General features: G+C 41.9%; 1 protein-coding gene across 2 annotated transcripts; it reads left to right on the plus strand.

Moving 5' to 3' along the window:
* The first annotated feature begins 2,482 nt into the window (after positions 1-2,482).
* LOC110499108 (serine/threonine-protein kinase SBK1-like) lies at positions 2,483-39,943 on the plus strand. Of its 2 annotated transcripts, none has more exons than XM_021576019.2 (5): positions 2,483-3,361; positions 3,479-3,605; positions 34,896-35,134; positions 37,448-37,650; positions 38,038-39,943. In XM_021576019.2, the coding sequence occupies exons 2-5, from the start codon at positions 3,568-3,570 to the stop codon at positions 38,869-38,871; spliced, it is 1,314 nt and encodes a 437-aa protein (XP_021431694.2). In that variant the 5' UTR covers positions 2,483-3,361; positions 3,479-3,567; the 3' UTR covers positions 38,872-39,943. The 2 variants fall into 2 exon arrangements, with proteins under 2 accessions (XP_021431694.2, XP_021431695.2); XM_021576020.2 differs by having other exon boundaries at positions 3,484-3,605.
* The last annotated feature ends 32,146 nt before the right edge of the window (positions 39,944-72,089 follow it).

Consider the following 72,089-nt stretch of genomic DNA (forward strand, 5'->3'; position numbering starts at 1 on the left):
GGCAATCAAGCACTCAGAAATCCGGCCTGTATGACGTAGAACTGTGATAAAGTCACTCTCACTACACTGGAAGTCAATAGGAATATGACTTTTAGATTGCGATAACATCTTTCATACATGTCAGATTTCAATACTGGGTGATGTCATAACTCAGGAGGATGTTTTCTCTGAATGACCCAGTGATCATATTTTTGCGATATTCCTACCTCGAGAAATGTTTCATTTAATGAAGGGTCTAGCACATTTTTCCTATTTGTCTGCCTCTTTTGTCCATGGTGCATTGCTTGGTGCCATTGCCAGAGAATGAATTAAGGAATGAAGGAACGTATGTAACCCCACCCAGCAGACTGTCAACCAATCGTGTTTACGTTGTCATGCTGCGTCACGCGGTTGCTAATCGTCACGCAATCCCTTCTCAAAGTCAGAGTATATGTCGACAAACTTGCCTACTTTCGTCAAAAGTATGTAATGTCACGATTCCAAAGCTATACGATATTACAGATAGCAAGGTAATGATCACACATCTCAAAAACCATTTGTAATGTACTTCTTGTTGACAAAATTCAAGCTAAATTGGGATTTTTGAGCTAGCGCACAATAGACTCCCATGTTCAGAATGCACCGTGGGGCTCATTGACGTAGTATGGGCAACGCATCTCATCTCTTCAAAAGTATATCTGTCATTGCGAATGTCAGACTCCACTCTGTGAGGCACATCAATCTGCAGGTTGAACATGGTATGATTGTATACTCCTAAATTCATAGTGCAGTTTGTTTAGGTGATTTTACAGCTAACTAGCTACCTTACATGCTGATATAGTCTTTGGTATTATTGTGTGTAGCTACATTTGATAGCTACCAAGATAGCTAGCCAGCCACCCCATAGAGAGCATTGCATTGTTGATTTTTTAGTTTACTTGAGCTGCAACAGATTTCCACAGCAATTTCCCATGTTGCTACCAACCTTATAATGCCAAAATGAAACAAAAAATATTGTTCTCACATATTATTGTTATTTAACACCGTAAATTAAAGGAATCAATGGTTTTGGGAGTATTTTTCCTTTAATATTTGGTACACTCAGTATATATCTGTTATTATTGTAATTACTGTATATTTTTCTTTTTTAATTAACAAAGCTAAATGTTTTTTAGATTATCACATTAATATTACTATTTGTGTTTATTCATCTTATTTCTATATTAAAAAACTATTGTAATATATTGTAATCTTTCTCTAATCACCATCACTATTGTTATCATTATTTATTTTTTACTGTTATGGTCATTATCTCACTTCGCTTTAGCAACAGTGGCTTTGTCATTCATGTTACTAAAGCTTATCGAGAGAGAGAGAGAGAGAGAGAGAGAGAGAGAGTGAGAGAGAGAGAGCACAAGAGCAAGTGCTGTTGCTCTATTTGTTCACAGCTCACATTAACTTATTTGACCCACACCGCTCCCTGTTGTCATCCCACAGTATTTGACCTTCAACATGATTTATGACAACCCGGTTCCCACGGTAACCCCGAGGAAACGCTCAGCCTCATTGCTTCTTGCCCAATTCCCAGAGAGAAATCTTGAACCTCTCAAAAGGTGACAACATCTAACCGATGATATCAACTATATAACTGTCTTTTCAGTACATATTCCTTGAACAGGAAAATACTGCAACATAATACCCTGGTGGCACTGATATTGTTTCAAGATATAGGCAAGTCATATTCTTTGCACTGTCATAGATGTTACCTAGACTGATGCTCCTTTTTCTTTCCTCTTCCGTGGCCTGATCCTGTCCTGGATGTGTGTGCAACCATCTTATTTTTGACACCCTGTAGGCCTAGGCTGTCTTAGTTCTGGAGCAGTGGGTTTTGAGTGGAACAAGTGCACTGCCTGAGGGGGATATTTAAAAAAAAAAATGTTTTACCTTTATTTAACTAGGCAAGTCAGTTAAGAACAAATTCTTATTTTCAATGATGGCCTATGAACAGTGGGTTAACTGCCTGTTCAGGGGTATTTTTTGAAGAGAAGAGAGAGAGAGAGAGAGATGAAGAGTTCCCAGGGGTACGATGAAGAGTTCCCAACAGTTCAACTACTCTACTCATCAACCGTTCTGATCCGTGATTTCTGATGATGCTCTCAAAGGATTAGTGGAGGACAGTGCTCTAAGGTTGATAAAGTTGCCCCTGTTATTCCAATCCCATTCCACCAATCCAATCTATTTGGGTTGACAAAGATGATTGGATGCTTGCCTGTTGTTAAACATGGAACCACCAACCAGTAGGCTAAATTAATTGAAAGTCATGCCCCAAATGTTACCTAATATGGACACTTGGCAAAGTCACTGTGAAGAAGTACTTGAGGGCATAAGCTTCTGAATTATGCAACAGTCATTGGTGTAGTAGACTGCTCCTATTAAGTAAAACTCATAAAAACTAGGCGCTAGGACCCAGTGCACGTTAGCGCTGCTGCTGCCAGAAGATGGAGACCAGACGGGAGGGAACAAGAGGAAGAGGCAAAGCAAGAGGATTTACTCCGCCCAATTCTGTCCTCGTGAGATAAGACATTTTTGTTTGGACGTCTATGAGAGCGTGTCGGATTACGTGAAGCTTATTTGATCGAATATGCATTTCATAATGTTTAGGCTGTTGCAAATGTAATGATATAAGTGGATGAACGTGGCATTCCGGCAACTTTCAGAAAAACTACTTAGTTGTCCCTGTTGTTCACACGTGTATCTGCACTCTCATTGGCTAGAATTGTCCCACCTGATCTCGTCTGCCTTCAATAATTGAGGACATGTATTTCCATTGTTAGAGCGGTCCCTCGGCTATCTTGTAGGCTAAATAGAACATATCATCTTTGGGAACAATGAAAGAGCTGTCTGGTAGTGCCACAGAGAGATTGAGATTGTGAACAGTTGTGAAAGGGATAGTAAAAAACGAACCACATATTCCCTTGCTTGGAGTAACAGACAATACCAGCCTGACGCATCGATGAGAAATTGAGACACAGTGAATAGGTGCAGATAGAGAGTCGGGTCATTTTCCACGCAGGTTGAAAAGTATGCTGCAAATGAATGAATTTCATGTGGTGCTGAATTGGGTCATGCAGACCACAAGAAAAGCGAAAGACACACACACCCGCCTCCCGTTGCCTTGCAGGTTGAGCGGTGTGCGCTTTCCATAGAGGAACGGAGCATCTTGCCACCCATTACCAAACCGTAGAAGATAACGGTGTCAATTCTCCAGTGGCACCGAATAATCCAAAACAGAAGAGTGCCTTTAAGCACGGAACCAATCAGAGAATTACCAACACAGACGAGAAAACGAGACACAAACCCGGACCGCAATTCAGTTCACAGTGTAGGCTATACTTTTTTTCAGATGAAATAACACAGCGTAATTGTGCTTTTATTATAAACTGTCATATTATTGACTCATTCGTTAATGTTGAAATATGATTCATTTAATTTAAATCAGAATAGATCTAAAACAGGAGATATCGTCGACCAGACCCCAGTGAATCAACCGGTCAATTGAAGAGTGCAGGTGCTCCTTGCACCGCGCGAATGCAGGACCACGGAGGAGAGAGACAGGTCGCCAGCAGGTGAGTTTAGTTTCAACATCTGATCAGATTATCACACACAGATCATTTGAAAGTTACCTGATTAACATAGGCTTAGCCATACATCGTGTAAAATATGATGCAATGGCAACTTAAATCATATGAACCGTTATCAGTATAGGGTTTGTTTGTAGGCCTATGATGATTTAGGCTATATGCATCACAGAGAAAGATCCCTAATATTTTTTTGAAAAAGTGCATAATTTTTTGGTGTAGTCTGAAGATTTCCAGTGGACTTGATTGTGGAATATTCATTCAGCAGATTGGGGTCATTAGGCCTATTTCCCATATATTTAAGGAACATTTTCTCTATACTTTAACTATTCACCATGCAATGTGTTTTCTTTGAGAAAAAGGTAACATCTTCATGATAGCTTTAAGGGGCAAGGGTATGAGGTCAGGTCAATGTAAAAGTGATCTCTTCTGAACCAAACTCACTGCGACAACACCACCATCCTTTTCATCCCCCAAAATGTATTAATCTAGTGCCTGTACATTTTAAATCAGGCAGGATATCCTTTACCGGGCAGCACTGCATTTGCTATTCAGTACCATTATACACAAATAGATTAACGAAATTGGCACTCAGGAGGTATCATAAAGTGAGTGCACAGTCTGGTCAGTGGCGGTAATATCTCACTGGTAATGCCCTGAAATGCATTTAAATGAGTGTCTGACTCTATTGAACAAAAAAACAATAAAAGCCGCAAGCCTTCTGGGGAGTAATGCACTCTAAATGAAACATGATGACAGCGAAGAGTTGGACATTCATTTAATTCACCTTGTATTGCTTGATGACAAAACAATACTTCCTTGCCTTGACCTTGTATGGCAATAACAGTACCATACTTTGTTTAAACCTTTACATACGTGGAAATTGGCCTATATGGATAGGGCCAAATGTAAATGTTTCTAACTGAATAAATATGGTAGCAATTGAAAGAGAACACTTTGGAGATTATGGAGAAATTATCAGACCAAAGGTGAGGAGACAACAGTTCTCCTGACTGAAGACTGAATTCAAACATTAAAACTGTTAATTTTATGTGCATTTTACATTTACTGTACTTTTTGCAACATTTGTCAATAATGGAATCTGAAAATACTCCAGATACATTCAGTAACATAATAACAATATTCATGAAAATGTTGAGGTAGGTGCAGCATATAAGAAAAAAATGAGTGAGAGGCCTAACCGGTGTCTCCAAGTGGACACACATCTGTCCAAACTGTGCACAGTTCCTTCGTAATGTCAATGCACTTTTATGACTCAAGGAAAGCGCATTCAACTATAAAGGTGCTTTTCTTTACGCTCCTAGCTTTGCCATTGAGGAACTGAAGCAGGTAAACTTATCGTTTTCTGTTTGGAACACAGCCCTGCATCCCCACCATCAAACAATTACTGTTGTTGTTTAGGCAATCCCCCAAAAACTTCCATTATAAATCTCAGTTTGGGTCAGGTGGGCATCATTTGTGAACATGACTAGCTAAGATACACTTATATGATCTTACAGCGTTAGGCTTTCACAAGGCACTTCAACTAAACATACTGTAACTTTGGTGCACATAGAATGGACTCATGAGTGCAAATTTCCTTCAAAATATGACAAACATAGGCTCATTCTGTTTAGGACAACCCAGGGTATGACGCATGTCATCCTTGTAACTGTAAATCAAACATAGCGATCATAAATGTTGATATTGTAAATGACATGATGTTGAAATATGGAAATGCGAAGTTCATATTTGGACTCACGGGTGTGTCAGCCATACAGGGATTGTTACAGCCAAACCAATGGTCAAGGACATCAGCTACACCTGCACATCTATGTAATATCATCAGACAAAATGAGAGTGAGAGACAACCAAGTAAAACAGACAAACAAGGAATATTCAATGACCTTAAAATACACTATACTGAATTCCAAGAATCAACACCTTTATTTATTATCATACGAAGAATGCCTGTGTAAATGGTTAGTGGGTTTGGACGCAGGTTAATGTTTATTGTCATAAGTCTTGTCCTGGAGGGAGAATGGAGCGATTTTTTAAAATTCAAATGTTTATTTATTTATTATTATATATATTTTTAATTCTCGTTAGTAGGGACGTCAAACGTTCAGCCTGCTGCATAGGACCTATGGATGCTCTAGTCTAGAGCACCTGGTTAAATTGGGCCTAGGAGGATGTTTTTGAATCTCTAAATGGTTAAACTTGTGAAATATTTGATAATTAAATATGAGAGTTTGCTTTATTTACTATCATCCTAAATTAAGATATTGGATTATTTTGTCATATCTAATTAATGTACAGTATATTACGCTACTTTACATGACGTGGACAGTATGTGATACTACATTACACAAGCTGACATTTTGACCACATCGAATTGGGAGGGAAATTACACATCCTTTTTTTTTACCTCAGATTGCTGATGTTAGTATAAAAGCTTATAGTCACAATGACACGAGCAATTCCTTAAAACAGATCAATATCTTTAGCTTTGTACTGTTGATTTTGTCATACTCGCTGGGGGTCGCAGGACTTAGAACGCAGCTATCATTTTCTTTCTGAAATGGAACGGATAATTTGGACGGTCTCTTTTATAAATGTCGCTGGCCACACACCAATACACAGATTTGAAAGTCAAACTTTAGTCACTGTTGATATCCTATGGCCAGTCTTGATTTGTTGAAGTTAACAGAAAAATTTGTTTGCTCTCTTTTTCCATGATGGCGGTCACCCAAAATCAACATCTGCCATTCCAAAATGTAGATAGAAGCCTTCTACAAATTCTCATCTAACCAACATGTACAGTGGCTTGAGAAAGTATTCATCCCCTTGGCATTTTTCCTATTTTGTTGCCTTACAACCTGAAATTAACACAGATTGTGAAACAAACAAGAAATAAGACAAAAAACAGAACGTTTGAGTGTGCATAACTATTCACCCGCCCAAAATCAATACTTTGTAGAGCCACATCTTGCAGCAATTACAGTTGCAAGTCTCTTGGGGTATGTCTCTATAATCTTGGTACATCTAGCCACTGGGATTTTTGACCGTTCTTCAAGGCAAAACTATTCCAGCTCCTTCAAGTTAGATGGGTTCCGCTGGTGTACAGCAATCTTTAAGTCATACCACAGATTCTCAATTGAGGTCTGGGCTCTGACTAGGCCATTCCAATACATTTAAGTGTTTCCCCTTAAGCCACTCAAGTGTTACTTAACTTTAGCAGTTAGGGTCATTGTCCTGCTGGAAGGTGAACCTCCGTCCCAGTCTCAAATCTCTGGAAGACTGAAACAGGTTTCCCTCAAAAATTCCCATGTATTTAGCGCCATCCATCATTCTTTCAATTCTGACCAGTTTCCCAGTCCCTGCTGATGGAAAAACATCCCCACAGCATGATGCTGCTGCCACCATGCTGGGGATAGGGTTCTCATGGTGATGAGAGGTGTTGTGTTTGTGCCAGACATAGCGTTTTCCTTGATGGCCAAAAAGCTACATTTTTGTCTCATTTGACCAGAGTATCTTCTTCCATATGTTTGGGGAGTCTCCCACATGCCTTTTGGAAAACACCAAACGTGTTTGCTTATTTTTTTTATTTAAGCAATGGCTTTTTTCTGCCCACTCTTCCATAAAGCCCAGCTTTGTGGAGTGTACGGCTTAAAATGGTCCTATGGACAGATACTCCAATCTCCGCTGTGGAGCTTTGCAGTTCCTTCAGGGTTATCTTTGCTCTCTTTGTGGCCTCTCTGATTAATGCCCTCCTTGCCTGGTCTGTGACTTTTGGTGGGCGGCCCTCTCTTGGCAGGTTTGTTGAGGTGCCATATTCAATTTTTTAATAATGGATTTAATGGTGCTCCATGGGATGTTCAAAGTTTTGGACATTTTTTTTATAGCCCAACCCTGATCTGTACTTCTCCACAACTTTGTCCCTGACCTGTTTGGAGAGCTCCTAGTGGTGTTGCAGACTCTGGGGCCTTTCAGAACAATTGTGTTTGTATATATACTGACATCATGTGACACTCAGATTGCACACAGGTGGACCTTATTTAACTAATTATGTGACTTTGGAAGGTAATTGTTTGCACCAGATCTTATTTAGGGGCTTCATAGCAAACGGGGTGAATACATATTCTCGCACCACTTTTCGAGTATTTTTTACATTTTTAAATAAAAAAACAATAACATTTTACCACCTTTTCTCCCCAATTTCGTGGTATCCAATTGTTAGTATTTACTATCTTGTCTCATCGCTACAACTCCTGTCGTGGAAATTTCCTGTATTACCAAATCATGAGAGAGCAAACCACACACAAGTCAGAGTTACAGTGGGGCAAAAAAGTATTTAGTCAGCCACCAATTGTGCAAATTCTCCCACTTAAAAAGATGAGAGGCCTGTAATTTTCATCATAGGTACACTTCAACTATGACAGACAAAATGAGAAAAACAATTCCAGAATATCACATTGTAGGATTTTAATGAATTTATTTGCAAATTATGGTGGAAAATAAGTATTTGGTCACCTACAAACAAGCAAGATTTCTGGCTCTCACAGACCTGTAACTTCTTCTTTAAGAGGCTCCTCTGTCCTCCACTCATTACCTGTATTAATGGAACCTGTTTGAACTTGTTATCAGTATAAAAGACACCTGTCCACAACCTCAAAACAGTCACACTCCAAACTCCACTATGGCCAAGACCAAAGAGCTTTCAAAGGACACCAGAAACAAAATTGTAGAACTGCACCAGGCTGTGAAGACTGAATCTGCAATAGGTAAGCAGCTTGGTTTGAAGAAATCAACTGTGGGAGCAATTATTAGTAAATGGAAGACATACAAGACCACTGATAATCTCCCTCGATCTGGGGCTCCACGCAAGATCTCACCCCGTGGGGTCAAAATGATCACAAGAACGGTGAGCAAAAATCCCAGAACCACACGGGGGGGACTTAGTGAATGACCTGCAGAGAGCTGGGACCAAAGTAACAAAGCCTACCATCAGTAACACACTACGCCGCCAGGGACTCAAATCCTGCAGTGCCAGACGTGTCCCCCTGCTTAAGCCAGTACATGTCCAGGCCCGTCTGAAGTTTGCTAGAGAGCATTTGGATGATCCAGAAGAAGTTTGGGAGAATGTCATATGGTCAGATGAGACCAAAATATAACTTTTTGGTAAAAACTCAACTCGTCGTGTTTGGAGGAAAAAGAATGCTGAGTTGCATCCAAGAACACCATACCTACTGTGAAGCATGGGGGTGGAAACATCATGCTTTGGGGCTGTTTGTCTGCAAAGGGACCAGGACGACTGATCCGTGTAAAGGAAAGAATGAATGGGTATCGTGATATTTGAGTGAAAAAAACCTCCTTCCATCAGCAAGGGCATTGAAGATGAAACGTGGCTGGGTCTTTCAGCATGACAATGATCCCAAACACACCGCCCGGGCAACGAAGGAGTGGCTTCGTAAGAAGCATTTCAAGGTCCTGGAGTGGCCTAGCTAGTCTCCAGATCTCAACCCCATAGAAAATCTTTGGAGGGAATTGAATGTCGGTGTTTTCCAGCAACAGCCCCAAAACATCACTGCTCTAGAGGAGATCTGCATGGAGGAATGGGCCAAAAAGGTGTGAAAACCTTGTGAAGACTTGCCAACAAAGGGTATATAACAAAGTATTGAAATCAACTTTTGTTATTGACCAAATACTTATTTTCCACCATAATTTGCAAATAAATTCATTAAAAATCCTACAATGTGATTTTCTGGATTTTGTTTCTTCTCATTTTGTCTGCCATAGTTGAAGTGTATCTATGATGAAAATTACAGGCCTCTATCATCTTTTTAAGTGGGAGAACTTGCACAATTGGTGGCTGACTATAATACTTTTTTGCCCCACTGTATATCATAAAGTCCATATTTAATAATATGAGCTTCACCATAGCCCTATGACTCTCAGATCAATTCAGTGTCTATAAATGAATTCTCTGAGAGTGCTTACAAAACAGTTCTTAGTATCATTCATAGCTAAGACACACCCATCTCAACTCACATGACGAATAACAGATCTTAGGATCATTACACAAAGAACCTTTTACTTGAAAGAATATATTTATAGCATTAGCTATGAATTATTGTTCAGTTTAGTCTCCTAAACGTAGTTCTTATCTCGCTCTTGGTACAACATAGTACCAAACCATTACCTTATCCAATGGAATATATCAATTGTCAATTCTAGATATTCCCATCTCAAATACACACCCTCCTGGACAAGCTCACCGAGACAGTGAGCCTCTTAGGTCATATACTAGATCAAGATAAGGGCAACCTCAGAGGGGACATGTAATAGTTACAGACATATTCCCATAAGAAGACAAGCCTGACCTCTCCCCTCTCTGGGCCCCTATTGACTAAGCCCTTGCAGAGAAGGGATAACTGCAAACTGCCATCACTATTATCCAAAAGAAGACATCCTAACATACACATTTCTCACATAAGCATTATTATGTAAATAAAACATGTTTTTTATGAATGTTACCTAACTATTTCTGATTCATCCCTAACACTCCCGTACAGGCTCAGGAGAGACGAAGGTCGAAAGCCATGCATCCTCCGAAACCCAACCAAGCCGCACTGCTTCTTACACAGCGCGCATCTAACCCGGAAGCCAGCCGCACCAATGTGTCGGATCAAACATTGTCCACCTGGAGACCTTGGTTAGCGTGCCCTGCGCCCGGGCCCGCCACAGGAGTCACTGGTGCGCGATGAGACAAGGATATCCCCACCGGCCAACCCCTCCCTAACCCGGACGACGCTAGGCTAATTGTGCGTTGCCCCACGGACCTACCGGTCGCGGCCGGCTGCGACAGAGCCTGGGCGCGAATCCAGGGTCTCTGGTGGCACAGCTAGCGCTGCGATGCAGTGCCCTAGACCACTGTGCAACCCGGGAGGCCCCCATTTTTTTTGTTTTTTGTTTTGAATCAGGTTATTTTTTTCATTTCACTTCACCAATTTGGACTATTTTGTTTATATCCATTAAATGAAATCCAAATAAAAATACATTTAAATTACAGGGTGTAATGCAAAAAAAATGGAAAACCACCAAGGGGGATGAATACTTTTGCAAGGCACTGTCTGATTAATATTGTTGCACATGTACTGTATGTGTAAATATGTTTAGGTTTTCAATAAATCACAAACAGTTTTGCATATTGATTGTTAATTTGGACACTTAACTGTATTTTGACATTGGGCTATTTATCAATATGTCTTGTTAACAGAAAGCAGCGAAAGCATCATGAATATAAATTGAACTTTCAAGTTATTGTACTTAATCAGGTAAAAACTGCTGAATGAGTCCAAAAACATGCTGTGGTGTGATTTTATTGTAGGATATACCAGAAATCACCAAGATAGTCTGGCTGCAAAGTCAAAATTCGCTATATTGTAAAAGTTCACGATTTTTTGTTGTTGTTTCTTTTTGTTAGGGCTAGGCATTAGGGTTAGCAGTGTGGTTAGGGTTAGGTTTAAAATCAGATGTCATGACTTTGTGGCTGTGCTAGCTAGTGACCACTGCAGAGCTGCCTCCAGAACAAGATTCATGACGAGAAAAGCTGACCTGCAGTTTAGACATCCGTCTTACTCCAAAACAAAAATGTAACAGTTAAATAAGTAGTGTCTAATACAAATAATAAGCAGAATGTCAGGTGTTAGGGCTGGGCTGGAACAGAAACCTGCACAACCAGTAGATCTCTAGGAGCAAGGTTGGCCGCGGATGTTCTAGGCCTATGCATTGTTACTTTAACAGAATTGTTGTAGTCCTACAACCAATTTTAACAGTAAACCAATGGCATGTACCAATTGAAGATATACTGTACCCTTCAGTCTATTCAGGACTTGGGACTTTCATTAGGACCTTAATCCGCAGACAGGTTTAGCAGCTTTCACAGGTCTCTGTATCTGAGATTAAGAAACATAGAAATTAGACCAGGACATGCTTAATTATTCTCAAGCGATATAACATTTGATATTTTGTTGCGATTGTGTTTTTGTATTGTCATAGCTTGTTCTCTCTTTGGGAATGGAAATCTGTTCATCATCTAGTTAGCTTGTTAGCTAGGTAGCTAACATTGTTGTTTTTAGCAGATAAAGCTATGTTTGTGCCATAAAAAATATTGGATGGCTGTCTATCCTATTTATATGTAGCTAGCTAGCTAACGTTACGTAGAATAGATGGTTAACTTGATAAACAACCTACCCATGTGCTACACATCATTGTGGCACCTTCACCTCCTGCTGCTAACTTTACTATCAATTCAGGTACTTCATCCCGCTGCGATGCTTCTTTGGGAAATCTATCAACTTTAATTTTGAAAAATAGATTTGTTCCCAGTCGTAAGGATCATCCCACCCTCGAATAATATGGTCAATATGCACATTTTGACCTTGAGAAAACAACTAGACTAAGTTAACTATCTTAGATAGCTGTTTACAGCCACAATGGAACACTGTTGTTTACAAATGTACCAATAGTTATTTGGGTTTCAAGGTTCACTTGCGCTCCTCCTCAAAAAGCCTTTAAAAAGTTGTATTGAGATGTGCCTTTGTTAAGTAAATCAGGTGTTCAATGAGGGGAAAAGGAGACTGGAGTGCCACGTTAAGTGTTAAGTAGCAGCTTTGTAAAGCCAATATGCAACTGTACTGTATGAATGAATCACAGCTTCACCTTATTTACAGGAAAATAGTTCAGTACCATACTATATTATTCATAGTAGCCTATCATACACTGGAGCATACGATACATAATAGAACATGCTGTACTGCAAACATTATACACACCACTGCGCTGTTTGGCAATTGTCACACATCTACTGTAGCCTATGTCCTGTGCAGGGGGCAGGTTGGAGAGCTGGTAGGATGGTACAGCATGACACACTTTGGTGGCAGGTAAGGCGATGCACTTACAGTGTAGCTGCATGGATAGGTATGATATTAGATCAGCCCCTGCAGCGGCTGCATTCCATTCGGAATCGACAAGGTCCGAGGAAAGGGGAAGAAAGCGAGTGATGAGATTGGACTGGATTGCATTGCAGCCCTTCTGGCTCAGCAACCAAAAGCAGTCGACAGAACAGCAGGGATTGATGTCACCACAGGGTTGGCATTTGGTGGTAGGATCCTCCCATCGTCATGGTAATCGATCAAGATCTGGTTTTCTGGTTACATTGGTCCCCTTCAGCAGTGTCTGAATGCTTGGCAAATGGCCAAATTCCTCCTTAGTTCCTCATCATATAATACAGCCAAACCGTCTCTCTCCCAGCCCATAGTAGACTCCAGTCTACTCCAGTACAGCCTTGGAGTCAGTACCCCCATCCATTTCACATCAAAGGAATGGATTCTCCTCCCTGCCTCTGGGATGTTGTGTTTCGCTCCCATTTCATGTCCTCAATCCTATAGTGTCAGTCATGACATTAAACATTCCTACACTGTCGAATACATGCAAGGTGAGGGGGTTCTATAATCTACAGTATATTTTCCTGTTGAGTGCAGTTACTTGACTGTTGAGTGGTTTTGTGTGTCTATGTCTTGTTAATTGCTTTTGTTTGATGTAGACTAGCTATTTCATGTTGAATGGTGCTCTGTAGCTCTACAATCAGTGGTCTCCAACAGGTCGATTGCGACCAGCCCACTTATGAGTAGCTCGCCAAACAATTCTGAAAGTGCATCTATTTTTCACGTGTTCCACCGCAAACAAACAAATCTCACAAGTATCATACACATCAAGCTCCCTGCTACTATCGAATCAAATCCACATTAACATTATTCCACCCCTAGTTAGCCACAATTGGCTTAAAAAGCTAAACGTAACACAATATCTGCCAATTAATTTCCAGCAATATTGCCCCTGTATGTATGTGTGGTATGAATGTCTACTATGCACGTAGTGTAGCAGAATTATATCATGATTGTATCAATCGTGTGGGCTTTTGTTTAGCAAACTCTGTCATGACAAATGTTTTGCAAAATGCACAATTAAAGGGGTATTAGACTCACTACCGAGTTCCAAACTAACTCTGGATGCAACGTCAACACAAGAACTGATAATCGGGAGATTCATGAAATGGGTTTCCATAGCCAAGCAGCCGCACACAAGCCTAAGATCACCATGCGCAATGCCAAGTGTCAGCTGGAGTGGTGTAAAGCTCGCTACCATTGGACTCTGGAGCAGTGGAAATGTGTTCTCTGAAGTGATGAATCATGCTTAATCATTTGGCAGTCGGACAGACGAATCTGGGTTTGGTCGATGCCCGGAGAATGCTACCTGCCCGAATGCATAGTGCCAACTGTAAACTTTGGTGGAGGAGGAACAATGGTCTGGGGCGGCTTTTCATGGTTTGGGCTAGGCCCCTTAGTTCCAGTGAAGGAAAATCTTAACCCTACAGCCAACAAAGACATTCTAGATGATTCTGTGCTTCCAACTTTGTGGCAACAGATTGGGGAAGGCCCTTTCCTGATTCAGCATGACAATGCCCCCGTGTACAATGTGAGGTCCATACAGAAATGGTTTGTCTAAATCGGTGTGGATGAACTTGACTGGCCTGCAACAGAGCCCTGACCTCAACCCCATCGAACACCTTTGGGATGAATTGGAACGCCAACTGCGAGCCAGGCCTAATTGCCCAATATCTGTTCTTAACCTCACTAATGCTCTTGTGGCTAAATGAAAGCAAGTCCTCACAGCAATGGTGGAAAGCCTTTCCGGAAGATAGCATTAAGAGGGAATACACTCCGTATTAATGTCCGTGAGATGTTTGATGAGAAGGTGTCCACATACTTATGCAATCTATTTATTTAAAAAAGACCATTGTTTCCAATTAAAATCACAGTAAGGTACTTAAATGTTACCCAGAAATGATTTGATATTGAGATAAAAATGGCTGCATTGGACATTTGAAAGTGTAAGAGAGAGATGTCCACTTGAAGTTGCCTAGCTGCATCTATCATCAGAGGAGACAGTTCCCATGGAAATGTAATGTTAATTTCACACCAGTATGACTAGAGATGAATAGACACTCAAACAGAACAGAATTGTAAGATAGATGAGACGAGGCAGGATGGATCAATTATAGATTCAAGACAAACAATGTCTAGACAAAACAATGCTACATTTAGTAAATAACAAAGAGGACATAGAGGTAACTGCCGAAATAATGTAAACATTTTATTTTATTTTGTACTCCGCTTTAATATTACAGATAGATTGTAGCTTCCATCAATGTAATTATCTGCATCACTTCCAATCCCCCATATATTCTTTGCCATTTTATATATACACACACACAGTTGAAATCAGGAAGTTTACATACACCTTTCCCAAATACATTTACACTCAGTTTTTCACAAACCTAGTAAAAATTCCCTGTCTTAGGTCAGTTAGGATCATCACTTTATTTTAAGAATGTGAAATGTCAGAATAATAGTAGAGTGATTTATTTCAGCTTTTATTGCTTTCATCACATTCCCAGTTAGTCAGAAGTTTACATACATTCAATTTGTATTTGGTAGCATTGCCTTTAAATTGTTTAACATTGGTCAAACGTTTTGGGTAGCCTTCCACAAGCTTAGGATTGAGGTCAGGGCTTTGTGATGGCCACTCCAATACCTTGACTTTGTTTTCCTTAAGCCATTTTTGCCACAACTTTGGAAGTATGCTTGGGGTCATTGTCCACTTCCTGACTGATGTCTTGAGATGTTGCTTCAATACATCCACATAATTTTCCTCCTTCATGATGCCATCTATTTTGTGAAGTGCGCCAGTCCCTCCTGCAACATGATGCTGCCACTAGAGGTCGACCGATTAATCGGAATGGACGATTAATTAGGGCCGATTTCAAGTTTTCATAACAATCGGACATCGGTATTTTTGGACACGTACTTTTTTTTTTTACACATTTATCTTATCTTTATTTAACTAGGCAAGTCAGTGAAGAACACATTCTTAATTTCAATGACGGCCTAGGAACGGTGGGTTAACTGCCTCGTTCAGGGGCAGAATTATAGATTTTCCCCTTGTCGGCTCGGGGGATCCAATCTTGCAACCTTACAGTTAACTAGTCCAACACTATAACCACCTACCTCTCATTGCACTCCACAAGGAGACTGCCTGTTACACGAAGGCAGTAAGCCAAGGTAAGTTGCTAGCTAGCATTAAACTTCTTATAAAAAAAACAATCAATCATAATCACTAGTTAACTACACATGGTTGATGATATTACTAGTTTATCTAGCATGTCCTGCGTTGCATATAATCTGACTGAGCATACAAGCATACAAGTATCTGACTGAGCGGTGGCAGGCAGCAGCAGGCTCGTAAGCATTCATTCAAACAGCACTTTCGTGCGTGTTGCCAGCAGCTCTTCGTTGTGCGTCAAGCATTGCGCTGTTTATGATTTCAAGCCTATCAACTCCCGAGATGAGGCTGGTGTAACCGATGTGAAATAACATAACATTGATCAGAAATACAGTGTAGCCATGGTTAATGTTGTAAATGACTATTGTAGCTGGAAACGGCTGATTTTTAATGGAATATCTACATATGCGTACAGAGGCCCATTATCAGCAACCATCACTCCTGTGTTCCAATGACACATTGTGTTAGCTAATCCAAGTTTGTCATTTTAAAAGGCTAATTGATAATTAGAAAACCCTTTTGCAATTATGTTAGCACAGCTGAAAACTATTGTGCTGATTAAAGAAGCAATACAACTGGCCTTCTTTAGACTGGTTAGGTATCTGGAACATAAGCATTTGTGGGTTCGATTACAGGCTTAAAATGGCCAGAAACTTGTCAGCCTATTCTTGTTCTGAGAAATTAAGGTTATTCCATGCGAGAAATTGCCAAGAAACTGAAGATCTTGTACAACGCTGTGTACTACTCACTTCACAGAAGAGCGCAAACTGGCTCTAAACAGAATAGAAAGAGGAGTGGGAGGCCCCGGTGCACAACTGAGCAAGAGGACAAGTATGTTAGAGTGTATATTAGAGTGTCTAGTTTGTGAAACAAATGCCTCTCAAGTCCTCACCGGCAGCTTCATTAAATAGTACCCGCAAAACACCAGTCTCAACGTCACCAGTGAAGAGGCGACTCCGGGATGCTGGCCTTCTAGGCTGAGTTCCTCTGTCCAGTGTCTGTGTTCTTTTGCCCATCTTAATCTTTTATTTTTGTTGGCCAGTCTGAGATATGGCTTTTTCTTTGCAACTCTGCCTAGAAGGCTAGCATCACAGCATCTTCACTGTTGACGTTGAGGCTGGTGTTTTGCGGGTACTATTTAATGAAGCTGCCAGTTGAGGACTGTTTCTCAAACTAGACACTCTAATGTACTTGTCCTCTTGCTCAGTTGTGCACCGGGGCCTCCCACTCCTCTAACAAGAACAGAAAGAAACAGTTTGCACTGTTTTGTGATGGCTGTGCTTCCATAGATAGGATGACAGTGCCCCCATCCACAACTGAACACGGTTGGGAGATTCTGGAGAGGCGGATGAGACATTATTTTTTTTCCATCCCCATCAACAAAACACCAAATTATAGAATTTCTTGTCAATTAATGGCGCCGCTTCCGTCCTATAAAGTTCCAGACACGTGTATAATCTATGCCAAGGTGCATCGAAGCTGTTCTGGCTCGTGGTGGCCCAATTCACTTTTGACATTTTATGTTGGTGTTTCTTTATTTTGGCAGTTAGCTGTACATGAGACAGATACACAAACTGAGAACAAAAAAATAAACCATTTGGCATTAGTCTCCCAGGATTCAGCTCTATTCTATTCTCAAGCCAAGAGTCTGTTCAGTAAAGGTTGTCTGGCTATTCCACTAGCCATCTTGTGTCTATGCATGTGGAGGTCCAAGCTGTTACCATTTTGATGTGTGTGTGTGTGTGTGTGTGTGCACGTGCACGTGCACGCTTATACAGGTTCTGTCTGTTTGTTAGTGTGAACGAGAGGAGGTTGGTATGAGGAACTATAGGAAGACAGGCTCATTTTAATGGCTGGAATGGAATTAATGGAATGGTTTCAAACACATCAAACATATGGAAGCCACATGTTTGACTCCGTTCCATTTATACCAATCCCGCCCTTACAATGAGCACATCCTCCTTTAGCTCCTCCCACCAGCCACTTCTGGTGGAGACTATCCTGGACCTTAAAGGGTATGTTTTTGTCCGTTAGGGGCATTCTGGGCTTTAAAGGGGATATCTTCGCACTGGGCACACCACGTCATTGCAACATGGAGAATTGGGTAATATTTGGCTAGATATGTTAATCAATGAGATTCCAACCTATTTTGACCCACTCAAAAAGACAGCTAAAAGTTTGTTGAATTCCCAATGTGTTATCACTATGGTTTCAACCATCGAAAAGCACCACCAAATTCCAATGGAAAATCAATGTCTGATTTTTGGTTTACTTGTCACCTAAATGTGTTATCGCTGCACTTTCAACCATTTTTAAAAGGACAACAGTTAAAATGGGAATACAATGTCATATCTTGTTTATTTATACAACAACTTAATGTGTTATCACTGTGCTTCATCTAATAACCAAATGACCTGTATTACAGTTGAGATTACATTGAAATACATGGTGCAAGTGATCAATGCCGTTTGAGATTCTGCACAGATTATTATAGCAATTGTGAAGGTTTCCACAGACCTGCGACCCTGAACATGGAGGCTTTCTATGTATATGATTACATAAGAAGACATGTATTGTTACAGTAATCTAAAAATGTGGTCATGGATGTGCTACTCATTTTAAGGTTGAATAAATAACGTTACATTAGTGTGTCAGGTGTCCATAATATTAGACTATTTACTGTCTTACAAAAGTAATACTGAATTGTGCTTGGTTGTCAACCAACCAAATATCAACATTTGAAGGAGAAGTTTCTTCTGCTTGGAGAGCTCCATCTGTGCCACTGGCTATAATTCCAGTTTGTCTACAGGCTACCTAAGTATGGTGCTCAATCAGAGACAACGATAGACAGCTGCCTCTGATTGGGAACCACATCAGGCCAAACACAGAAATACAAAACATAGAACAAAACATAGAATGCCCACCCCAACTCACGCTCTGACCAAACCAAAAATAGAGACATAAAAAAGGAACTAAGGTCAGAACGTGACACACGTTAATAATAAATATGTTGGATTTACGTCTCCATCTCAACCAAAAATCTAAGACTAGGATTAAATCAAATCAAAATATATTTAAAAGTGCCTTCAAGTTTGATTTGATTTAGTCTTATTCTTTAACTTAGAATTTTGGTTGAAAGGGAAACGGGAGTCCAACATATTAATTATGAATTTAACCCACCTGTGTTTGTGGGTAGTTGTTTTCTGTTTGTGTGTCTTCACCTTACAGAACTGTTTCGTTTACGCGCTCGTGTTGTTGGTTTTTGGTTATTGCAGTGTTCAGCTTATTTATTAAAATTAACATGGACACTTACCACGCTGCGTATTGGTCTGATACTTCCTATTCCTCATCCGAGGAGGACAACGATCGTTACAACGTGTAGATTCAATTTGAAATCAACCAAAGCTAGAAACTGTCATGTATTGTCATGTTGTGTCTTGTTTCTGTCCTTTCCCTTCACCCTGTCTCCCTCTGCTGGTCGTTATTAGGTTACCTTTTCTCCCCCTCTTTCCCCCAGCTGTTCCTTGTCTCCTCCTAACTACCTCGTCACCCCTTTTCCCACCTGTTCCCTTTTTCCCTCTGATTAGTCCTCTATATCTCTCTCTGTTTTTGTTTCTGTCTTTGTCGGATTCTCGTTTGTGTTACTCATGCCTGAACCAGACTATCGTCGTGTTTGCTGTAACCTTGTCCTGTCCTGTCGGAATCTGCCAGTCCATCTGAGCCTACGTGTGTTTCGTTATTAAAGAAACTCTGTTTTGTTAATTCGCTTTTGGGTCCTCATTCACGCACCTGACAGAAACTCTAGGCCTACATCTATTGTCTATTTTTTGTTTAATCCTGGGATGAATTTAAACAATAGCTATTGATGACTTACAAAACGCTATACAGGCCTAAATGGCTTCATTGATGATGTATGATTTGATAAAGTATGGTTCCATTTAACTTGCTCTGTTGAACCTACCCTTTAGAATGACTTCGATAGGAACAGTACATTTATTAAGTGGAGATCTCTCAGCAATCATTCTCACGATAGCACATTGGTTACAGTCAGTGACAAATATCAAAGCTAAGAAGGGCTCGGTTAAAACCTTGAATGGGAGACCGAAGGGATAGCTGTAGATAGGTAAACTCTCCAGTAAGAGGTGCTGCCCGGCCTATAGTTTTTTTCTTATTTCTGACATTGTTTCAAAGGTACAAATTCAACATATTTTATATAAGGTTTGTCTAGGTTGAAAATGGGTTACCATGATGAATGACATAATCCTGTGGTTGAAATTTTACCCTCAAAGCAAAAGTTTACATTTATGACTTTTTTCAATTCCAACGTATTTTCCACGTCACAATACATTGAATCAATTTGTATTTTAACCAATGTCTGCACGGTGAGCTGTCTGTTAGGGTTATCAAGGGTAGTGCTGCGCTGACTGCTGCTGGAGAGGTCGTTTTTCAGTTCCCAGCACATTAAACAATAATGCAATTGCTGCATATGGTGATCTCTAGAGTCTAGTCTTGAGCAATGAGGGTTTCAGAGGTGCTAAGAATTTATTTTTTTATTTTTTTATTTCAGCTTCATTTAACCAGGTAGGATAGTTGAAAACAAATTCTAATTTACAACTGCTGACCTGGCTAAGATAAAAGCATTTCGACACATACAACAACCCATAGTTACACATGGAACAAACAATCAATAATACAGTAGAAAAAGTCTATACAGTGTGTGCAAGGGAGGTAAGGCAATAAATAGGCCATGGTGGTGAAGTAATTACAATATAGCAATTAAACACTGGAGTGATAGATGTGCAGAAGATGAATGTGCAAGAAGAGATACTGGGATGCAAAGGAGCAATATAGATAGATAAATAAATACAGTATGGGGATGAGGTAGTTGGATGGGCTTTTTACAGATGGGCTATGTATAGGTGCAGTGATCTGTGAGCTGCCCTGACAGCTGGTGCTTAAAGTTAGTGAGGGAGATATGAGTCTCCAGCTTTAGTGATTTTTGCAGTTTGTTCCAGTCATTGGCAGCAGAAAACTGGAAGGAAAGGCAGCCAAAGGAGGAATTGGCTTTGGGGGTGACCAGTGAAATATACATGAATAGGAAATGTGAGACTGGAGTAGATCTGCAATCAGCTCACCCATTTTTGATTGACATACCTATATTGAAGTGTTTTGATCCAAGTAGTGACATTTGTTCATGAATCATTTGAGTGTGCAGACTCTTTTCAGTTATTTTACTGGCTCAATAAACTCTGGGACATGAGGATCTCACACAAGTGAAATCCCTATATATTTCCATGCTGCCTCTCTTTTATACAGTAGGTGCTGAGGACAGAGTAGCACAGGGCAGAATGGGAGCGCAGTGGGGCATGTGGCCTTAGCTGAACACTAATGTTGAGTCGTGAGGAAAGAGACCCGGTGGAGACGCTCGGCCTCCCTCACGCAGCGCCGCAGCTGCTCTCTGGGAGATATGGGAACACAATGGCCCTTTGATAGTGTCACTGCAGGACTGTGCACAGGGGCACACAGACACAAACAAACACATGCACAAACAAACACCAATGTATGTGCAAACTGAGCTCACATAGTTACACACTCAAACATTCACAACACATTCAGTGCACGCATTCATCCAAACCTAGACTCACACATACCCCTCTATCAACACACCCACAAAGCACTTTGTAGGATCCCCATTTCCCGGTTCCCATTTAGAACATTATACTGCAGCTGATGGCATCTCTCTTCCCCTCATCCCATTCTGGGTCTCTTAATAATGTTCTGCAAAGGAAATGAGGTGGCTGCGTCTTAGGTTCGGAGGTGTTTTGCCTTAGTGGAGGCTGAGTAATGCAATTAGATTTGATTCCGGAGTGTTGCATGTTCCCCCCTGGAGCCCTACGCGGCTGCAACTACAGCTAGCCAGCTAGCGCTTAAGGAGTGCCAGTAAACAAACAGCCCCTCATCTACTGGGTTCATTATGATTGATGGGTCAGGAGCGGGATGGGGAGTCTGGTCTACTCAATCAGTTAAAACATTTTTTTAACCCAACCTGTTCAAAGCTATTTTTTTATAACAGCAAATGAGCTACATTTACAATGAGTATACAATAACATTTTAAGGAAACCTGCTCTTTCCATGACATAGACTAACCAGGTGAATCCAGGTGAAAGCTATGATCCCTTATTGATGTCACTTCAATCAGTTTAGATGAAGGGCAGGAGACCGGTTAAAGAAGGATTTTTAAGCCTTGAGCCAATTGAGACATGGATTGTGTATGTGTGCCATTCAGAGGGTGAATGTGCAAGACAAAATATTTGAACATTGCATTGTCTATGCAAGATATACTGCATAGACAATGCACTGTACAGTTTTCACTCCTTGGCAGAAGACATGCTGTGACTTAATGTTTATTTCTCGGTCTTGGCTCTAATCGTGACTGAGTAAAGGAGCATATGTGTTCTGATAGAAGATACTTAGCGAGGCACACTTATATTTTGGCCTTGTTTAGGCCAAGCGTGTGAAGATCTGGCAGCTCCAAATAGTTGCACCCTATTGCAGTTTCTTCCCTCTAATTAATAATGTAATATTTATTACTTTCTTCCCACAAGATAGCTGAGTAATCTTAATTGGACGAGAGGAAGAACAAAGAACAAAAGCTGGGCTGTGGAGGGAGGGAGGGAGAAAGAGCCTTCAGTGAACCAGTCTTTCTTTGTCTGTGTGTGTGTGTGTGCGAGAGAGATTGCTCGCTTACCAATGGCCCATCTGTGTGGGAAATACACACTGATGGGGTGTGTGAGTGTTGTGATATCCATGCACAATAGATGACATCTCCGTGTGAGATCAGCCTTATCAAAAACCCTATCTGTGTGTACAATACGTAACCACACAGCACATAAAAACAGTGACACACAATGACAAGATTAATACGTTAGTTTCTTTGTTTGTTAGGTCCGCCTTGCATTCCAATTAACTCATATTTTTTTTGTTGAAGTTTTACAAAATGTACATCATTGTAAGTACAAAGATTTTACCATATCCCAACCACCCTCCCTTCCTCCCTCCACACAACACCCCCCACTCCCTTCCCTACCTCAGTCCACCCACCCCACACCCTCCTTCAGGTCCCAGAGATAACATGAAGTGTTGTTTTGTTAGATCAAATCCTTTTCCATATCCTAAAAGGTCCATATAGCATGCACGATCGATTTTGTATTTCCACTCAATCACTAAAGTGACAATAACAGAGAGTAGCAGCATCCTAGATTTAAAAAAATATAGATATTTCACCTTTATTTAACCAGGTAGGCAAGTTGAGAACAAGTTCTCATTTACAATTGCGACCTGGCCAAGATAAAGCAAAGCAGTTCGACACATGGAGTAAAACAAACATACAGTCAATAATACAGTAGAAAAATAAGTCTATATACAATGTGAGCAAATGAGGTGAGATAAGGGAGGTAAAGGCAAAAAAGGCCATGGTGGCGTAGTAAATACAATATAGCAAGTAAAACACTGGAATGGTAGATTTGCAGTGGAAGAATGCGCAAAGTAGAGATATAAATAATGGGGTGCAAAGGAGCAAAATAAATAAATACAGTAGGGGAAGAGGTAGTTGTTTGGGCTAAATTATAGATGGGCTATGTACAGGTGCAGTAATCTGTGAGCTGCTCTGACAGCTCGTGCTTAAAGCTAGTGAGGGAGATAAGTGTTTCCAGTTTCAGAGATTTTTGTAGTTCGTAAGTGTTTCCAGTTTCAGAGAGGTGCCCAAAGGAAGAATTGGTTTTGGGGGTGACCAGAAAGATATACCTGCTGGAGCGCATGCTACAGGTGGGTGCTGCTATGGTGACCAGCGAGCTGAGATAAGGGGGGACTTTACCTAGCAGGGTCTTGTAGATGACCTGGAGCCAGTGAGTTTGGCGACGAGTATGAAGCGATGGCCAGCCAACGAGAGCATACAGGTTGCAGTGGTGGGTAGTATATGGGGCTTTGGTGACAAAACGGATGGCACTGTGATAGACTGCATCCAATGTATTGAGTAGGGTATTGGAGGCTATTTTGTATATGACATCGCCGAAGTCGAGGATCGGTAGGATGGTCAGTTTTACGAGGGTATGTTTGGCAGCATGAGTGAAGGATGCTTTGTTGCGAAATAGGAAGCCAATTCTAGATTAAACTTTGGATCGGAGATGTTCGATGTGAGTCTGGAAGGAGAGTTTAGACACCTAGGTATACTGGACACCTAGGTATTTGTAGTTGTCCACATATTCTAAGTCAGAGCCGTCCAGAGTAGTGATGCTGGAAGGGCGGGCAGGTGCAGGCAGCGATCGGTTGTAGAGCATGCATTTAGTTTTACTTGTATTTAAGAGGAGTTGGAGGCCACGGAAGGAAACTTGTATTGCATTGAAGCTCGTCTGGAGGGTTGTTAACACAGTGCCCAAAGAAGGGCCAGAAGTATACAGAATGGTGTCGTCTGCATAGAGGTGGATCAGAGACTCACCAGCAGCAAGAGTGACATCATTGATGTATACAGAGAAGAGAGTTGGCCCAAGAATTCAACCCTGTGGTACCCCCATAGAGACTGGCAGAGGCCCGGACAACAGGCCCTCCGATTTGACACACTGAACTCTATCAGAGAAGTAGTTGGTAAACCAGGCGAGGCAATCATTTGAGAAACCAAGGCTATCGAGTCTGCCGATGAGGATGTGTTGATTGACAGAGTCGAAAGTCTTGGCCAGGTCAATGAATACGGCTGCACAGTATTGTTTCATATCGATGGCGGTTAAGATATCGTTTAGGACCTCGAGTGTGGCTGAGGTGCACCCATGACCAGCTCTGAAACCAGATTGCATAGCGGAGAAGGTGCGGTGGGATTCCAAATGGTCGGTAATCTGTTTGTTGACTTGGCTTTCGAAGACCTTAGAAAGGCAGGGTTGGATAGATATAGGTCTGTAGCAGTTTGGGTCAAGAGTGTTCCCCCCTTTGAAGAGGGGGATCACCGCAGCTGCTTTCCAATCTTTGGGAATCTCAGACGACACGAAAGAGAGGTTGAACAGGCTAGTAATAGGGGTTGCAACAATTTCAGCGATAATTTTAGAAAGAAAGGGTCCAGATTGTCTAGCCCGGCAGATATGTAGGGGTCCAGATTTTGCCGATCTTTCAGAACATCAGATGACTGGATTTGGGAGAAGGAGAAATGGGGAAGGGTGGGCGGTGCAGTGCTGTTGACTATAATTGAGTGAAATCCACTCAATTATAGTGGATTTATCGGTGGTGACAGAGATTCCTATCCTCAGTGCAGTGTGCAGCTAGGAGGTGTTCTTATTCTCCATGGACTTTACAGTGTCCTAGGACTTTTTTGAGTTTGTGTTGCAGGAAGCAAATTTCTGCTTGAAAAAGCTAGCCTTGGATTTCTATCTGCCTGTGTATAATGGTTTCTAACTTCCCTGAAAAGTTGCATATCACTGGGGCTGATCGATGCTAATACAGAATGCCATCGGATGTTTTTGTGTTGGCAGTCAAGTCTGGAGAGAACCAAGGGCTATATCTGTTCCTGGTTCTATATTTCTTGAATGGGGCATGCTTATTTAAGATGGTGAGGAAGGCATTTAAAAAAAATAACCAGGCTGATTAGAATGGCCTGCTCGCTGAAGTGTTTCGGGGAGCGTTTGACAGTGATGAGTGGAGGTCGTTTGACCGCTGACCCATTACGGATGCAGGCGATGAGGCAGTGATCGCTGAGATATTGGTTGAAAACAGCAGAGCTGTATTTAGAGGGCAAGTTGGTTAGGATGATATCTATGAGTGTGCCCGTGTTAACGGCTTTGGGGTGGTACCTGGTAGGTTCATTGATAATTTGTGTGAGATTGAGGGCATCAAGCTTAGATTGTAGTATGGCTGGGGTGTTATTAAGCATCTTCCAGTTTAGGTCACCTAGCAGCACAAGCTCTGAAGATAGATGGGGGGCAATCAGTTCACATATGGTGTCCAGAGCACAACTGGGGGCAGAGGGTGGTCTATAGCAGGCGGCAACGGTGAGAGACTTGTTTTTAAAGAGGTGGATTTTTAAAAGTAGAAATTCAAATTGTTTGGGTACAGACCTGGATAGTAGGACAGACCTCTGCAGGCTATCTCTGCAGTAGATTGCAACACCGCCCCTTTGGCCGTTCTATCTTGTCTGAAAATGTTGTAGTAAGGGATGGAGATTTCAGAGTTTTTGGTTGTCTTCCTAAACCAGGATTTGGACATCCGGGTTGGCAGAGTGTGCTAAAGCAGTGAATAAAACAAACTTAGGGAGGAGGCTTCTAATGTTAACATGCATGACTTACAGAAGTCATCAAAAGTGAGCGCCTGGGGAATAGGATTGGAGATAGGCACTGCAGGGCCTGGATTCACCTCTACATCACCAGAGGAACAGAGGAGGAGTAGGATAAGGGTACGGCTAAAAGCTATGAGAATTGGTCGTCTAGGACGTCCGGAACAGAGAGTAAAAGGAGGTTTGTGGGGGCGATAAAATAGCTTCAAGGTATAATGTTCATACACAGGTATGGTAGGATGTGAATACAGTGGAGGTAAACCTAGGCATTAAGTGTTGATGAAAGAATATAAAATAGAAATATAAAGAATAGAAACATAATTGAAACCAGGTGATGTCATCGCATGTGTGGGTGGTGGAACTGAAGGTTTGGATAAGGTATAATGAGCAGGGCTAGAGGCTCTACAGTGAAATAAGCCAATAAACACTAACCAGAACAGCAATGGACAAGGCATATTGACACTGAGGCATGCTTAGCCGAGTGATCATAAGGGTCCAGTGAGTAGTGAGGTTGGTTGGGGTCACGGCGAATCAGACAGCTAGCCGGGCCATCGGTAGCAAGCTGGCAGAGGATGGAGGTCTGTTTTTAGCCACCTCGTGCGTTTCCGTCGGTAGATTAGTGGGATTCCGTGTGGTAGAGGGCACCAATCCAATTGGCAAAATAGATATAGTTAGAGTGACCCAAGAAAATTGTCTGATAGACCTATTCAGATAGCAGCCAATAAGACAGCTAACGATTAGCGGGCCGCAGATGGGCGTTCAGGTAACGTCGCGACGGAGGGGCCAGTTGGATAACTCCCTCGGGCAGATAACGCCGGTAGTCCAGTCGTGAAGGCCCGGTGGGGCTCCGCGTCGGCGTCGGCTTACGTCGGGTCCAGATACATGATTGTAGCCCAGGAGTGGCTGATGGAACTCTTCAGGTGGCTAGCTCCGGAATAATTGATGTTTGCTCCGGGACCGACGTAAGCCATTTGTCAATCGGATAGCAGCTAGCTAGCTGCAAGATCCAGGTGTAAATGTCCAGAGCTTGCGGAAGAAATCTGGGGATATGGAGAGAAAATAGGTCCGGTATGCTCTGGTCTGAGTCGCGTTGTACAAACTGGCAATTGCTTGTCGAGCTAAAGGATAGCTGATGACCACCAACCATGGTTAGCAGCAACAGCCCCAAAACATCACTGCTCTAGAGGAGATCTGCATGGAGGAATGGGCCAAAATACCAGCAACAGTGTGTGAAACCGTGTGAAGACTGACAGAAAACGTTTGACCTCTGTCATTGCCAACAAAGGGTATATAACAAGTATTGAGATAAATACTTATTTTCCACCATAATTTGCAAATAAATTCATAAAAAATCTTCTCATTTTGTCTGTCATAGTTGAAGTGTACCTATGATGAAAATTACAGGCCTCTCTCATCTTTTTAAGTGGAATAACTTGCACAATTGGTGGCTGACAAAATACTTTTTTGCCCACTGTAAGTGTTCCTTTTGTCCAGGTGTGAAACGGCAGTGTGGATTGCAATAGAGATTGCATCATCTGTGGATCTATTGGTGCGGTATGCAAATTGGAGTGGGTCTAGGATTTCCGAGATAATGGTGTTGATGTGAGCCATGACCAACCTTTCAAAGCATTTCATGGCCATGGGCGTGAGTGCTACATGTCGGTAGTCATTTAGGCAGGTTACCTTAGTGTTCTTGGGCACAGGGACTATGGTGGTCTGCTTGAAACATGCTGGTATTACAGACTCAGTCAGGGAGAGGTTGAAAATGTCAGTGAAGACCCATGCCAGTTGGTCAGCGCATGCTCGGAGTATACGTCCTGGTAATCCATCTGGCCCTGCAGCCTTGTGAATGTTGACCTGTTTAAAATGTCTTGCTCACATCGGCTGCTGAGAGTGTGATCACACAGTTGTCCGGAACAGCTGATGCTCTCATGCATGTTTCAGTGTTGCCGTTCGGCCATGACTCATTCAAATATTTTTTATGTACATATTCGTATTCATTCCTTTACACTTGTATAAGGTAGTTGTTGTGAAATTGTTAGGTTTGTCGGAGGTGATATCGGGATTTGTATAGGCTTCCGGGTTAGAGTCCTGCTCCTTGAAAGTGGTAGCTCTAGCCTTTAGCTCAGTGCAAATGTTGCCTGTAATCCATGGCTTCTGGTTGGGGTATGTACTGTGCATAGTCACTGAGGAATGATGTCATCGATCCACTTATTGTTGAAGCCAGTGACTGATGTGGTGTACTCCTCAATCCCGGAACATATTCCAGTCTGTGCTAGCAAAACTATGCTGTAGTTTAGCATCTGCTTCATCTGATCATTTTTTTACCCACTGAGTCACTGGTGCTTCTTGCTTTAATTTTTTGCTTGTTAGCAGGAACCAGGAGGATAGAATTATGGTCAGATTTGCCAAATGCAGGGCGAGGGAGAGCTTTGTACGCATCTCTGTGTGTGGAGTAAAGGTGGTCTAGAGTTTTTTTTTTTATTCCCTCTGGTTGCACATTTAACATGCGGATAGAAATGAGGTAAAACTGATTTAAGTTTCCCTGCGTTAATTAAAGTCCCCGGCCACTAGGAGCGCCGCCTCTGGATGAGCGTTTTCCTGTTTGCTTATGGTGGTATACAGCTCATTGAGTGCTGTTTTAGTGCCAGTCTCGGTCTGTGGGGGTATGTAGACAGCTATGAAAAATACAGATGAAAACTCTCTAGGTAAATAGTGTGCTCTACAGCTTATCATGAGATACTCTACCTCAGACAAGCAAAACCTTGAGACTTCCTTAGATATCGTGCACCAGCTGTTGTTTACAAATATGCATAGGACGCCGCCCCGTGTATTACCAGAGGCTGCTGTTCTGTTCTGCCGATAGTATATAACACACCAGCTGTATGTTAATAATGTCGTCGTTCAGCCACGACACGGTGAAACATAAAATATTACCATTTTTAATGTCCCGTTGGTAGGATATATGTCCTTTTCATTTGTCCAATTAATTTTCCAGTGATTGAACGTTAGCTAGCAGTACGGAGTACAAAGGCAGATTAGCCACTCGTCGCCTGATCCTCACAAGGCACCCTGATCTCTTTCCGCAAAATCTCAGTTTCCTTCTCCAGCGAATGATAGGGATGAGGGCCTGTTCGGGTGTTTGGAGTATATCTTTCCCGTCCAACTCATTAAAGAAAAGTTATTAGACTCCAGGATGCTGGCCTTCTAGGCAGAGTTCCTCTGTCCAGTGTCTGTATTCTTTTGCCCATCTTAATCTTTTATTTTTATAGGCCAGTCTGAGAGATGGCTTTTTCTTTGCAACTCTGCCTAGAAGGCCAGCATCCCGGAGTCGCCTCTTCACTGTTGACGTTGAGACTGGTGTTTTGCGGGTACTTTCATGAAGCTGCCAGTTGAGGACTAGTGAGGCGTCTATTTCTCAAACTAGAATTACACCTGGACTCCTTTCTGAAAGTATTGCCTTTCTCTAAGCATTTCAAAGATGATGAACAAAATAATAAATAGAAAATGCATTGTTTTTTGATTATGTTCTAGCAGATCTAATGTGTTATATTCTCCTACATTAATTTCACATTTCCACAAACTTCAAAGTGTTTCCTTTCAAATGGTATCAATAATATGCATATCCTTGCTTCAGGTCCTGAGCTACATGCTGTCATTTTAGGCAAAATTGAAAAAAAGGTCTGATCCTTAATTAAGCCAATTATGTTACTGTTGCTGCTGTTTTAGTTTAATGTGATGGTAATGACATTTGTTTTGGATGATTATTAATAGGTGGAGGTCGCTAGCTAAATTATCTTCAACCTAGCTTAGATTTTAGCTAGCTAGCTGCTCTGTAAGCTAGCTTGAATTGCTAGAAAGTTAGAGAAACAAGTTGTGGAACAAGTCACTAAACTAAACATGTTTTACTATCAACTGAAACAATATGTTTCTCCTGTCGTGAATGAAAAGGTTGTATTTTCCCTAAGTAAATGTGATAAACGAGAGACTCTCCTCCATCTTGTCTTGGGTTGTGGAACTCTCCCTTTGGTCTCTGTCCAGAGAGGCTTAAAGATTACATACAGTATGGTGTAAGGAAATGCATCACGATGTGTACGGGGAATAATTATTTACATACAGGTAACTGACAAAATAGGGCCCTGGGTGACCACGAGCCATCAGAACAGCATCAATGTGCCTTGGTATAGATTCTACAAGTGTCTGGAACTCTATTGGAGGGATGTGACACCATTCTTCCACAAGAAATTTCAGAATTTGGTGTTTTGTTAATGGTGGTGGAAAACTGTCTCAAACATCACTCCAGAATCTCCCATAAGTGTTCATTTGAGTTCCTTCCTCAGAACATGAGAACATATGAAAGCTGGTGGTTCCTTTTAAAGTTTAAAGTGAGTCTTCAATATTCCCAGTTAAAAAGTTTTAGGTTGTAGTTATTATATTAGTTACTATATTTCCACTTGTATTTCATAGACCTTTGACTATTGGATGTTCTTATAGGCACTATATAGTATTGCCAGCCTAATCTCGGCTTGAAGTCAAACAGCGCTGTGCATTGCGAAGAGCTGCTGGCAAACGCAGGAAAGTGCTGTTTGAATGAATGCTTACAAGCCTGCCACCGCTCAGTCAGACTGCTCTATCAAATCATAGACTTAATTAAAATAAGCACACAGAAATACAAGCCTTAGGTCATTTTTTATTTAACTAGGCAAGTCAGTTAAGAACAAATTTATGTTCAATGACAGCCTAGGAACAGTGGGCCTGTTCAGGGGCAGAAGGACAGATTTGTACCTTGTCAGCTCGGGGATATGAACTTGCAACCTTTCGGTTACTAGTCCAACGCTCTAACCACTAGGCTACCCTGCCGCCCCATTAATATGGTCAAATCCGGAAACTACAATTTCGAAAATAAAACCTTTATTCTTTAATTGAAATACGGAACTCTTCCATATTTTATAGAATGTGTAGCATCCCTAAGTCTAAATATTGCAGTTACATTGCCCAACCTTCAATGTCATGTCATAATTATGTTAAATTGTGGCAAATGAATTACGGTCTTTGTTAGGAAGAAATGGTCTTCACACAGTTCGCAACGAGCCAGGCGGCCCAAACTGCTGCATATACCCTGACTCTGCTTACACTGAAAGCAAGAGAAGTGACACAATGTCAGGCACTGCATTGATTATATGCAACCCAGGACAACCTAGTTAATTAAATTGGTAAGATCATCAACAATGTGTAATTAACTAGTGATTATGTTAAGATTGATTGTTTTTTATAAGGTAAGTTTAATGCTAGCTAGCATTACTTACCATGGCTCCTTGCTGCCTGCACTCACGTAACAGGTGGTCAGCCTGCCATGCAGTCTCCTCGTGGATTGCATTGTAATCGGCCATAATGCCGATTACTGATTTGTTATGATAACTTGAAATCGGCCCCAATTAAATCGGCCAATTCCGATTAATTGGTCGACCTCTAGTGGAAGCACCTACTTTTGATGTACTTTTTTATCCCTCATTTACTCAAGTGTTTATTTTATTTTGTCAGTGAATATTGCACATGGGGTCATGGGGTCATGGGGTCAAAGACGGTACTTTTTGGAGAAATGTCCTCTGATCTGTTTGGCCATTATATAATACATAACTGTTTGGCCATAATGACCATCGTTATGTTTGGAGGAAAAAGAGTGAGGCTTGCAAGCAGAAGGACACCATCCCAACCGTGAAGCACGGAGGTAGGAGCATCATGTTGTGGGGGTGCTTTGCAGCAGGAGGGACTGGTGCACTTCACAAAATAGATGGCTTTATGAGAAAGGAAAATTACGTGGATATATTGAAGCAACACAAGAAGTTAAAGCTTGGTCGCAAATGGGTCTTCCAAATGGACAATGACTCCAAGCATACTTCCAACGTTGTGGCAAAATAGCGTAAGGACAACAAAGTCAAGGTAATGTAGTGGCCATCACAAAGCCCTGACCTCAATCCTATAGAGAATTTGTGGACAGAACTGAAAAACGTGTGCGAGCAAGGAGGCCTACAAACCTGACTCCGTTACAACAGCTCTGTCAGGAGGAATGGGCCAAACTTCACAAAACTAATATTATTCTGACATTTCACATTCTTAAAATAAAGATCCTAACTGACCTAAAACAGGGATTTTTTTACTAGGATTAAATGTGGGAAATGTGAAAAGCTGAATTTAAATGTATTTGGCTGAGGTGTATGTAAACTTCTGACTTCAACTGTATATCTATTTCAGTCGTACTGTTATTAGCCTTCTAAATCACTGTGAATGACAGATTCTAGAGTAGACCCATTTTGGCATATCAAAACATAAAAAGAAACAAAGTATTTTAATTTGGGATTGTTCATCTTCAATTTGGAACGGTTGAAACTTCACTTTGGGATGGTGATGAGCCCTGCCTCTGTCTTCTAATGGTCAGTCTATGCTATTGAAAAGTCTTAACAATTTTTTCAGGGTTCAGGAAATTGAGTCAGCATCCAACTTTCTAAAAGATAGCCCAGAGCTGCAACAAGTCAAATATGTTTACTGGGCACATCTCAAGTAATCCCTTCACTCCTGCTACGCTATCAATTGTATGGACATAGATATGTACTGGAAGCTTTTATCCAATGTCGTGGAAATTTCCTCTATTTACCAAATCATGGGAGCAAACCACACACACAAGTCAGAGTTAGTTATCAAAGTCCATCTTTAATTATATGAGCTCTATCACAACCCTGTGACTCTCAGATCGATTCAGTGTCTAACCATGAATTCTCTGAGAGCCCCCTTACAATACAACTGAGTTCCTTTAATAGCAAAGACACACATAGTCAGACAGCATAGACATAACTCATCGTTCAGCTTTGTCTCCTTTCCCAAACCCGTGAAACCATAAACCAAATCCTCCATATCAACAGGCATATATCAAATTGTCATTTATATACAACCCACTCTAAATACAAACTCCTGGACAAACTCACGGAGAGGAGGGTGAGGCTATAGTTTAAGATAGAAACAACAATGCAACCCTTCTTTCCCCACTAGAAAAGGTAGGGAGTAAAATATATGTTTACACATGATGACACTTTGACCTCTCCCCTCTCAGCGGCCCAGGCAACTTAGTTTTGACATAGAACAGATAACTGCAACCTCACCACAGAATTACACAAAAATACCATTCTGATGAGAATTAACTTACACCCATTTGATAAATATAAAACATCTAACATATGTTACCAACAAATTCTGAATCTTCCCTAACACCCACCCCTCAGCCACTCTCAGCCCATCCCACCTATCACCATAGACCACCCTCGTTTGGCACTTTTAAATGTTAGAGCAATCACAAGTCATCACAAGTAAAACCTTCCTCGTGAATTACCTCATTACTGAGCGCAAAGTTGATTGGATGTTTCTCACATTTAAAGTGGCGTTTAAATACAAAACAAAATTAACAATCGAACTTTCATAACAGTTGAGCACCAATAAAAATAATAATAGTAAGAAATAAGAAATAAAACATTAAATAGCAAGAACTGATGAGAAGTTTGTGCCCTAGCCTACTACGCAAAGGCACTATGGATTTATTTTCCCTGGTTGGCACAGATATGCTCAGGAAAATAATATCACAATTTAAGCCTTCTACCTGCCTTCTCGAACCTATCCCCAACACTCTCTTCAAAACTTTTTTTAATTGCATATCTGACGAAGTGCAATCTGTTGTTAAAATCAATCCCTGTTTACAGGCACTTTCGCCACTGCACTAAACTGCAATGGTGAACCCCTTCTGAAGAAAAGTAATCGAGATTGGCCGAAAATTGCTAAAAGCTGAACAATCTCCAACCTTACATTCTTAAGCAAAAAAAAAAAATTCCAATCTGGTTTTCGTGCCCAGCACAGAGACCGTGGTAAATTATCTAAAAGCCAACACAGATACCAAACAGCTCTTTGTCCTTGTACTCTCAGATTTAAGTCAACACTGCAGTCAACACTGTTGACCATGATGTCCTTTTGGACTGACTGGAGAGTTGGGTTGGCCTCTCCGGTCCTGTTCTAAATTGGTTTAGGACCTATTTAACCAGTCAAGAGTTTTCTGTCATCCTTGGTGACCATAACTCAGAGAAAATACATGACACACGTGGCGTTTCACAAGGTATGATTTTGGGTCCGGTACTGTTCAGTTTTTACATATGTTACCTCTTGGCAGCATTATCAGAAAGCACAGCATTGATTTTCACTGCTACGCAGACGATACACAACTTTACATTTCTGTGTCACCAGAGGATTTTAGCTCCACTGATAAATTATTAGACTGTACTAGTGATTTAAATACTTTGATGGCTCACAACTTCCTCCAGCTAAATCAAGACAAGACTGAGGTACTTATTGTTGGAGCCAAAGCACCGAGAGAGAATCAAGGCGCATATTTTAATTCACAGGCAATAAAGATAAAACACCAGGTAAAAAACCCTAGGTGTTATTTTAGATTCTGAACAAAATTTCAAATCACATAATTAGGAATGTGACCAAAATATATTTTTACCACCTGAGGAACATTGCCAAGAACCGGCCATTTCTCTCTCAGGCTGATACAGAGACTTTATTACTGCAGGTAGCCTAGTGTTTAGAGCGTTGGGCCACACACACTGAATGACATTCAAGGTCAAGTTGTCACATTTATGTGTGTTATCGCCAATAAGCCTGCTGTATTTAGCGTAACACAGTTTTTCTTGTCTCAGACACATTAATTTATGTTGTCTGTCTGTGTTCTGTTCTGTCCCTAGTTTGCCCCACAGCGTCAAGGTGAGCCTGTCTCTGTTGGGGCCGGGCCGGGTGGGTGGTGGAGGCTCTCCCAACTCCAAGGTGGGCTACTGCGGTGGTGGAGGAGTGCCTGTGGAGGACATGCAGGCCCTGGCCATTACCTCCCTGCCGGGTGCAGACGTGGCAAAACACTACGAGCACATCCGCGAGCTGGGCAAGGGCACCTATGGCAAGGTGGACCTTGTGGCACACCGCACACAGGGTGAGTCAGAGGGCATGGCTGTGGTGAAGGGACATTGTTGGCGGCAAAAGTTTCCATAGAGTCAACAGTCAATGAAAAAGGGCACTACAGTGACAGGTTATTGTGAGGTCAAAGGTCACCATAGTGTAAGATGTCAGGGTGAAAGGGCTCTTCAGGATGAAAGTTAATTACAAGGTTACATGCCATTAAGCTGAAGAGGGCATTAGACTGGATAAAAGTGAAGGCCTTAATGCTCAAATTAGTTTTGTTTTTCAAATCCATTTTGGACTACTGATTGTCCAAACAGCAAGTTACAAGGGACCAAATCAGATTTGTGTGTGTTCAGACCACAGTCATTTGCTGAGAAGGCTACCATAGCTGTCATAGTAATGACGGGTATGTGTGCAGTGGTGTAGGCTGATTGGTGGTGGTGCTCATGCTTCCTTTCACTCAGAAGTTATGTAGCAAGCCAAGGTGACAATGCCTCAATGGACGTGTCCCAGTTGCTTTGAATGTTCAAAATCATAGGGTAAGAACACTTTCAAAGCCTCAAAGGATGGTGATCCAACTTTCAAAACAAGTCATTTTTGGCTAGACACAACAGTCACCAAGGCTGCTAAGTAGCTGTTTAGCTTTCTAGCACATTCAGTATTTTTTTTTTTTAAACAATTAACAAGTCAGTTATCTACCACATGTTCTTGTCAAACTGCCAACAGAGTAGCTAGCAAACGTCAAGATATGCGAAATAAGAGTCGAAAAACCACTTGAGGGCAAATAAATCAGATTTGACCATTCAGTCACATGGCCAGAAACCTATGAAGGTGGTTTGAAATGTGGCTTGAAATATCCGATTCCATGTGCTTTTTGGCTATTCAGAATGCAGGAAAAATAAAAGATTCAAATCGTATCAGATACACAGAATCAGATACAACAGTCATATTTAGTTCAATTGACTTAATACATGTCAGTTAAGTTCATATTGCCTTGCCTAAAATATTTATCTGATACTGTACAACAAGGTTATAATAATAAACTGAAACTAAAAGTAATCATGAAAAAAATATTTAGTAAACTGAAATAAAATAATTAACAAACCAGTTTGAAAAACGGAAACTATACTGAAACTATTATCTTTGTCTCCAAAACAAACTAAAATAAAATGTTAGTTTTTCTTCTAAGCTTTGGGGAAAAAAAACTTATGGGGTTTTCAAGCTACTGAATCTGACAGGTAAATGCTGCCAGGAGATGCCAATGTTTCAAATAGGTCTAGTTTGTATCACCATTAGTCTCTCTAGAAAGACCGGTTATAATACTTCAAGGTCTGGGATATCCGAGATGACATCACACTCACTTGATTCTTCTTATATGTCCTACTGAGGTGAAAAAGCATTGGATTGGTGTAAATATGGGTGAGAGAGAGTTTCCTTCCACAATATTTTTTTTGTACCAGTTTCAGCACTTCCTTTTAAATCCTAGTCACATCGATATTTATTTTATCATTTAAAGAGCCAACCAGCAGTAGAAAATTAACAAAGCATTTTCCCCTCCACAAGCTGAGGGATGGCTCTGGAGAAATGTAACCCCTTTCAAATTCATAGACGGCGCTATGAAAACAAGAACTGACCATCCATGATATCAAAATTATAGTTTTAACCATGCTTTAATGCTTTACAGTGTTTGTTTACATTTACTTTGTTTATAAACATTGAAGTAAAACAAGTTTATATTTTGGCTTCTGATGGGGAATAACAGTTTAACAAAGCTCATGAGGCTCATAAGTTATTTTATTCAAGAATCAATCATTAATTTAAGTAAAAATGTATGAAGCAACTGCTGATGGCTCCTTTAAACCTAACCCAACCTAGTACCTGATCTATCACCTTATGTATTGCTGCCCCCTGGAAAAAACACACACACAAAAACTATACAACACAAATGGCTCCTAGCCGGGCCCACGCATACTTTCTGTCTCAAACACTAAAACTGTAATGTAATAATATAACATTGAAATAATAATTACTTTATACAACTGAAACAGGTCTAAAAACAAATTGAAACTAAACTGAATTCCAAATACAAATCCCAACACTAATAGCAATAAAAACGAATATTAAAAAAAACTTTAATAATCTTGCTATACAGAATGTTGATACAGTATGTGAGTTGTAATGTTATTAACTCAGGCGTGTGTGTGAGCGTGTGCTTGCTTCTGTGTGCGTGCATGTGTCTGCCTGTCTGCCTGTCTATCTTCTGAAATGTTGCCAAACAAATTTCCCTATTGGACATTGAATTATTAATTCATTAATTCTGTCCATCACTGTGTGTACATATCAGGCACCAAAATGGCTCTGAAGTTTGTGACCAAGAGCAAGACGAAGCTGAAGAGCTTCCTGAGGGAGTACAGCCTGACAGGAACACTGAGCTGCAGCCCATTTATCATCAAAGTCCTGGACGTACTCTTCGAGACCGAGGATAGCTACGTCTTTGGACAGGAGTATGCCCCCGCTGGAGACCTGTTCGACATCATTCCTCCCCAGGTACTGGGTACTGGTACTGGATTGTACTTATCTCCACACCCATACCCTAGCCAATCAAGCACAATGTTTCAAAGCCCTGTGCTTCTGGGATTGGAGCCTTGTCCTTGCTCAGACTTGAGCTGCATACGTATTTAGTGTACTGTAGAGCTCTCGTTTAATTTCAGTGGAGGGACTGGTACCCAGACGCAAATGTTCTTATTCTAGGTTGTTAAAGATGAGTGCAATATAATGCTTAACAAGAGCCTCTTTGTCCCACTTTAGTCCCTCTACAACTCTTCTATTTCTTTCTCATTTCATTTATTGTACTTCATTTTCCTCCCCTACTGAAAAATCTAAAACTAACACCCTTTTCTCTTTCTTCACTTCTTCCTCCTCTCCTCCCTGTAGGTGGGTCTTCCGGAGGAGATGGTGAAGCGCTGTATGCAGCAGCTGGGTCTGGCTCTGGACTTCATGCACAGCAAGAACCTGGTTCACCGTGACGTCAAGCCCGAAAACGTGCTCCTCTTCGACCGCGAGTGCCGACGCGTCAAGTTGGCTGACTTCGGCATGACGCGGAGAGTGGGCTGCCGGGTGAAGCGCGTGAGTGGCACCATCCCGTACACGGCGCCGGAGGTGTGCCGCGCCAGTCGTGCCGAAGGCTTCCTGGTAACCACCAGTCTGGACATCTGGGCGTTCGGAGTGCTTGTCTTCTGCATGCTGACCGGTAACTTCCCCTGGGAGGCAGCGCTGCCTACTGACGCATTCTATGAGGAGTTCCGGCGCTGGCATCGTGCGGGGTGTCCCACGGCGGCCTACCCATCCCAGTGGCGCCGCTTCACTGACGACGCCCTGCGCATGTTCCAGCGGCTGCTAGCTGCCGAACCTGAGAAGCGATGCGGCGTGAAGGACGTCTTCTGCTTTGTCAAGTACGAGCTGGTTAGCGAATTCCGACGCCGTGCCTCCTGCCGAGCCAAGCGAAGCGAGAGGTCCAGTTCATCTGGTTTATGCCCTGCAGGCTGCACCTCTACCTCCTCTTTGTCCTCCTCCTCATTGCGCTCCCACAGACACCCAGAGCCCTCCACTCCCCCAGGAACGACCTCACTCTTGCGCCCAGCGCCCCTGAAGAGGAGCGTCCTCTCTGACCCCCAGTCCCCTCAGGAGGAGTCTCCTGGCCAGCACCACTCTTCTCTGGGTCGAGAGAAGACCAAGGTGATGGCTACTGCCATAGAGATCTGTGTCTGACAGAGACTGGATGAGCAGCGGTATCTGTGGGCGTTGCCATGACGATATGAACCTGTGCAAGGTACTTGTAACGGCCATTTTGACTGGAGTTGAAGGTTGACGCTGCTGAGAAGAAGCCCAATATCGAATTCTTGACTGTGACACAGATTGGTATCAGCACTTACGGCAGTACACTCTTGGACAAGTCTTCACTAGCGCATGCGTTTGTTATTTTGATTTGTGTCCTTAGACTGTTTTCTGAGTTGGAGAAGCGACATTCAAGAGTCCACTGACTGACGTTGTTTTTTTCACAGCAGCTCGTTCCACTGTTCAGCTATTTTGCTTCTTGGTACACACATTAACATGGCTAATGATGCTAATAGAAACAGTTCTAGCCATTTCTAAACATTGGGTTCAGTAGAAACATTCAATGCTCCCTGACGACACATTTCCATTCTGCCTCCCTTCTCCCTAATTTCTCTTATTTTTATATTTCTTCTTCTGCTTCTCTCTCTATATATATAAATACCTTTGACCTGGGGAGGCCCAAACCTTAGCTGATCTAGTGACATGCTTTAGAAAACTAGCTGATCAGAGGGCCAGTGATCCAATAGGTCAAACTGATCTTCTGTCTGACTGACATATCGCTGAACGAATGGGATTCCATGGCAGTTCCGGCCATTTCCAAAATGTGAAAATGGCTATGGACATAGGGGAGAATGATTGTTTTTCAAAAGGAGAAAATATATGAAGGTGCCTCTCCAATGTAGCAGTTACTATGACAATGGGACATTGCTCATCTAGACTGTCTGAACTGAGACAGGACCCTGCTGTCAGACATCTCAGGACATCTCAGCGGTTACTTCCTGTCTCAGAGTAACTTCCTGTTGAGGGTTACAGGTGATTTCCTGTAGTAGACCAATGTTTAAAAGGACACATTTCATTCTGTAATAGTGCCTAAATAGTTCATACAGGCATCTTCCAATGTGAAAAGAAATTAGAAAATATATAATTGCTTCTGTTGACATTCAAATGCTTGGAAACTGTTATAGAATAGAGGGAGTGTTTATTTTATATTTGCTGTGTGTGTGTGTGTGTGTGGGGGGGGGGGGGGGGGGGGGGGGGGTTGGGGGGTGGGGGTTTGAACAACTAAAACACAATCTCTTTGTAAAGGGGGAGAATAAAAAAAAGTGCATTATAGATATTTACTATGTTAAGCGCCACACTGTATTATTGTCAGGTAGTTCAACCATGTAGCTCTATTAATATTGTTTACTACTGGGAGAGGTTACTGGGATCAACGCACTGAATGTAGCAAAAATAATATGACATGTACAGTATATGAACATTATAAAATTATAATGCTCTATAGTGGTGCCAAAAATGGGGTGGACAGTGGCAGCCTTTAGAGTATGGTTGGGATCGGACCAGGGCCTATTGGAATAGTACTGTTTAACACGTGTGATGTCTCTCCCTGAGCACATTCTGAACACTGTGACCTTAGCCCATCTTAACCATAAATAGTCCCCTTCCTCTGTCAATACAACTCAACTCAAATCAATCAAGTACTTTACTGAGTTACTGCTTTACTGCACACATGCATCCTGTATAACATTACCGAAGCAATTCCAATATAATTGATCATAGATCCCATGTTCGCTCCAGGCTCCTCAAACTCCCAGCCAACCAATCTTCCTCCACTCTTCGTCCTTCACCTTCATCTATCTCTCACTCACTCGCTCTCTTCCCCATCTGCTTGTCTTTCTCCTGCACTTGAGTCTCTGAGCCATTCTGTGTTGTCTGGTAGGATGACCTCTCTCTCCCCCCTTTGGCATGCTGTGGGCTGAAGATCAATTGAGGCCGCCACACTGCGAGTGTCTCAGATAGCGAAAAAAGAAAACAAATGATGTAAGCATCTAAAAAGCGCACTGTGTGCTGCTTTATCAAGCGTTCATCTCTATTTATCGGCTAAGTTGCTGCTACTGTTATGTCAGACAGGTGTGTTTTGTGCGTGTCCCACCCTTCCCTTCTTTCCTTTCCCCGATGACAGCCCATCATCCCTGTCGCTATAGTGACAGTCAGTGTTTTTATGGTTAGTTTCTCAGCTCCTGTCCACTCCCGAAACATCAAACATAATTGTTGGGTCTGGTCATTCTGCAACAACACCAGTATTATTAACAACACTTCCCTGCTAGCCAGAGTTCTCATAGCAATTGCCTTCCACATATAATGTGTAGTATACAGTATGTCTGTTCTACTATGTCGGCAATGTCAGTCTCATTCTATCACATATACTATGTACATACATCTGTTGTACTGTTTACGTTTGTCAAAATCTGTTCAATTCACCTTCCTTCTTCCTCCATCGTCTCTAGAACACCTACCTGCTAGTCATGAAGTCAGTGCCCTTGTCATATGTCACACTTTAAGGATGACCGTAGTCAGAGGAGAATGGTGGTTCATTGACCTCAATCTGGGCGGAGATTTTCTGTGATCACTCATAGGGTGAATGCGTGCATAACTTGCATATGTAGCCTCTACTTATGTCAAGATGCATACACTGTTTTGCTGTGTGAATTGTGAATATTTATAGTTTTGTTCGATATTGCACAACCGTATACATCAGAACAGTGTTATGTCAGTTGTCATAAGTGTCAAGTTTTTGTCAGACTGTTATAATAGGTTATGTAGGCATTATGATCACATTGTGTAATGTTCATTTCAGTTTTGTAGCCTACTGTTTACCTCAGTTATGTCCTGATCCTACTAGCTGGTCTCCACCAGCAAGTTGAATTCTGTAAATGTACAAATGTATTTAACACAGAAACAAATAAACTGTTTAATATTGAGTTCAAATCAAACTTTGTGTACCAGAACTGATACAAACTTGTATTATTTTTGGCAATATGTTAAAATGACCAGTGCATTAACATCTATAAATGGCTGAATGTCTTTGCTTATCCCCTCCCCCTCTTCCCCGCATTTAATTGTACTCCACCTATATGTGTATGCAAATCCAGTCCAGCTCTAAGTGTTTCCTTTCGACTGCACATTAGCTGAAGGTCAGGTCAAAGCGGGTCTCATTTCCTGAGTCTTTGGTCTGGTGCATGTGCAGACTGCTTTAATAAGCTGACTTCCTGCTGGAAGACCAATTAACACATCCGTAGATAAGTTATCTGGCGGTCCTCAAAAAAGGGGGATGAGAGCAAGGCAGTGTGAATATCCCACCACAAACGAGAACAATTATCAGCCACCCCCTTCAGCGAGTGTTAATGTTGTCTTCTCTGAGCTGAGGTATTAATAGTATAGCCATAATGGGGCTGAGTTGGACGTCTGGGAAATGGTGGGTTTTAGCGGCTACTGTGTTAAGCTAATCACGCCAGACAGTACAGAAGCACTTGAAAGGTCTACGTGGCAGAGAGAGAGATGGGGTTAGCATGTGGAATCTAGCCATGTGCAATAGCCTGTTCTCCCCCTCTTTGAAGGACTGGTGACCTGAGGTAACTAGCTACAGTAACGACTGAATTGCAGGTTAATTGAGTTAGTATAAGATGCTCTAATAGCCTATACCTCAGATCTGGCTGGAGAGAAATAGGATTTCTAAACCAAGGCTGTGTGGAGCTGATAGGCAAGGGTGGATGGAGCCTAGATGTTTCATGGATGGATGGAGTTGTCAAGCTCAGCAGAGGTGCTGTGGTGTTAAGCCCTGGCTTTGTGGAGATGCTAGCTAAATCGCTAGGAGGGAGAGGCGGCTGGTGGGAGGAGCTATAGGAGGACAGGCTCATTGTAATGGCTGGAATGGAATTAATTCCAGCTAATGCAATGAGCCCGTCCCCCTATAGCTCCTCCCACCAGCCTCTTCTACAAGTAGGCAGTTTGCAGAAATGGAAGACTGGTTTGTGGTCAAGGTTGGTAAAAGGATGATATTTGGCAGTGTTGTTGTACTCGAGTTCAGGTCTCGAGACCACATATTGAGTGTCTAGGTCTTGCTTTGGTGTCGGATACATTTGTACTCGGTCTCACAGTGAGGACTAGTATCAGGAATCAAGGAAAGACCCAGATGCAGACTGTCGAAGTAACACTGTTTATTGTAGCAACAGGGGCAGGCGAAAACAGGTCAAGGCAGGCAGGGGTTGAAAATCCAGGGTGAGGCAAAGGTACAGGCGGACTCAGGGACAGGCAGGGTTCAGTAATCCAGAGGTGGAGCAAAGGTACAGGACGGCAGACAGACACAGGGTCAGGCAGTGAGGTCAGGCAGGCGGGTACAGGGTCAGGACATGCAAAGGTCAAAACAGGGATGACTAGCACAGAGAGTCTGGGAACCGATAGGCGCTGACAGGAAAACCACTAGTAAGCTTGAACAAACAAGACGAACTGGCAACAAACAGACAGAGAACACAGGTATAAATACACAGGGGATAATAGTGGAAGATGGGCAACACCTGGAGGGGGTTGGAGACAAGCACAAGGACAGGTGAAACAGATCAGGGCGTGACACTAGTAATGTATTCCCGTAACCAGCCAAGACCAGTAGAGTAAAAAACTCATAATCATCAGCTTCCATTCAGTCAGTGCATAAAACCGCTTCGCCAAGCCAAATATATATTATTTTCGTTTTAAACATTAATATCTTAACAGCCTTTATATCTTTTACAGATATGTTTGCACAGTGGGGGGACAGGTTCATGATTCTGAAAGGACAGCAAACGTAATACCAGCACACTCATGTAGGAGAGTGCACTTTTGGTAAAACACAAAGGGCCAGTGGTGTGGTGTAGTCATCTGCAGTTTGCAGCTCTCAATTGTTTTTTTGTGGGGGTTTTTCCCACCTTTATTTAACCAGGTAGGCAAGTTGAGAACAAGTTCTCATTTACAATTGCGACCTGGCCAAGATAAAGCAAAGCAGTTCGACAGGTACAACAACACAGAGTTACACATGGAGTAAAACAAACATACAGTCAATAATACAGTAGAAAAACATCTCTATACCATGTGAGCAAATGAGGTGAGATAAGGGAGGTAAAGGCAAAAAAGGCCATGGTGGCGTAGTAAATACATTATAGCAAGTAAAAACATTTTTTTTTTAAAACACTGGAATGGTAGATGATAGTTTTGGTATGGAGCCGCTCACAGAAGAATAACATCGGTAGTCGGTAGGGTAGGAAAGATGTCTCAACTCATCTACCAGTAAATGCTAACTAATTCAACACTGGGTATGCAAACCAGGTATTGAAAAAGTTTTGTCCGATGTCTTGGTTAGTAAGTAGGCTATTTGTGACCAACCGGCTCGATTCAATCTTGTCGCAAAATTTTAAATGGTATTTTTTACATTTGATAAAAGTAGAAACTCAGAGGTAGAAGATGGTATATCAAACACTATACAGTTGAGAAACGTTTAACCTGCACCTGCTTCTCAACTCACAGCGTCTCCATTACAATACCCAAAGGGCCCCTAAAATTCTAAATCAAATAGCTATGCATATGCTAATTTCAACTTGAAAACATCATAGAATATGGATTGATGTGATATTGTGGTAATATTACCTCAGTGTTTGAAAAAATGCACCAAAGACTAAACTGGAGGCTTGCTGGTGAAATGTGAATGCATCTGTAGTCATACAGCTGTTGTGCCTTTGAGGCGTCGTAACCTGGTTTGCGTCAGTAAATATCCAGCTGTATGAATGGGTAAATATGTTAAATGTGAGTGATTCACTATGGTTAAAAGGAAATAATTAGCAGCTTAGTAAATGCAAATCGTATTATTTCAATGTTTTCACAGCACGTTTGGGTGAAGCACAAGATGTTTAGGTGAAACGTAGTTACAAATATGTGATGGAGATGGTATTTTATAGTAATATTTTGACATTTCCACAACAGTGGAGTATCAGACACACTGTAGAAACTAGACTCCATCTCTGTGGAAAAGAGGGCACAATAATTTGCCATAGCAGTAGGAAACCCTGATGAGAAATGAGTTGATTCCATAAGTCACCAGACCCTCATATCTAACCAAGCCACCCAAGCAGACATGGAGAGTGACAACCTTTCCTACCTGTCCAAGGCTTTAAGGATTATCTCCCTATTGGAGGTAGAAGTGAATGAGCTACGAGGTGAGAGGACAGTTCTGAAGTAGGATAAGGTGGCAACTGTCGAGAGCATCATGAGAGCGGTGGCTGACATCAGGGAGGAGCTACAGAAAGAGTTGTCAGTAGTCATAGAATTGCTTCAATACAGGAATGTTCCAGTGATGTGCAAGACTAACTATGGTATAGGAAACCTACAAAATAATAGCAACAACCCCCTCTGCAGTTTAGAAAATGCTGTCATAATGCTGTGCTGATAAACATTTGCAATACATGTCAACAGTCCAAGAGACCATTCCCTTAATTCTTAGGGCTAGGGGACAACATCCTGAATTTCCGCCTGACTGACGCGCCCAAAGTAAACTGCCGGTTACTCAGGCCCAAAAGCCCGGATATGCATATAATTGGCAGCATTGGATAGGAAACACTCTACAGTTTCCAAAACTGTTAAGATAATGTCTGTGAGTATAACAGAAAATATATGTCAGGTGAAAATAGGAAGAAAATCTGACCAGAATTTGTATATTTTTCAGCTCACAGGCTCTTATTATGGAAACCTATTGCTTTAACATATGTCCGTCACCCAAATTGCAATTCCTATGGCTTCCACTACATGTCAACAGTCTTTATTCAAGGTTTCAGGCTTCTTTTTTGAAAAACAAACAAGTATTTGGAGTTTTTGTTAGGACAGCACCTGGACCAAATCAGTCACGTGAGGGAGAAGGTGCGCGCTTACGAATTTTACTTTCCTATACATAGTACTTTGCGTGTGACGAAGTTGTACCGGTAGCTTTTTGGACTCCTTTGTCTGCATGTTGAACGAGTGTATTACTGAAATCAAACAGACTTTTGGGGATGTAAAGAAGGATTTTTGTTTAACAAAACAACCATTCATGTTGTAGCTGGGCCCCTTGGGATTGCAAACAAAGGTAGATATTCAAAGGTAAGTGATTTATTTAATTGCTATTTGTGAGTTTGTGAAGCCTGTGCTGGTTGAAAGATATGTTGATGTGGGGTGCTGTCCTCAGATCTACCTAGCATGGTATGCTTTTGCCATAAAGCCTTTTTGAAATCTGACAATGCAGTTGGATTAAAAATAAGTTAAGCTTTTAAATGATATAAGACTGTTTAATATTACAAATATTTATTTGAATTTGAAATATTTATTTGAATTTTCTATATTAATGTTCTAGACACGTTTCTTTGGAATGTTGCAAACATTTTTCAGAGTTCAGTATTCTGAGGGTTAAAAACTAAAAAATGCTGTTTAGAGAACAGCAAAAGCAACAACAAAAAATGACCCCAAGTATTAATTGTCACCGCAATATTAAGTTTAAAGTTCTGTTAAGTTCTGTAGAACTGCGTGTACAGTGTAAACAACTACTCAACCTCCTCATGAACTGACTCATTTAGGCTACTTGTGGAAAGGTGCAAACATTGCAACATGAAATACTGAAATATAGATGCACAATACACACTGTCTCAAAAAGAATGACTTCAAATGACGACATCAATGTGAAAGTTACTGGTGCATTAAACAGCTGACTTTGAATGAAAACTATGCCAGATAAATGCTACACATGCATTAAAATAAAAAGTATAGCCTTACATCAAAGGACGTACTTAGGCCTACAATCGACAAGGACACATGAAGACAAACAAGCTCAACCAAAGAATGACGAAAATCACGAAATACAAAAGAAACATCAAACATTCCTTTTTAAAACCACAGCTAAATGGACAGTGCTTCGGTAACCTACAGGTTGGAATAGTGGAGCTCTGTGGAGTGGTTCTGAATGGACAGCGCCTCTGACTAGTTTACATAAGTATTCAGACCCTTTACTCAGTATTTTGTTGAAGACACCTTTGACACCTTTGACAGCTTTGTGTCTTCTTGGGTATGATGCTACAAGCTTGGCAGACCTGTATTTGGGGGGTTTCTCCCATCTTTCTCTGCAGGTCCTCTGCACAGCTATTTTCAGGTCTCTCCAGAGATCTTAGATCGGGTTCAAGGACATTCAGAGATTCGATCCTGATGAGTCTCCCAGTCCATGCCGCTGAAAAACATCCCTACTGCATGATGCTGCAAACACCATGCTTCACTGTAGGGATAGTGCCAGGTTTCCTCCAGTCAGGACTCTTGGCATTCAGGCCAAATAATTCAATCTTGGTTTCATCAGATCTGAGAATCGTGTTTCTCATGGTTTGAGAGTCTTTGTGCCTTTTGGCAAACTCCAAGTGGGCTGTCATATGGTTTTCACTGAGGAGTGGCTTCCGTCTGGCCACTCTTAAGGCCTGTTTGGTGGTGCTGCTGAGATGGTTGTCCTCCTGGAAGATTCTCCCATCTCCACAGAGGAACTCTAGAGCTCTGTCAGAGTGACCATCTTGTTCTTGGTCACCTCCCTGACCAAGGCCCTTCTCTCCCGATTGCTCAGTTTTGCTGGGCGGCCAGCTATAGGAAGAGTCTTGGTGGTTCCAAACTTCTTCCATTTAAGAATGATGGAGGCCAGTGTGTTCTTGGGGACCATCAATGCTGCAGAAACGTTTTGGTACCCTTTCCCAGATCGGTGCCTCAACACACTCCTGTCTCAGAGCTCTACAGACAATTCCTTCAACCTCATGGCTTGGCATGCACTGTCAACTGTGGGACATTATAGACAGGTGTGTGCCTTTCCAAATCCTGTCCTATCAAGTTGTAGAAACATCTCAATGATGATCAATGGAAACAGGATGCACCTGAGCTAAATGTTGAGTATTATAGCAAAGGGTCTGAATACATTTCTAAAAACCTATATTTGCTTTGTCATTATGGGGTATTGTGTGTAGATTGATGAGAAAAAAAATATGTCATCCAATTTAGAATAAGACTGTAATGTAACAAAATATGGAAAAAGTCAAGGGGTCTGAATACTTTCCGAATGCACTATATATGAAAATCCTAACTTGCACGCAGATCTTTAGAAATGGTAGTTTCAATTTTAAACTGGCACTCCATTATGAAAAAGGTTGCCGAACTCCTGCTATAGGCTATATGAAGCCACCCTTGTGGAATGTGCATACAGTGTACAGTGTCGTTGTCTCCTGTGCTTCCCACCAACATTGTCTCATGTGCTTCTCTATCATTTTTTCATTTGCCTGCTGCATTATTCGCCAGGAAAGGGAAACATTCTGCGAATATTGAAGCATTGTATCAACAAGGTGGCTCTGAGAATATTGTAACATTGTATCAACGAACAAGGCGGCAGTGAGAATTTTGAAATATATTGTATCAACAAGGCGATGCCGAGAATATTGAATGTGGGCGGCTCGAGCATTTCCCCCAGGCCAGCTTGTCTCACGTCTGATATTATTGTTGCCTACGCAGTAGTTGCACTCTCTGGTGATTATATACATATATACCACACTATAGCTAAATAACCTAGCAATATTTAATTACGTTTTGCCAGCAATATTGATCTGTAAGAATTCCTCATTTTAATTGAGGAAGATGGACAAGCGGTACTGATAGAGTGAGAGGTGGAAATGCATTATACCAGAGGCAGGTAGGCTACAGGTACGGATTAGGGATGCAGGCAGAGGATGACGATGAAGTATGTGTCACGCCTGCTCCCGCTCTTCCACCCTGGTGCTCAAGGGCGCCAAGCTGCCCTGCATTAAGCACTCCTGCCACCATCATTTACGCACACCTGCCTTCCCTCGTCACGCGCATCAGCGATATTGGCTTCACCTGGACTCATCCAATCACCTGTTTATTACCTCCCCTATATTTGTCATTTCCCCATCTCTGTTCCCCGCTGCTGCATTGGTTGTAGTTTGTCTGTGTTTCTGTCTCGTTCTATGTCCGTTCCCTATTAAATGTTTGACTCCCTGTACTTGCTTCTCCTCTCCAGCGTCATCCCTTGACAGTATGCCTAAAAAGTTAGCCCAACTAAGTAATCATTCATGATTTGGATTATCTCAATTATCATTCTGTCCCTGCATGACAATGTATATTTGTTATAGCCTACAATTGCACTGTCTTCGAAGCCAAAACCAGGACATGTATTTTGTGGAAATGCTCTAAATAGCAAGTTGTTCAGTTGTGTTTATACTAATACATAACACCAAGATTGCACTAGCCTACCGGGCAAATAAATGTAATTATAAATTAGGTTTACAGCTATCACAGCTTATATTTTAATAGCCATAAAGTGACTTTCGGTTTTGAATGGTCACCAAAAATGCGGGCTTCCCCACCTCCCAATTCCCAATTAAATGAACACTAAAGGGAGACGGGTGGGCAACGGTGTTGGGGGCTGTAACAATGGTGAGGTGTAAATATCAGGATAACTTAATGAAATGCCTCAGGCTGGACACATTGGCAGTCAGGATCTCTAGTCTCTACCAAGTTCTCAACACACCATGTTCCCCTTATCCTACAGTCAGTGGACAAATCAACTTTTGAGTGATCAGAGATAAAAACACTTAATTTCTTCTGACTGGCATGGAAGTGGCTAGAGTCTACAGAGTTGTAAGGTTAATTAGGAGTCTGAAAGTAGGGTGTTTGTTAGTGTAAACAAATAAATGTATTTTCTTGGTGACCTGAACTTAGACTGGTTATCATCTAGCTGTCCTCTCAAGAGGAAGCTTCTAACTGCGACTAATGCCTGTATTATGACCCAGGTTATCACTCATCCAACTACAGTGTCGGAAAGTATTAGTGGATCTGTGACATCCACTTGTATTGATCATATATTCACTAATGTTGCAGAGCTTTGCTCCAAAGTAATATAAGTTCCCATTGGCTGTAGAGTCATTCCATATCATAGCAATGACACCCACCAACTCAGATTGCTCTAAAAATCTATCCTGTAGTTAGAAACAGGTAAGATTTGCTGAAATTGTATTTAATTTAGGAGAAATTAAGGTAATTGATTGCATTGAATGTATATAATTTAGATAATAATCATCTAATTATAAACCGGGCACTTATCTGCTTCACTGACTGGTGTGCAGAAAAAGGGAAACATTGTGAGAAAATAACAAAAACGGAGCTGAACGTCATTCTACAGGACTTGTATGGTTCAGTGAGAAACATTCATTTTTTGTTTTATTTATTTATTTCACCTTTATTTAACCAGGTAGGCAAGTTGAGAACAAGTTCTCATTTACAACTGCGACCTGGCCAAGATAAAGCAAAGCAGTTCGACACATACAACAACACAGAGTTACACATGGAGTAAAACAAACACACAGTCAATAATACAGTAGAAAAATAAGACTATATACGATGTGAGCAAATGAGGTGAGATAAGGGAGTAAATACAATATAGCAAGTAAAACACTGGAATGGTAGATTTGCATTGGAAGAATGTGCAAAGTAGAAATAATGAGGTGCAAAGGAGCTAAATAAATAAATACAGTAGGGGAAGAGGTAGTAGTTTAGTAGGCTAAATTATAGATGGGCTATGTACAGGTGCAGTAATCTGTGGGCTGCTCTGACAGCTGGTGCTTAAAGCTAGTGAGGGAGATAAGTGTTTCCAGTTTCAGAGATTTTTGTAGTTAGTTCCAGTCATCGGCAGCAGAAAACTGGGGCGCAGTGCACGCTAACCAGGTCGTCAGGTGCACGGTGTTTCCTCCGACACATTGGTGCGGCTGGCTTCCGGGTCGGATGCATGCTGTGTTAAGAAGCAGTGCGGCTTGGTTGGGTTGTGTTTCGGAGAACGCATGGCTTTCGACCTTCGTCTCTCCTGAGCCCGTACGGCAGTTGTAGCGATAAGACAAGATAGTAACTATTAACAATTGGATACCACGAAATTGGGGAGAAAAAGGAGGGTACTTTTTATTTTATTTTTTTATAAATAAAAGTTACTACAGGCCAAGTCTGGAAACGGTGGAGCACTATTCTCTCAGACAACACAGCAGCAGCTCCCCCAGTTAAAAGAACCACATCAATTTCCAGCAGCGTGGAGCCAACAAACGACAACATGGGCAAGTCAACAAGAAACAATAACATGGGACAATTTTTCATTCAATCTATAGATAATTGAATTTTATTGTTAATTTATATCACAACATTTTGATATAGCCAATCATTTCATAGACATTTCATAGACAAAAAAATACAAGTTAACTACTGACTTTCAGCTTGCATATAGGAAAGGGCACAACTTACTGCACTCTCAGATAACTGATGTTTGGATAAAATAAATGGATAATAAGATGATGGTTCTAAACATTCTCTTAAACCTAAACCTCAACTGGAGTTGTGCATAAAGGCTGTGACCATTGAACAAGTTGAAGAAGCTGAACTCATAGGAGTACAATTGGATGGTCAGTCATCATGGTGAAGTCATATTGACAAAGTTGTTGCGTTTTTGACACAAAGCTAAATGGAACTTGTTGTTCAGGTTCTGGGCCCCGGTTTCCCAACTGATGGAATTTAGGCCTACTGATGCATGTTTCCTACAACGGCTGAAGATTTAACATGCGTTTCCCAAAACACCAGATAGAAAGTTCACTAAGTACATTGTTGAATTGTGTCGATACTGATAGGTTTGAATGAAAGACAACACTGCACTCAGATCAGCATTCTCACTTTCAAATCTTACCTTAACATTAGAATTATTCCATAATACTGACAACGGATCAGCTTCTATGAGATATTATCACCTATCGCTATAAATAGAGGCCGCTTATCCTTACCCTAACATAATGCACTAAATCAAGCTTAGACACATCATTGCTTTGCTACCTGATAACTTTACGTTTTTTACTTTTTAATTACCGTTTATATTTTTAGTTTTTCCCTAACTCAACTTTTTTTCATTCAACTTTTTCACTCCGGAGGTTTTATCTGGACATGGTTCGTCAGGACTTCCAACAGCCGAAGCTAAGTAGTAACATTAACTTGACGCCTTCCTATTGCAGTCGCTGTACTCATAATATACAGGAGAAAGATTGTCTTATGGCGAGGATAGCTGTGCTACAGGCCCAGCTTCAGACGCAATCGTTAGGCAAGGGTAATTTCAGTGTAGGAAAGGATGAAACAGTGTCTGTACCACCAGTAAGTACAGATAGTAACGTTAGTATAAATCCCCTCACACGGTCCCCGCAGCCGGACAACTTTCTCATGGTTTCTGGAGGGAACTGCTGCAGGAATGCTCAACCGGTGTCGCTCATTCAGCCGACAGAAACTTCCAACCGGTTCTCCCCATTAAGCAGCGAGTCGGAGTCAGAGGCCGAGCCTTCTCTGGTCTCTACTCCTCCCGTTACGTGGTCTGAGACGCCGAAGCTTCCCACCATTAGCTCTGACAAATACAAAACCCTAGTTATTGGCGACTCCTTTACCAGCAGTATTAGACTTAAAACGAATCATCCAGCGATCATGCACTGTTTACCAGGGGGCAGGGCTACCAACGTTAAGGCTAATCTGAAGATGGTGCTGGCTAAAGCTAAAACTGGCGAGTGTGGAGAGTATAGAGATATTGTTATCCACGTCGGCACCAACGATGTTAGGATGAAACAGTCAGAGGTCACCAAGCGCAACATAGCTTCAGCGTGTAAATCAGCCAGAAAGATGTGTCGGCATCGAGTAATTGTCTCTGGCCCCCTCCCAGTTAGGGGGAGTGATGAGCTCTACAGCAGAGTCTCACAACTCAATCGCTGGTTAAACTGTTTTCTGCCCCTCCCAAAAGATAGAATTTGTAGATAATTGGCCCTCTTTCTGGGACTCACCAACAAACAGGACCAAGCCTGGCCTGTTGAGGAGTGACAGACTCCATCCTAGCTGGAGGGGTGCTCTGATCTTATTTACGAACATAGACAGGACTCTAACTCCCCTTGCTCCACAATCAAATTGAGTGCAGGCCAGGCATCAGGCTGTTAGCCAGCCTGCCAGCTTAGTGGAGTATGCCACTTGCACAGTCATCCCCATTGAGACCGTGTCTGTGCCTCGACCGAGGTTGGGCAAAACTAAACATGACGGTGTTCGCCTTAGCAATCTCACTAGAATAAAGACCTCCTCTATTCCTGCCACTATTGAAAGAGATCGTGATACCTCACATCTCAAAATATGGCTACTTACTGTTAGATCCCTCACTTCAAAGGCAATTATAGTCAATGAACCAATCACTGATCATAATCTTGATGTGATTGGCCTGACTGAAACATGGCTTAAGTCTGATGAATTTACTGTGTTAAATGAGGCCTCACCTTCTGGTTACACCAGTGACAATATCCCCCGTGCATCCCGCAAAGGCGGTGGAGGTGTTGCTAACATTTACGATAGCAAATTTCAATCTACAAAAAAAAAAAAAACGTTTTCGTCTTTTGAGCTTCTAGTCATGAAATCTATGCAGCCTACTCAATCACTTTTTATAGCTACTGTTAACAGGCCTCCTGGGCCATATACAGCATTCCTCACTGAGTTCCCTGAATTCCTATTGGACCTTGTAGTCATAGCAGATAATATTCAAATTTTTGGTGACTTTAATATTCACATGGAAAAGTCCACAGACCCACTCAAAAAGGCTTTCGGAGCCATCATCGACTCAGTGGGTTTTATCCAACATGTCTCTCTCTGGACCTACTCACTGCCACAGTCATACCTAGTTTAGTCCATTGGAATAAATGTTGGGGATCTTAATGTTTTTCCGAATAATCCTGGACTATCGGACCACCATTTTATTACGTTTGCAATCGCAACAAATAATCTGCTCAGACCCCAACCAAGGAGCATCAAATGTCGTGCTATAAATTCTCAGACAACCCAAAGATTTCTTGATGCCCTTCCAGACTCCCTCTGCCTACCCAAGGATGCCAGAGGACAAAAATCAGTTAACCGCCTAACGGAGGAACTCAATTTAACCTTGCACAATACCCCAGATGCAGTTGCACCCCTAAAAACTAAAAACATTTGTCATAAGAAACTAGCTCCCTGGTATGCAGAAAATACCCGAGCTCTAAAGCAAGCTTCCAGGAAATTGGAAAGGAAATGGCGCCAGAACCAAACTGGAAGTCTTCCGACTAGCTTGGAAAGACACTACCGCTACTACAGCTGCATACTGGACCCTATTCCAACTAAACTACTGAAAGAGCTGCTTCCTGTGCTTGGCCCTCCTATGTTGAACATAATAAACGTCTCTCTATCCACCGGATGTGTACCAAATTCACTAAAAGTGGCAGTAATAAAGCCTCTCTTGAAAAAGCCAAACCTTGATCCAGAAAATATAAAAACAATGGTCCTATATCAAATCTTCCATTCCTCTCATTTTTTTTAGAAAAGGCTGCTGCTCAGCAACTCACTGCTTTCCTGAAGACAAACAATATATACGAAATGTTTCCGTCTGGTTTTAGACCACATCATAGCACTGAGACTGCACTTGTGAGTGAAGGTGATAAATGACCTTTTAATGGCGTCAGACCGAGGCTTTGCATCTGTCCTCGTGCTCCTAGACCTTAGTGCTGCTTTTGATACCATCGATCACCACATTCTTTTGGAGATTGGAAACCCAAATTGGTCTACATGGAAAAGTTCTGGCCTGGTTTAGATCTTATCTGTCGGAAAGATATCAGTTTGTCTCTGTGAATGGTTTGTCCTCTGACAAATCAACTGTAAATTTCGGTGTTCCTCAAGGTTCTGTTTTAGGACCACCATTGTTTTCACTGTATATTTTGCCTCTTGGTGATGTCATTGAAAAACAATGTTAACTTTCACTGCTATGCGGATGACACACAGCTGTACATTTCTATGAAACATGGTGAAGCCCCAAAATTGCCCTCGCTAGAAGCCTGTGTTTCAGACATAAGGAAGTGGATGGCTGCAAACGTTCTACTTTTAAACTCGGACAAAACAGAGAATCTTGTTCTAGGTCCCAAGAAACAAAGATCTTCTGTTGAATCTGACAATTAATCTTGATGGTTGTACAGTCGTCTCAAATAAAACTGTGAAGGACCTCGGCGTTACTCTGGACCCTGATCTCTCTTTTGACGAACATATCAAGACTGTTTCAAGGACAGCTTTTTTCCATTTACGTAACATTGCAAAAATCAGAAACTTTCTGTCCAAAAATGATGCAGAAAAATGAATTCATGCTTTCGTTGAATCTAGGTTAGACTACTGCAATGCTCTACTTTCTGGCTACCTGGATAAAGCAATAAATAAACTTCAGTTAGTGCTAAATACGGCTGCTAGAATCCTGTCTAGAATAAAAAAACATTGGATCATATTACTCCAGTGCTAGCCTCCCTACACTGGCTTCCTGTTAAGGGCTGATTTCAAGGTTTTTACTGCTAACCTACAAAGCATTACATGGGCTTGCTCCTACCTATCTTTCCGATTTGGTTCTGCCGTACATACCTACACGTACGCTACAGTCACAAGACGCAGGCCTCCTAATTGTCCCTAGAATTTCTAAGCAAACAGCTGGAGGCAGGGCTTTCTCCTATAGAGCTAAATTTTTATGGAATTGTCTGCCTACCCATGTGAGAGACGCAGACTCGCTCTCAACCTTTAAGTCTTTACTGAAGACTCATCTCTTCAGTAGGTCATATGATTGAGTGTAGTCTGGCCCAAGAGTGTGAAGGTGAACGGCAAGGCTCTGTAGCAACGAAACGCCGTTGCTGTCTCTGCCTGGCTGGTTCCCCTCTCTCCACTGCTCTGTCTCTAACCCTATTACAGGGGCTGAGTCACTGGCTTACTGGTGCTCTTCCATGCCATCCCTAGGAGGGGTGCATCACTTGAGTGGGTTGAGTCACTGACGTGGTCTTCCTGTCTGGGTTGCTCCCCCCCCCCCCCCCCCCTTGGGTTGTGCCGTGGTGTAGATCTTTGTGGGCTATACTTGGCCTTGTCTCAGGATGGTAAGTTGGTGGTTGAAAATCTCCCTCTAGTGGTGTGGGGGCTGTGCTTTGGCAAAGAGGGTGGGGTTGTATCCTGCCTGTTTGGCCCTGTCTGGGGATATCATGGGATGGGGCCACAGTGTCTCCTGACCCCTCCTTTCTCAGCCTCCAGTATTTATGCTGCAGTAGTTTGTGTCGGGGGGCTAGGGTCAGTCTGTTATATCTGGAGTATTTCTCCTGTTTTATCCAGTGTCTTGTGTGAATTTAAGTATGCTCTCTCTAATTCTCTCTTTAGTGCTGCTGCTCCAGGTTCAACTGTTCTGCCCATGGCTATGGAACCCTGACCATTTCACCGGACGTGCTACCTGTCCCAGACCTGCTGTTTTCAACTCTCTAGAGACAGCAGGAGCGGTAGAGATACTCTCAATGATCGGCAATGAAAAGCCAACTGACATTTACTCCTGAGGTGCTGACTTGTTGCACCCTCAACAACTACTGTGATTATTATTATTTGACCATGCTGGTCATTTATGAACATTTTAAACACCGTGGCCATGTTCTGTTATATTCTCCTCTCTAGGTTTTGGCCTTTCTAGGGAGTTTTTCCTAGCCACCGTGCTTTTACACCTGCATTGATTGCTGTTTGAGGTTTGAGGCTGGGTTTCTGTACAGCACTTTGATGTATCAGCTGATGTAAGAAGGGCTATCAAATACATTCGATTTGCTTGAGCACATCTTGTTACCCTTGTTGCCCATCATGAAATGTATTAAGGCAAAATTACAAATGTTTATCCTTTATCCAATTAGCATAATGAACACTAAATTGATTTCAACATTATTGAGTTATAGACATCTAACCTATACTGTAGGATATTGATATTTTAATGCAGTCATCTCCGTTTTCATTTAAAGCATATTTTTTATCCTTTGCTTGTTTATAGCAATTGCAAAGACATTGTCAACTTTGTATTTGTAGTCAAGTAATTTGTGAAGTTATCAGTGGTCAGAGAGAGACAGAACATCTTGATCCTATGTTTAGCGGAGATCTTCTGTGTATAAAGTGACGCGGTGGGGAAAAACACATCTAACGACGTACTTAGCTGTTCCACTCGTGGTCTGAGGCATTCGGTAAATAACAAGCGTTTTCAAGTGCGACTTTAGTAACAATGGATTTGGGAAACCGTTCGGAGAATTAACAATGCTCCTACAAAGTTTCTAACGATGAACTGAGCCTTAAGATGCTTTCGGGAAACCGGGCCCTGACCCATATTACCAACGCAACGTTTTTTTTCTACAAATACCGGATCCCTGGGACTACATTTTACATTCATCAACCATGTTGTGGGCCGTTATAAAACTACTCATTAATCATTTGTTTACACATTGTTCAGACATGTTACCTCATTGACTAACTAGCTAACAACCTGATAACTTTACCAGTATATCCCAAAAATTGTGGGCACAGAAAGAAAGGAAAGGGGATAGTTTATTTAGGAGATTAATGATCATATCAATGATAGAACTCTTACACGTTGTCATCACAAACCTGACGTTTTTAAAGAGACAGTGTACAATTTTCAATGTAATGCATCTCAATAGAAAAATTGTGCTTTTACGCCATGTAGAAAGCAGAAACCTAATATTCCACTAATTACATTGTAATTTCAATGACAAGCATTCGTATCAACATTTTAGCTTTTATAATAAATAAATGTCTTCACAGTACTACATATTAGTTTCTAGGGCCCAACAGGTGCTTGAAAAGTAGCTAGAATTCATATAGGATGTAGGATTTCAATTCGGACCTGGCTCCACAAGGGTGCTTAACCCTCTCAGTTCAAACTTGAGCTCCCTCAGTTTTACTTCTCTGTCCCCATGTTAAAATTTCTCTACTGTGCTGTGCCAGCACAATGGACAGGGAACGCCACGGTGTGTGTAGGGGGGCTATGGTAAGCCACAGGGCATTTCGGTATGACTCCTTTGGGTTTCCATAAAAAGTGGGGGGAAAACGGTTCTAATCTCTGTGGTAAGCTAAGTGAATAATGTGATTTGATTTTGATTTATAAGGGGCAGGCCTGCGGGGTCAAGTTTACTGTTTCACTTAACTCTGCCTCACGCCATACCACTACCGAGTTTAGTTAGCTTCTTAGCTAGCTGTAAAAAGTGTTAACTTTAGCGCATTTAGCGAGCTCAAACCAGTTAATCTGCCACAATGGATATCAGAAATTGGATTCGCCAAAGTACCCAAACAAAGGAGAATGAGAGAATGGGAGCAATAAGAAGAAAGCAGCAGCATCAAACCATCAAGGCCGCAGCCAAGCCCAGCAGCGATGATGCTGCCGAGCTCTAGCTAGCTCCGTGTGCAGAGCCTACCCACCCTTCCACAAGCGCTGCCAGGATAATGGCTCCACAGCTGCCCCCACCTCTGACTGTTCCTGATGACATTGGAGCAGAGTTGCCATTCTAGATTAGCCTAGAAGCCTACCCGAGTCGCAGGTTTTCTGTCCAAGAACATTCATTTAATAGCAACTGGTTCAGAGGAAAAGAGTAACTGGAATACTCAGTTACTGCAGATGCTGCATTTTGTTTCCCATGTCAAAAGTTCTGTGTTGGGTCGAATGCTAACGCAGACAAGGACTTTACCCAAGCTAGGTGTTCTAACTGGAAGAATGCTATTGATGGTACCAAATGATTTGCTAGGCACGCATGAAACAAAGAGCATTTGAGACTGTTCTTGGATGATGTCATTGGTGAAATGTCAGTCAACTGGTGGAGGCCCTGTGTGCCGTTGACCCAGAGTGCCATGACTTTCTAGATGTGAAAAAGATGAAACAACTGCTGGATGTAAGCTAAACAGATTTAATGGAGGCTGAGTTGCGCTTGCCAATGTCGCTTGCCAGTTTTTCCAGACTGAAATCGCCTGCTCTGGCTCCATTGAAGAAAAATTGATAACCTGCAAAGATTCTCTGGGACTCCACAAGTTGCAGCCTCCTTGATGCTCTGTGGAACTTCCTGAGTAATCGATCATTCCATTCTCCCCGAAATCTTCTTGTAAGATCCCCCATCACAGCTGTGCATTTGTTTTGTTTTTTTTTGCTTTATGTGCTATTGCTCTGTCTGTGTGTTACGTTTTGCTTGTCCTATGTTGCTCTACTCTGTAAATTGGTATAGACTCAGTTTGATCCCCTCTGTCAAAGATGCTTGGATGTCCTTTTTTGATATTTTTAGTGGTATTGTTAACAAACCCGCCCCGTAAAGAAATGAGAATTAAAAACAGGTTCAGGCCCTGTTTCGACTGTGATCTTGCAGAGTTACTCCACCTCAAGAATTGTATTTGGCGAAAGGCTCGGCACACACATACTCAATATGACTGGTTTCTCGTTCAGGCAAATGAAAATTAAGTGCACTCAGGCTATCCGGAAGGCCAAAGTTAGTTACTTTAAGGAGCAGTTCTCTTTCTGTGGGTCTAACCCCAAGAAGTTCTGGAAAATGGTTAAAGACCTGAAGAATAAACCCTCTTCCTCACATCTGCCCATGTCCCTTAATGTTGATGATGTGGTTGTTACTGACATGAAGCACATGGCTGAGCTCTTTAATCACCACTTCTTTAAGTCAGGAGTCCTATTTGACTCAGCCATGCATCCTTGCCCGTCCAACATTTCCTCATCTCCCACCCCTTATAATGCGACTAGCCCATCGCAAGTCCTACTGATTGAAGCTTATTTATAAAACCCTCTTAGGCCTCACTCCCCCCTATCTGAGATATCTACAGCAGCCCTCATCCTCCACAGACAAGACACGTTCTGCCAGTCACATTCTGTTAAAGGTCCCCAAAGCACACACATCCCTGGGTCGCTCGTCTTTTCAGTTCGCTGCAGCTAGCGACTGGAACGAGCTGCAACAAACACTCAAACTGGACCGTTTTATCTCAACCTCTTCATTCAAAGACTAAATCATGGACACTCTTACTGACATTTGTGGCTGTTTTGCATGATGTATTGTTTCCTATACATTCTTGCCCATTGTGCTGTTGTCTGTTCCCAATAATGTTTGTACCATGTTTTATGCTGTTGCCATCATACTGTGTTGTCATGTGTTGCTGCCTTGCTATGTTGTTGTGTTGTATCTCTTGTCGAGATGTGTGTTTTCCCCTGTATTTATATTTTATAAAAATAAAAAGTATATATTATCCAAGCCCCCGTTCCCGCAGGAGGCATTTTGCCTTTTGGTAGGCCGTATTGTAAATAACAATTTGTTCTTAACTGACTTGTCTATTTAAATAAAAATGTCTTCACTGATCATTGTTTGTCTGTATTGTTATTGTAACTGTTTTTAATAATCTGCCTAGGGACTGCGGTTGAAAATTAGCCGACTGGCTAAAACCAGCACTTTTACTGAAACGTGTAAAAATACAAATAAACTCAAACGGATTAGTTGAGCTTTCCTTGGCTTCTTCTGTGACTGAACAAAGTGGAAAATTAGTTCTTGCATGTAGTTGTGGAAGCCACAAAAGTCAGTCCAAGTTTCAATGCAGTAAGCATGACTTGTTTGAAAAGGTAAGATTGAAACAGTGTAGTTGGTTGTTTTTTAAAATCAAAATCTTGCTTTAGGGTGTAGGGCACTGTCCATGGTGCTGATAGCGCGCAGTAGAGATTTTGTGCCATTGAACCTGTAACTTCTTGGTCAAAAGCATTTGAACTTGTATGTTTATTGGGGTGTAGTGGGATATAAGCAGAATTCAATATAATTCCAATAAAGGAACCCAAATGATGCCCCTGTTTCATCATAGAAAAAGATACATTCTAAATGGAACTGTACGTATTGGAAACGTGTTTATGGTAGGCTAGCACTGCTAAATTAATAAAGTGGGTCAAATTTGATTGACAGAAGTGTATTGTACCATATCACAATGTGTTGCTGAACTCATTATCAAGTGGCATGATTTTGCTTGTTTGAAGTGGGCCTGTCCAGGCCTATTTATTTGTTAAGACAGCTGTGTATGGCTGCATCTCACTGTAGTAGGTTGTAACCTATGTTTTGGTTATTTGGATCTCCATTCGCCTTTTGTTGACTGCATGTGTTTCCTGTTAAAGTAACTAGCCTAAATATAGATTGTGTCATGCCTTAATCAATCTGATATTTTGTTTACTAGGCCTACTACTTGGTACCACTGTTTTCTGTTCTCATTCATTTGTTCACATTCGCAGTTGTCTGTATTTTAAGCCAAACTGCTATTCAGAATTTTGGGTTGCATGCTTGAAAAACTAGGCTACTCGTTTTAGCATTTAGTTTGCATTATTTTGGTAAGACACCTGTGTGTACGACTGCATTCACATAGACTGTTTGTAATATCTATCTTGAGGCCTATATTAGTTACCAAAATGGCCTAGCTGTAGTGCGATGTCCATTGTGTTGATACAGTGTAGCAGAGATAGGCTACAGATTTCAAAAGCACTCAATAATATCAGTGTCTCTGAATTTGAACTTTATGTTTATTGTGCTATAGCGTGATAATATAAGCAGAATTCAATATAATTCCAATGCAAGAACCCCCAAAATGTAGCCCCCCTCACTGATTTCAACTGCCCCTTTAGTCACTTTATCCTTAAAAATTATTATTTTCTTGTGCTTCTAAATTTCATGTTTGTATTCCTAACTTTTTTATATTTGGAGCGCCAGTGCTACCAATTAAACATTTAAATTTAGAGCCCTGTGTAACGACTCTCGTGGGTTGAAGAAGGAGACCAAGGTGCAGCGTGGTAGGCGCTCATGATTTTAAATCAACTGAACACCGCAACAAAATAACAAAGTAGAAAAAACTAAAGCACACAGTTCTATCAGGCAACAAAACAGCTAAACAGAAAATAACTCCCCACAAAACCCAAACGGAAAATCACAACTTATATATGATCCCCGATCAGAGACAACTGCTTCTGATTGGGAACTACACATAGCAAAAACAACAAAGAGTTAGAAAACATAGAAACAGAAAACCTAGAATGCCCACCCTAATCACACCCATTCAACTTCCGGCGCCGACAGAGATGGCCGCCTTGCTTCGCGTTCCTAGGAAACTATGCAGTGTTTTGTTTTTTTACGTGTTATTTCTTACATTAGTACCCCAGGTCATCTTAGGTTTCATTACATACAGTCGAGAAGAACTACTGAATATAAGATCAGCGTCAACTCACCATCAGTACGACCAAGAATATGTTTTTCGCGACGCGGATCCTGTGTTCTGCCTTTCACCCAGAACAACGGAGTGGATCCCATGCAGCGACCCAAAAAAACGACTCCGAAAAAGAGGGAAACGAGGCGGTCTTCTGGTCAGACTCCGGAGACGGGCACATCGTGCACCACTCCCTAGCATCCTTCTCGCCAATGTCCAGTCTCTTGACAACAAGGTTGATGAAATCCGAGCAAGGGTAGCATTCCAGAGGGACATCAGAGACTGTAACGTTCTTTGCTTCACGGAAACATGGCTCACTGGAGAGACGCTATCGGGGGCGGTGCAGCCAGCGGGTTTCTCCACGCATCGCGCCGACAGAAACAAACATCTTTCTGGTAAGAAGAGGGGCGGGGGCGTATGCCTTATGACTAACGAGACATGGTGTGATGAAAGAAACATACAGGAACTCAAATCCTTCTGTTCACCTGATTTAGAATTCCTCACAATCAAATGTAGACCGCATTATCTACCAAGAGAATTCTCTTCGATTATAATCACAGCCGTATATATCCCCCCCCAAGCAGACACATCGATGGCTCTGAACAAACTTTATTTGACTCTTTGCAAACTGGAATCCATTTATCCGGAGGCTGCATTCATTGTTGCTGGGGATTTTAACAAGGCTAATCTGAAAACAAGACTCCCAAAAATGTATCAGCATATCGATTGCGCAACCAGGGGTGGAAAAACCTTGGATCATTGTTACTCTAATTTCCGCGACGCATATAAGGCCCTGCCCCGCCCTCCTTTCGGAAAAGCTGACCACGACTCCATTTTGTTGATCCCTGCCTACAGACAGAAACTAAAACAAGAGGCTCCCACGCTGAGGTCTGTCCAACGCTGGTCCGACCAAGCTGACTCCACACTCCAAGACTGCTTCCATCACGTGGACTGGGACATGTTTCGTATTGCGTCAGATAACAATATTGACGAATACTCTGATTCGGTGTGCGAGTTCATTAGAACGTGCGTTGAAGATGTCGTTCCCATAGCAACGATTAAAACATTCCCTAACCAGAAACCGTGGATTGATGGCAGCATTCGCGTGAAACTGAAAGCGTGAACCACTGCTTTTAATCAGGGCAAGGTGACTGGTAACATGACCGAATACAAACAGTGCAGCTATTCCCTCCGCAAGGCTATCAAACAAGCTAAGCGTCAGTACAGAGACAAAGTAGAATCTCAATTCAACGGCTCAGACACAAGAGGCATGTGGCAGGGTCTACAGTCAATCACGGACTACAAGAAGAAATCCAGCCCAGTCACGGACCAGGATGTCCTGCTCCCAGGCAGACTAAATAACTTTTTTGCCCGCTTTGAGGACAATACAGTGCCACTGACACGGCCTGCAACGAAAACATGCGGACTCTCCTTCACTGCAGCCGAGGTGAGTAAGACATTTAAACGTGTTAACCCTCGCAAGGTTGCAGGCCCAGACGGCATCCCCAGCCGCGCCCTCAGTGCATGCGCAGACCAGCTGGCCGGTGTGTTTACGGACATATTCAATCAATCCCTATACCAGTCTGCTGTTCCCACATGCTTCAAGAGGGCCACCATTGTTCCTGTTCCCAAGAAAGCTAAGGTAACTGAGCTAAACGACTACCGCCCCGTAGCACTCACTTCCGTCATCATGAAGTGCTTTGAGAGACTAGTCAAGGACCATATCACCTCCACCCTACCCGACACCCTAGACCCACTCCAATTTGCTTACTGCCCAAATAGGTCCACAGACGATGCAATCTCAACCACACTGCACACTGCCCTAACCCATCTGGACAAGAGGAATACCTATGTGAGAATGCTGTTCATCGACTACAGCTCGGCATTCAACACCATAGTACCCTCCAAGCTCGTCATCAAGCTCGAGACCCTGGGTCTCGACCCCGCCCTGTGCAACTGGGTACTGGACTTCCTGACGGGCCGCCCCCAGGTGGTGAGGGTAGGCAACAACATCTCCACCCCGCTGATCCTCAACACTGGGGCCCCACAAGGGTGCGTTCTGAGCCCTCTCCTGTACTCCCTGTTCACCCACGACTGCGTGGCCACGCACGCCTCCAACTCAATCATCAAGTTTGCGGACGACACAACAGTGGTAGGCTTGATTACCAACAACGACGAGACGGCCTACAGGGAGGAGGTGAGGGCCCTCGGAGTGTGGTGTCAGGAAAATAACCTCACACTCAACGTCAACAAAACTAAGGAGATGATTGTGGACTTCAGGAGACAGCAGAGGGAACACCCCCCTATCCACATCGATGGAACAGTAGTGGAGAGGGTAGCAAGTTTTAAGTTCCTCGGCATACACATCACAGACAAACTGAATTGGTCCACTCACACAGACAGCATCGTGAAGAAGGCGCAGCAGCGCCTCTTCAACCTCAGGAGGCTGAAGAAATTCGGTTTGTCACCAAAAGCACTCACAAACTTCTACAGATGCACAATCGAGAGCATCCTGGCGGGCTGTTTCATCGCCTGGTACGGCAACTGCTCCGCCCACAACCGTAAGGCTCTCCAGAGGGTAGTGAGGTCTGCACAACGCATCACCGGGGGCAAACTACCTGCCCTCCAGGACACCTACACCACCCGATGTTACAGGAAGGCCATAATGATCATCAAGGACATCAACCACCCGAGCCACTGCCTGTTCACCCCGCTATCATCCAGAAGGCGAGGTCAGTACATGTGCATCAAAGCTGGGACCGAGAGACTGAAAAACAGCTTCTATCTCAAGGCCATCAGACTGTTAAACAGCCACCACTAACATTGAGTGGCTGCTGCCAACACACTGACACTGACTCAACTCCAGCCACTTTAATAATGGGAATTGATGGGAAATGATGTAAATATATCACTAGCCACTTTAAACAATGCTACCTTATATAATGTTACTTACCCTACATTATTCATCTCATATGCATACGTATATACTGTACTCTATATCATCGACTGCATCCTTATGTAATACATGTATCACTAGCCACTTTAACTATGCCACTTTGTTTACATACTCACCTCATGTACATACTGTACTCGATACCATCTACTGTATCCTGCCTATGCTGCTCTGTACCATCACTCATTCACATATCCTTATGTACATATTCTTTATCCCCTTACACTGTGTATAAGACAGTAGTTTTGGAATTGTTAGTTAGATTACTTGTTGGTTATTACTGCATTGTCGGAACTAGAAGCACAAGCATTTCGCTACACTCGCATTAACATCTGCTAACCATGTGTATGTGACAAATAACATTTGATTTGATTTGATTTGATTTTGACCTAACCAAAAACAGAAATAAAGGCTCTAAGGTCAGGGCGTGACACCCTGCTTCTAGAATCTATGCCAAGCTGTTCTGGCTCGGGATGGCCCAGTGTCCTATTAAGACACTTTATGTTGGTGTTTCCTTTATTTTGGCAGTTACCTTGGTATATTTTTAATTTCATGTAATATTATATTGTTGTTCTTGTCTATAACTTATATACTCTGTCATGTATTTTTACATTTTATGTGGAAGAGTACCGGCTGCATGTGCAATAGCTAATGGGGATCCAAATAAACTAAACTAAACCCAGGACCAAATAGGTCTTGATCTGATGATTAGAACTGTGAAATATGTATCTTGGTTGGAGCAGACTGCTGAGTGATGCTCCACACTCTGTCAGATCTATGTCTATAAGAGATGAGAAAGGACACTCTTCAACTCCGTCAGATCACAACTGGAGAACAGGGGAGGATCTTTGTATTTGAGACATCAGTGTGTGTGTGTGTATGTGTGTGTGTGTGTGTGTGTGTGTGTGTGCAGAGAAAGAGTATATGCATGTACTTGTCAATGGCAGCAAGTGTATCAGAAATATGACAGCTGGTTCCTAGACCTCACCCTGGCACTCTCGCCTTTGGAGGACAGGTGACAGGGACACAAAATACCAGATACCTCTACCCCAGCAGTACTCAGTGTGTGTGTGTGTGTGTGTGTGTGTGTGTGTGTGTGTGTGTGTGTGTGTGTGTGTGTGTGTGTTGCCAGAACTGTGGCTGTATATTTTGAGTCAGACAAGAGGAACTCATGGGCAGTGTGTGGCCATCTGTCACCATTGCCATAGCAGAACCGAAAAGAGTTCTGAAATGTACATTTTATCCAAAGCCTCCACCGCATCCCTTAGTTTGGAAGTACACACTTGTTTATAAGTATGCCTGTTTGTTTGTTGTGGGTTTGTGAATACATTTTACTGTACGCTGTGTCTTCTGACCTGACCCACCATCCACCAGTTCACTAAGCAGAGAGGACAGTATATAACAAAATCAATCCCGCCTCATCTTGTTGTGCTACTAGACAACAATCTTTAGTTTAAGAATCCTGTATTAATACTGAATATCGTATATACTGTAATTGTAAGGAGGCGGACTGGCTGATAAGTGTCTAAGGTGCCAAAGGACTGGACAAGAGGATCGTTGACAGTTGCAACTGGTTTTATTTGTTATTTTCAAGCAAAGCTGAATGGCTTTGCACAGTGCCAGAGTCCCAAAAATAAGAAAAATCTAAAATGCCAAAACGTAAAAAATGAAGTAAACTTGTCCAAACATAAATATAATGAACTCAAGGAAAGCTGAACCCGTGCACTATGTTAGCTTAGCATTAGACTAGCATAGCTGGGCGGCATGACATGAAGCAAATGGAACGCGCATCACGGTAAGTGTACAGCTCAGCTTCTGAAACATAAACGCAGTTAGCACAACATAATGACTCTTAACAGTATTAGTTTATCAGTCTAACAATGGACCAGAGATCACTAAAATGTGTTGTTTGTTTGTTCCGTTACAGCTTACTGAATGCCCGCTGTTTCTTCCCGCAGCTCCCAACACATTGTGCAAATGGCGCTCTGCTGCACATTACACACCTGTGCTCAATAAACAATTAAATAGTACCTTGTAATTCATGATGATTTCTAATAGATGTTGACGGGAATGAGAACTGTCACAACAATCCATCATGTACATGTATAGTCTGATTTGATCAATCCTGTGCAGTCTGTTTGAATCTTTTTTCAAATTCATCCCAGTCGTGTTTGAATCTTGTTTGGATCCCACTGTGTATCCTATAATTCCACGGAATAACCTGGACCCAAGGGAGCGCGCCCTCATCCGCCATAGCAATATTCTCCCTGTGCTTTGAAGTCAGTATAATGAAGTGAGCCTTACGACCTGCCTGTGCCACACAGCAACACCTGTCGACACTCCTCAACTCTGAGCTCCAAACCGTTACTTTGGCTCAGTCTGAAAGTTCAACAGAGAGCTTGTACTACCGTCTCAGCAACCTGGCCTCAGGGCAATTCATAGGATTTGGTATGTACATTTGTATCCCTCCATTTTGCATGATATATTAGATTAGGTTACGTTATGAGTGGAATAGTTGTATGAAGTAACTTATCATATATCTCGGAGAAGTCTGGTCTCAGAGCTCAGCACAAATTTAACACTAGTTGCTTACAGTAACTCCTGCCTCCTTAAAGCAATACTAACCTTTTAACACCACCTTCTTAATGCTAACTCCTTAACCCTAATTTACCTCTTGTACTCAACTCTAAGGGGTGGTTTCGCAAACACAGATTAAGCCTAATCCTAGACTAAATTGCACTTTTAAACTGGTCCAACTGAAATTGAATTTCTCAGACATGGTTTAAAATAGTCTCAGACTTGCCCTAGTCCTTAAAAAGTCTGATTTTTCAGAAGGAAGATTACAGTTAATCTAGGGTAGCCTAGTGGTTAGAGCATGGACTAGTAACTGAAAGGTTGCATGTTCAAATCCCCGACCTGACAAAGTACAAATCTGTCGTTCTGCCCCTGAACAGGCAGTTAACCCACTGCTCCTAGGCTGTCATTGAAAATAAGAATTTGTTCTTAACTGACTTTCCTAGTTAAATAAAGAAAAAATAAATCTAAGTAAAGGTTTAAATTAAACCTGGACAAAGCAGGTTTACCTTCAGATGAATCACCAGGTTGACCTTGGCAATGACAATGGATTACCTTGACTATTCATTGATGATCAGAGAGCACCACCAACAGACAGAAATGTGGTTATAGACAGGAGAAACCCACTGAATGACTTTGATGAAATCTATTTCTGTGACCTTTTCCCTATGTACAAACAAAATGCAGCTGTCATAATTAGTTTGCTGAAGCCAAGGCTTTAATCTGACTCTCTTAGGGGAAGGCCCATCCCTCTTTCCCTACAAGTACTGGTCACCTTGAGGTTTTTGGCATCTGGAACCTTCCATCATGGAACAGGAGATTTGTGTGGTGTAAGTGAACTGACTGTACGCAGAATAGTCCACAAAGTCTGCAACAAAATATGTTAACTGAAAGACAATTACATGACGTTTCCTGATGCTGCTGCCCAAGCCAACTGGAAGCAACTTTACTCAATAATATCACAATACACATCGCAAAAATACAAGGCCACAAATACGGAACGCAATACAATAAACAATTACTCACAAACAAACATGGGGGAACATAGGGTTAAATAATGAACAAGTAATTGGGGAATTGAAACCAGGTGTGTAAGACAAAGACAAAATAAATGGAAAACGAAAAGTGGATCGGCGATGGCTAGAAGGCCGGTGACGTCGACCGCCGAACGCCGCCCGATCAAGGAGAGGGACCGACTTCGGCGGAAGTCGTGACAGTTCTTTTGCCCAACATAATCTTTTATTTTTATTGGCCAGTCTGAGATATGGCTTTTTCTTTGCAACTCTGCCTAGAAGGCCAGCATCCCAGAGTCGCCTCTTCACTGTTGATGTTGAGACGGGTGTTTTGCGGGTACTATTTAATGAAGCTGCCAGTTGAGGACTTTTGAGGCACCTGTTTCACAAACTAGACACTCTAATCTGCAGATGTAGCAGCCTGACCTTTATCCTGTCTTATCCCCTCCAAGCTATGGTGATCATCTGCCTGTAGAAAATGATTACATTGCTGCAGTAGAGAACATTATTTATTTATTTATTTATTTCATTTTGGGAGTGCAAGAGATGACCGTTAACATTACATATTCACTGTAGTCCGGGAATGGCACATGTTGAACAAATGTGTCCTACCAAATGAGGATTGGAAAGGTCCCCCATCTGAACTGTCCAAATGGTCATCATCGGGGATGCCTTACAGGGGTTGATGGCTATGAATGATCCCGGTCAACAAGTCCCTCAGCTCATCTGGCTCTGGTATTACTGGGAGTCTGCCACCAGTTTTGAAAGGCTCCCTACGAGCAACAACATTTGTCTTCTTTAAAGTTGATTTTTATGTTTTTCCATAGGACCTTAGAAAGAAGACAATATAGAAATGATTAGTAATTATGTATGATATTGTTTGTTACATTTATGTCACACATACATTTAGGCCCCACTGTGTTGTGTTACACACTGAGTTGTAAAAGTGGGCCAACAATAGTTGTTGTAGCGTCCTTTTGTTTACTTTTCATTTGAGTTTGTTCTCGATAATTGGGTGGTTTGATACTATTCGCTTCAAGAGGGTTTTTTCAAAGTCCCTGAAATTCTTTGAACGTTTTTCTTCACCTCCGTCCATTGTTTGGTTTACACTAATATATAAGCAATTCCACAATGCTTATGTATTAGTGTCCCATCCCTGTTTTTTTAAGCATCCTCAGGTCAGCACCAAGTGCACATCCTCTAATTAGGCTTCACAAAGATTAATAAACAATTAATCCTTATTTACCTTAGTCTGGGACTCTCTAGTCTAGAATGAATTAATCTGAAGTTAAGCAACGTCTCAGAAAGCCACTTTTTAAATCTGGATTCATTTAAGTAGAATTAGCCTCGTCCTGAAAATTAAACTCTGTCCAGGAAACCACCCCTAAATTTCAGAAGTCAATGTGCTGCTCCCACTTTAGATCGGCATTGAGATAGGATTGTCTGTGTCATTGCCTGTTCGGAAATATCAAGGTCCTAGTGGATGCCGCTCAAGAGCGTTGATTAATCACCGTCGTTACTTTTAATTACTCTTAATGAGTCTCCATAACATGCGGGAAAGCAAGAGGGGTACAGCTGTGTGACACATGAATTACAGCCAGTGTTAAAGCAAAGATGATTAATGTTTCTGTAATTCTCTAATTACACTGGACCCGCTGGTGTTGCCAGCTGGACATGAGCGCTGATTTTCCCACACATTCTGATTATGGTTCCATCCCAAACGGCAACCTATTCCATAAATAGTGCATTACTTTTGACAAGGGCCCTTAGGGCTTTGGTCAAAAGTAGTTCACTATGTTGGGAATAGGGTGTCAATTGGTAAGCAAACACTCTGACAATGTAATAATGGAGCTGTGAGTCGGGAAGCAGGTACAGGTGAAACGTTTAATAAAACAAAACAAGTAATGAGACGCTCGGCCAACGATACAAAAGAACAATACCAACTGATGCGAAAGCAAAAGGGAGTGACATATAAAGGGGAGAAATGATGAAGGTAATGAAGTCCAGGTGTGAATCATAATGATTAACAGGTGCACGTAATGAGGAATCCCAGGACCGGTGGTTAGTGTTCTGGCGATGTCGTATGCCGAAGGGGAGGAGGCCGACGTGCGGCTCCTCCCCTTCGGGATATTCATCAGAATGCACTCCCAGGAATCCCAGTTCCACAATAAATGTTTGAGTTGTTCGATGAAGTTCATGATTTATGTCCATATACCTCCTTTTGTTAGGGCGTTTGGTAAACAAATCCAAATGCGCGTGCAAGTCCAACAGATAGGTCAGACGACAAGTCCAAAAAGTTATATTGCTGGTCGTAGAAACATGTCAAACAAAGTATAGAATCAATCTTTAGGACGTTTTTAAAATAAATCTTCAATAATGTCCCAACTGGAGAATTCCTTTGTCTGTAGAAAAGCAATGGAACGTAAACTAACTCTCACATGACCGCGCGTCACGAGCTCGTGGCTGCTGGCAGACCTCTGACTCATTCCCCTCTCATTCAGCCCCCCTTCACAGTAGAAGCCTGAAACAACATTCTAAAGACTGTTGACATCTAGTGGAAGCCTTAAGAAGTGCAACATGACCAATATGTAACAATGGGTGAGTGATGGGTGAGGAGTCAAACGCAGAGAGCAACTGTAAACGGAAAAAAAACGCTTTAATGTCCTTAACCTTTCTGATCTCCCCATCCCGGATCCGGGTTCGTGAATACAGACTCAAGCTCATTACCATAACGCAACGTTAACTATTCATGAAAATCGCAAATGAAATGAAATAAATATGCCATCTCTCAAGCTTAGCCTTTTGTTAACAACACTGTCATCTCAGATTTTCAAAATATGCTTCTCAACCATTGCAAAACAAGCATTTGTGTAACAGTATTGATGGCTAACGTAGCATTTAGCATTAGCATTCAGCTGGCAACATTTACACAAAAAAACAGAAAAGCATTCAAAAAAATCATTTACCTTTGAAGAACTTCAGATGTTTTCAATGAGGAGACTCTCAGATAGCAAATGTTCAGTTTTTCCTGAAAGATTATTTGTTTAGGACAAATCGCTCCGTTTTCTGCGTCACGTTTAGCTATGAAAAAACCCCTGTATCCAGGATTGTGTAAATCTATCAGCAAGCTCATTAGCATAACACAACGTTAACTATTTATGAAAATCGCAAATGAAATGAAATAAATATGCCATCTCTCAAGCTTAGCCTTTTGTAAACAACACTGTCATCTCAGATTTTCAAAATATGCTTCTCAACCATAGGAAAACAATCATTTGTGTAAAAGTAGCTAGCTAGAGTTAGCATTTCGCGTTAGCATTTAGCGTTAGCATTAGCGTTAGCATCCAGCACGCAACATTAACAAAAACATAAAAGCCTTCAAATAAAATCATTTACCTTTGAAGAACTTCTGATGTTTTCAATGAGGATACTCTCAGTTAGATAGCAGATGCTCAGTTTTTCCAAAAAGATTCCTTGTGTATTAGAAATAGCTCCGTTTTATACATCACATTTGGCTACCAAAAAAAATCCATAAATTCAGTCCTCAAAACGCAAACTTTTTTCCAAATTAACTCCATAATATCGACTGAAAACATGGCAAACGTTGTTTAGAATCAATCCTCAAGGTG

Source organism: Oncorhynchus mykiss, chromosome 20 (genome assembly GCF_013265735.2).
Source record: "Oncorhynchus mykiss isolate Arlee chromosome 20, USDA_OmykA_1.1, whole genome shotgun sequence".
Taxonomy (NCBI): domain Eukaryota; kingdom Metazoa; phylum Chordata; class Actinopteri; order Salmoniformes; family Salmonidae; genus Oncorhynchus; species Oncorhynchus mykiss.

What these genes read in the sequence shown, in the direction of transcription:
- LOC110499108 (XM_021576019.2), top strand. Translation starts at nt 3,568, where the DNA reads ATGCAGGACCACGGAGGAGAGAGACAGGTCGCCAGCAG. An exon ending in GAGAGACAGGTCGCCAGCAG is followed by an intron (nt 3,606 to 34,895) that starts GTGAGTTTAGTT and finishes TTCTGTCCCTAG; the next exon opens with TTTGCCCCACAGCGTCAAGG. An exon ending in TGTGGCACACCGCACACAGG is followed by an intron (nt 35,135 to 37,447) that starts GTGAGTCAGAGG and finishes TGTACATATCAG; the next exon opens with GCACCAAAATGGCTCTGAAG.